Source organism: Coptis chinensis, chromosome 4, assembly GCF_015680905.1.
Source record: "Coptis chinensis isolate HL-2020 chromosome 4, ASM1568090v1, whole genome shotgun sequence".
NCBI classification, from domain to species: Eukaryota; Viridiplantae; Streptophyta; class Magnoliopsida; order Ranunculales; family Ranunculaceae; genus Coptis; species Coptis chinensis.
In genome coordinates, this window is record NC_141459.1 from 5,444,417 (window position 1) to 5,516,505 (window position 72,089).

The following is a 72,089-nucleotide window of genomic DNA, read 5'->3' on the forward strand; positions in this document are numbered from 1 at the left end:
TGTTCGATGTTACCCAAAGGACGAAAAGATGAAGACCAATTTGAGGGAATCCGGAGACAAAGAATGGGCGAAATTTGGCGACTATTATCTATCAAGGCGATGCTAAGGAAATGCATTTCCTTAAAGAGGACGCCGACCTTCACGCCCCTGGCTGGATGGTAAACTTGAGTTTGCCATTGTACATATATCTAGCTAAACCTTCATTGGTGTGCTATGGTTTTTCATGTTTCAGATGCTATGGTTCATTATTTCGGTGGTGCTATGTTTAGTGTGCTATTAAACATTTTCTTGTTCTTTCCTAATAATATATTATGATCTCCAACCTCTCTGTTCCAGCAATCTAGCCCTAATTTTGCTCACGGTTCTCAGGTACTTTCTCTCTTTAATTATTGATCCTTCGAGGACTAAGCATCATTCTGTTTGGGGGTGCTTTAAACCTATAGCAAAAATTAGGCATCTTGTAGCCTATATATAGTTTTTATTTTCATATTAATAATTGTACTTAGTGACAAAGTCTTGTTTACTTTTCAATGATGAAAATTGTCTATAAATCTCACATTAGTATCCGAATTAGGATTTGTTTTTAAGAAACTTTAGATAATACATATGCAATAGTTTATACATCTTTTCATGAATATTCATGTACTGAGTATCATTGATGGTACATAGCAGTAAGTTTCTGGAACCAACGGTTAGTTACTTAAACTATAAATCCTGTGAGAATCTAACCAAAAGCCTTGATATGAGTGATTTGTGTGTGATGACACAGGAGGAGTAGTTTTTCCGACAGAGGAAATTACGCATCTACTTACTTGATCACCACCTGAACCCTAGGCGAGAATTTAGGCCTTCTTTGGATCGACATAGCTAAAAATTCATACCTGTTACAAATATTACCGCTAGTCACTCCACTGAACCGTTCATCAAACCTTTCACTTTCACCAAAAATTCCTTACCCATTTATTAAACCAAATGAAAGAACCTACCTAAGTGATGAGTATGAGAAATAGGATGAAATGTGGAAAGAATAAAGAGAAAGACTTGTCCTAAATATAAGTCAGTTACTTGCTTCAGGAAAGAAAAATAGAATCATGTTCTTAAGCCATATATATATATATATATATATATATATATATATATATATATATATATATATATATATATATAAAAAAAAAAAAAAAAAAAAAAAATCAGTATCCAGAGGCTTAAGAACAAGGTTGGAAAAACTCAGCTAGAAGAAGGAAAGGAAACAAGGAATTCTCTAGTGTAAATATATGAAGACCCTATTCTCTCATACTCAAATTTTGATTATCCATTTCCATTTTCTTGTACACTATCACCTAAGCCCCACAATACCTAATAAAGACCTCTAGCTCAATTAGGAGTAGGGTGATGTGATAATAAGTAGTAGACGTGATTAATCGACATCGGCTCCTCTGACTGTCATTGAGATATAAGGAAACGTGTGCCCACTGCACACTAGAGTTAACAAAACCTGAGTGGAAAATTTTTGAGTGAATTTGTGTTTCGACACATACCTGTGAGAACCCATTTAGGTACGCTCTCCAAGGGATCCAGAAAAAACTCTGCTAGTATATTTCAATGAAAAGTTCACTGCATGAATAATCATATGTAGATGTTTTAATTATTGAATACATGTTAACTTGAGTTTCAAAGAAATAAATCCTCATTCCCTGCTAAGGAGATGTATGGATATCTGAGATTAATTTAGGAAACGAGTTTCTGTTACTGAGTCGTTGTAGTATAAATGAAGTTTGTGAGTATCTTTTCTAGAAAACTCTCACGAGGCTATAACTCGTCCACTAGGGAATTCCTAGTGGATTAAGGCCTTGTTGCATATGGTCAATGCAACCGCACTCTGCAAAACGAGAATTAATTTAGGACTACACATATTTTGGCCACTTATCTATTTTAGTGTCTCTTCTTTGCTTGAGGACAAGCAAAGTGCTATTTGGGGGTAATGTGATAAGCACCCAAAAGTGTATTATGAAACCCCATTGAGACATATAAATTTGGTTAATTATGTGTTTAATAATCATGAAATAAATATGTTTTCATACTTTTGTAGGTATTTGCAGTAAACGTGGAAATATTGGTTAAATCTAAAATAAAGCACGAGGAACGGTGTATATACGAATTCTCCCAAATCCACACAGAAGCATCAAACTTCCAAAGCTCCTACCTCTCGAACCAGGACTCCGAATGCGACACGAGAGATGCTCAGACAATCAGGGCGATGAACTCTACGCATAGGCGGGAAATTGTAACACTGCCCAAAATACCGGACCGCCACTGGACTGCACATAGACCCACTATGCGGGGCCACAAGATTGGATGAGTCATCAATCATGGAGCATGTCAAGACAAAGATAACAAATTATTGGTGCAAAGTTGACACCTTGCATGTAATAAATTAGATTAGGTGTTAATAAAGGAAAAAAAGGCAAGGTGTCACTTTGTTTTAATGTGGTAGATAAAAAATGAATCAATGTGGTTTGATAATTCACGTGGGAGGAAATGAGATTTCTCTCAAATGGAGAAGAAATTAGGCAAATGTGGGGACACTCCATTTACTCCTTTGACTTATTTTTCTCACATGACATTATTTTAGTTCCTTAGTGAAAAGGAGAAGTTAGTTTTAGTTTTTTATTAGAAAGCTTGTAATAGTTTTAATGGAGGAACACTTGTTCTTCTAGAAATAAAATTAGAAGTTGAGTTTGGTTGTTGATATTGCTTTTCTCTCTCTCTCTCTCTTTTTTTCTTTCTTTTTGTGTTTTTCTTTGTTCATAAATCCTTGTCCCAAGGATCATGAGCTAACTTCCCTTTTGGAGAGTTAATCTAACTCATGTGAGGGTAAACCAATTGTTGTTGGTTTGGTAGGTTTAGGAAGAACAACTAACTCTACATCCTACCCCAAAATGGTAGTTGGTGTAGACTTTAGTTAGGAATCAAGCAATGAGCTTAGAGATAAGTCATTGTTTGGTTTCACTTGCTAGCATGTATGAGCTCTTTTTAGTGAGCCATGCATGCTAGGGATCAAATCTATTTTTCCGTTAGGGACTTGTCTATGAGTCTAGGAAGAATCAAAACCTTTTTCAAATCAACACTAATGATAGTTTCACATGAGGAGGATTAACTCTCCAACTTCTCTTTCAAATTTCTATTTCGGTATTAAGAGCATGTTTTCATTGTTAATGTTTTTATTAATGTTTGTGTAGGAAGGAAAAATCTAACATTTATATTATATCCTTACTCCTTAATTTCCCTTTATTGTAACATCTAATTTTTAGTTGTTCTAAGCTTTAGGTTAATTCGAATCCTTATTCAAACTCTACGAAACGAAGATCGTGAGTAAGGAACCTTGATTGCTTTTACATTAATTTAGAGAGTTCAAAACTCTAAGTAGTGTTCTCCAAGCATATATCACTATGTAACTGAATCGTCTTGCTCGTATTTTTTAGGCAAATCTAAGTTTTAGTATCTATAATTCTGTTATTCTGTATCACACTTGATGGATTTTTTTTTTCTTTTGAGCTGATGGGATCATCAGCTACAAGCATTTGATGCTTATAGGATCATCTGTCCTCTCAGTTTTGTTCTTATAAGAACCTAAGGAGTGAAATTTGAACATGACGTCACTAAATCCCCTTTTGCACTTACACTTGTATCTCCACCACAACAGACTCTTATTATGCACTTGGTTTAGTTACATACAATGAGATTTCCCCTACTGTAGTGTATTTAATTTCACTATTTATATTTTGATTGAAAAAGTTAAAAATCTAATAAACTGCCATAACTATTGAAAAAAAAACTGGCAATATTTTCCAACGTAAGCATAAGTAAACTGTCAATTTCATCTTTTTAACGAACCAATAACAATCAAACCATCCAGGACGCAATAAACAAGCTCAATAAATCATTTAATCATGCCTCTCAAATAGACAAAAATAAATATATGCTACTAATCAAGCATCTTATGTTGGGAAAGGGACAGACAAGGGGTAAACCATAAATACTTGATCTTGAACTCGTATCTCTAGTTAGACAGTCTAATATTTTAAATCTTTTTCAAATATTATGGGTAAATTATGTGCTTGCTAGTTTCCGTAACGTGTGTGCATGCTTGCTGAGATGACTTATGTATTAGAACCGAGTTATGGTGATGACTGCTGGCCCTTTTTTTCCGATTTTGGTTGCTTTTCAATCTTTCTATCATGTGTATGCATTTTAAGGATAGTAGAAGTCTTGTTGAATGCAATGTTAAATTACACACTATTTGTGGTAATTGTTCGTATATTCTTATATGCATGTCTAAATTAATTTCTATCAATAGTGGTGTAGGAAGTTGGATTGTTAATGGACTGTCCTTGGTTAGTTTAAATTGTTTAGGTTTTCTTATTTTGTGATGTACAATTATTATCTTGTAGTAGGGAACACGGATAAGAGTTGGATGCAATTGCCAAATAGGTTTTGGCTAGCGTATCAAAAAGGAATTAGGGATTAGCTTGAGAAGTAGTCATGAAGAGCTACTATATAAATAAGATATATACATGTCTTACATATGTCTTACCTTTTATGATTAAATTTGGCTTTATATATAAACTGAATTAATCCTAGCCCCCAATAACACACATATACAATAAGTAGTAATGTAAGGTTAAAACAGATCCTCTGTTGCAAACTTGTACAACTTCGCACTGCATCATTGATCAAACTTTCTTCCTTTTCAGCTTTTTAAATTTTTGTTTATTAAATATATATATTGTGGACCAAAATAGCTCAATCATTTGGAAGATGATATGAGCATGCCTACAGGCATATACTGCTAAGAGGTTTCAAACCATTTGGACCGTGCATTAATTTACACTCATACAGGCATAGAGTGATGGATCTAGGAATATAAGTTATATTGTGGATGCAACAACTCAAATTGTCCTTATACAGTAGTTTCAAATATTTATACCAGCTTAAGTATGATAATAGATCAAGTGATTGCGATATTTTTTCCTTAAATTTGCACTCCCTGGTTCGAGCCATTTGGATATACATATATTGTGATACATATTTCACTTGTTGCTTTTATGCTAAGGCTGCTTGAACCTTATAGTGAGACACTTTATTTTTTGTGAAAAACAACTATTTCATTATGGGTCAGGAGGAAGTTTCTTGAATGTGAACTTCTAGTCTCAAGAGAATCTGTTTCACTTTATGATATATACTTGAAAGCTATATGCTGGATTGTGAGTCACACAGTTGTGGTATGCATAACACGATTTGGTGTGAAATTGGTATATTGAGTATCCTCTAATAAGGTGCTAAAGAGCGAAAGTGAGTCAAGATCTTCAGCTAATTATAAGAAAACTTCTTACTTGAGCTTTATTTTTATTTAAGTATTCTTTATCTATGTCGTTGATGGCACTTCTTAAAATATTCGCATGCATTGCTTACTTGCATTTTACTTTAGTCTTCTTTTGGATAAGTATACTTCGTCTTTTTAAAAGGGTTTTTTTATTAACCCCCACGGATGTACCCCCTTTTGAGATAACCCCCCATTTTGAAAATCATTACTGATTGCCCCCATTTCAGAGTTAATTTTTATATTGACAATTTTGCCCTTATATAAAACTCAAAAATCAGCAAAATTGAAAAAAAAATGAAAAAAAAAACAACTTGAAAACAAATTAAAAAAATATGGTGATGTAGCTTTTAAGATAGAACATTGAAATGGTGGGTTCTTCATCGACTCAAGAATGATGTTTTACTTTCTCTCATCTTGGTGGTTTTAGTCTGAATTATCCTTGATCTTTCTAATTTGCTTTCGAATCCATGATTTGTGAAGAACTATCTCTTCCCAATAATCATCAAACAATCCCCAAACAATCTTCAACATCAAAGCCCCTATGAAACCCGCTTCTTCAAATTTTCTTCAAATTACGATTTGAGTGAAACTTGGTGAAAGGGGGAAGAAAAGAATCAAACAAGAAATCCCATCAATCTCTGCCTCTTCAAATAACAACAATGGGATTGTTACTCTAACCGAAAGTCAACTTCTAATTATAAGAAAAATGGTATTCGCCTAGTTCACACTTTAATGAACAAGATAACCTCAAACTAGCTTTAAACGAGATTTTTTGCTTCGTCATATTTACGGTTTATATCCTCAACCTTTATTCTTCAAATCCATTTTATGAAACTTGCCCTCACCTCAAATTCCACCATTTCACTCAAGCAAATTCTTTCGGGTTCATATTATCGATTTCGGTGAAAACAAGGTATTCAATGGTCTCGCTTTAATATCTCGTCGAATATTTTCGACAGTATCGGGCCACCTAACATAGATGCTCTCGAACTGGTTGGTTGGAAGTTAGCTCAATTTGCTAAAAATTTTACATGTTGAGTTTGAGTATAGGGTTTGTTTGTAATTCATTAGCTGATCTTGGACATCCATTTTGGATCTTCGAATCGCCGGGGCGAGGCGGTATTTGGACTTAAAGAGATGAAGCCTAAAATTGTTACGATAAAATAATGAGCGATCACATTTACTAAGGCATTATTACTCAACCCCGCTTTGACTCATTGCATTTGTTTTTTCAATTTTTGGAAAATTTTGGATTTTTTTTATTTTTCTTTTTTAATTTGTTTTCAAGTTTTTTTTTTTTTTTTTTTTTTGAATTTTTGAATTTTTCAAAGATGTTAAAAATGGGGGTTTTACAAATTTGACATAAGGGCAAAATTGTCAATATGAAAAAATTAACTCGAAATGGGGCAATTTGATTTTTCAAAATGGGGGTTATCTCAAAAAGGTTTAAGTCAAAAAAACCCTTTTTAAAATTCATTGTTTATACCAGATTGGCCGATTGGTTGGTGGTAGATTGATAAGGAAAACTTGGGTGGATACTGTTTGAATCAGCGGACTATGGGAATTTGGCTAAAATCTTATTTTGAAGAACTAATCTTATTTAGTTGATGGCTTATAGCTTTGAAGATTATGTAATTCAATGTATTGACAAAGACTAATTTTGTGGATGCTCAAATAATTTTGTGGATGATCTTAATTAATTAAATATATTTTGCTATGATTTATTGTGAATATCTCTGATCGGGGTTTTTAGTTTTATCATAAATTGTATTGGACAGGTTTATATAAATTGAAATTATTCAAAATAATGTGCAATACCTAATATATATATTTGCAACGCCAAGCTCATTGTAAAAGAATAAGGATGCTGCAAATGTGTTTAAGCAATTAGCAACACATTTGGTGTGGCTAAAACCACTCTTTTGTGACGCCGCGACAAAGATGTTGCAGCTGATGCTCTTCTTTATTTGTGACGCCAAAGGGTGTGGCTAAAAGAAACCCTTTTGCAACGTTAGTAGGTGTGGTTAAAACCAACCTTTTGCAACGCCCACCGCTGCAAATAGTTTGAAATATTTTCAAAATCATTTCATTTGGGAAAATTCTTTTGCAACGCTAATACAGTAATGGCAAGGCGTTGCAATAACCTTCAAGCTTTTGCGACACCAATTGCCCTATCTCAATTTAGTTTTTGTAACCCAATTTTTTGCAGCGCCTTTGCGACGCTCTCATTGGCGTTGTCACTGATCATTTGCAGCGCTTTTTCGTCCTTATAGCGACGTCAGATGGCGTTGCAATTGAGCCCTTCTATTGTAGTGTATAAGTGTTAGCCTTTTGCATCCACCGCATCAATCTAAAATGGCTTGGAATCTCTTCAATGTCATAACGAATAAAAACCTTCAAGATGTGACCACAAAGTATCCCCATAAACTGAAAATACTTGCATTCGCAATCTGCCTCTAAGGTTCCACTATCGAAATTCACTTTCCAAATGGATTTTTTCTGCGGGTCTTTGAACTTCACCATGTAGCTTCTGGTTCCATTATTGTCCATCTGTTGCCCATCAATTTTGTACTCCATCTTTGCCTTTTCTAGTTGCTCCTTAAATTTATTGAATATTAAGATCGTATAGACCTTCGCGGCATACATAAGAAGGAAAACATCGTTAGGCACAATCGTGAACTATGCTCGGTGTGGTTATTAGAATCTCTTTCTTTCCTAGCAAGCAAAGCCAAAGACTTCTCATTACCATATACAAACTACATAAGCGTAGTCGTCAAATTGACAAACTTGTCATAATGAGCATTCATCGATTCACTTCGACTAGTCGTGTGCATACCAGCAAAAAAGGTGTCACTGAGATAACAAGGAACCCATTTCTCCCGCATTGAATATATCTCTGTCAACTAAGGATTTTCAGACAACTCATATTTCTCAATGATTGTACACCATCTTCTCTCAAAATTAAATCAGCAATCATATACGAAAAAAAAATAGTGTTCTTCAACTCAGTTACCAATGTCTCAAATTTGGTAAAGGACATCTTCTCTTGGAATTTTTGCATAATATGCCAGAGACAGTAACGATGACGAGTACCAGAAAACATTTTAGCAATAGCTGCGGTCATCGCTCTATCCTGGTCAGTGATGATTGCAGTTGGCACACTACCACCCATGGTTGCAAGCCAGGCCTTAAACAACCATATGAATGTATATTCTGTCTCATTAAGCAACAATGCGCAGCCAAACTGAATCGACTGATAGATGGTTGACTCCAGTAAAATGGGTAAAAGGCATGGAATATGCATTGGTACGATGTGTGGTATCAAAAGATAGAACATCCCCGAAATAGTCATACTGGCATCGAGACCTCCCATCAACCAAGAAAAAGTTCACCGCAGTCCTATTTTCATCTTAATCAATAGCGTAGTAGAATCGGGGATCCTCGGCACTCTTCTGCATAAAATATTTCAGCACGACAGTTGCATCACCTTCTTTAGGCATCTTTATAGTCAAACCATAATGATGGTTCCAACAATCCTTCTATGTAAACCCAACTTCCTCTCCATGAAAAATAGATGCCACTTTCCCAACATGTAAACTGTTATCACTAAACATCTCGGTCAAGCACTTCACTGCTTCATGCATATGTTTGTTAGTTTTCATGCAAATTCTCTTTGATGGGGTCACCAGACCGTGACTATGGTCATTCTGAGCAACACTGACCTCGTATATCTCTTCATGTATTCTTTTCTTAATACGAATTCTAGCTTGGCAACCACACCGAATAGTTGATGTATTTATTTATCGGACTTGATCTCTCTTGTTAGAAACCCTTTCACGTGAGCAAACCAGTAAACAACCACTAACCAAATCCACATGATTTTGTTTTTTATTCGTCGTCCGAACACGAGTCTCAAATCCCTCTTGTTGACCATACTCTTTGTAGTAAGTCTTTGCTTCGTCAACACTTGTAAAAGTCATTCCTATATACGGAGTAGCTAATGTTTGTGTGCCTTGAACAGGAGATTTAGTAGACGAAGACCTAACTACGTTTTCTTCGATATTGATTGATGTCTCTATCTCCATTTCTAGCTATAAATAAAAAAAAAAAAATATAAATAACTTAAACAGACAAAAATCCCAATGTATATAAATAGTGTAAATAACTTAAACATAAGAAAATCCTAATTAATATCATAAAATGGTATTTTGAACTTTCTTTCTAATCATCCTAAAGAGGTGTACTTTTAGCACTTTCTTTCTTTCTTATATTGGAGGTGTACGGTAATAAGAATATACTCTTCAAATTATAGAGAAAACTCACACTAATTCAAAAACTCACCTCTTCAAATTATAGAGAAAACAAATCACAACGAAAACATGAGAGAAAACAAAACAGATTTAGCTATGAAAATATATGGACTGCCTAATTAACAAATCACAACGCAATTGCTTGATTTGGGTTTGTTTAAGTTTTCGATCAGGTTTGCTGGAGAGAAGAAGGTTTGCTGGAGAAAAAGTCGATCTAATTTTGGCTTTGAGAAGAAACGTTTTGAGTTAACTAGTAAGTGGAGATCAGGCTTGCTAGAGAGAAGAAGGGTTGCTGCAGAAGAAGCTACGAGATCTAATTTTGGATTTGAGAATGAAGAAGTACAAAATGACGTGAATACCCCCACGTGAAATATTTTGAAATTTCAAAATTTCACATTTTTTAGCAAAATTAGATTTAATCATCTTAGATTAGATCTGATGGACTAGGAGGCGTGTGAGATAAGAGTGGCACTATAAGAGTGTCACTATAACCTAACCGTATATATATATATATATATATATATATATATATATATATATACTAAAAGTTGATTTTATGGGGATGTGATCTCCACAACATGAAGATCATTTCCACAAAAAATCACCTCCTTTGAACATGTCTAACCCTACCAAAAATTGAGTTCAAATTAGAAATTTATCTGACGGTTCAGAATTTTAACACTCTTTTAACATTCTTTTGACAAGACTATACATATCCGATTGATCTTATTTTTGTGGAGATACCATCCATGGTAGGGAGATAATATCTACAAAAAATCAGCCCTTAGAGCAATGTGCAAGTCCGCTTTTGGATTGCGTATGTCATTTCTGTATGTCGACGTAGCCAGCCCGATATATATATATAGTCCTTCTCTAAAAATAAGTCATTCTCTAAAAAGTAGTTAGTTACTTCAGTTAACTTAAAATAAATACGTAAGTAAAACTTCACCTAGAAAATGAATTTAACCCTAATTTTTTTTTGTAGTTATGAAGCACTCATCATAAAGATTATCTCCACTAAATTTCAACTTATTTGGAAACCTCTAACATAGATAAAAATTATTGTTAAAAAAGAAATTATTGTTATTTTTGAAAAATTTATGGTGAAATCTAATTAGGTCCATTTTCTAAATGTTTTACGAGTTTTGCAATGACTATATATATGGGTATAAGGATAGGGAGGGATCCATTTTTATTTCTCTACAAAACTACTTGTGACTTGATTTTTTGTGGATGTCATCTTTCCACGATCAATGTTAGAAATATTTCCAAAAAATTCTAAATTCTAAAAAAAAAAAAAAAAAAAAAAAATCAACTCAAAATTTTTTGTGGATATGATCTTTATTACACCACAATTTTTATTCCTCAAATTCAAATTTTGTGGATATGATTATAACCCTACAACATGTTGTAATAAAAAGATCCACAAAATTTCGTATGGTGTAATGAATTTCCACAACAGTTTATACGCGTAGTTTTGAGTTAGTTTTAATTTATGGTGTAATGAAAGCCAATCAAGAAAATCATAAAATTGAATAGATATGGTTAGAAGTTGCATCACTTTCTTTTTCCAAGAAAAAAGAAGCCTAAACAAAAAGTCGCCTCACTTTACCTAGGTTCTACTTGCCAAACAAAACCCAATATTTAATTTATCGACCTTGTTAAGTTTTAAACCATTGTGAATATCTCAACCCAGATTTCTAAACAATTAAAATGTGAATATTTAAAATATAAATATCTCAAACATCACTAGGTTCAATTGTCTAAAAACCTAGGCTATGACGAGGTGGATACAAGACATACAAACACCGAAAACCCATATCATAAAAGAATCAACTTAAGAAAAATAATATCAAAAATATATCCGCCATCACTTTATTAAAAGGCTATCTTCCGTCCAAAAATCATCAAACAAAACTCTAAGAATAATTAATTCTTCAACATCATATTATCAAGTCATAATGAATATGAAAACTATATTATTACATATTTAAAAAAAAAAAAAGATTGGGACTAATAAAATAAACTAACGGACTGCTCTAGAAACGAATCCAAATCAAACACCGTAGTTCCACTACCTTCTACCTATGTTCTCAAGAACACACCCACGTTGCCAAAACAAAACAAACATGGGTCAGCAAAATGGAATTTGCTGGTATGAGTAGACTAACCACATAAAGAAATTCCAATCTTTAATTATCAAATCAATCACTTTAAATATGCCCATACTTAACCATTCTCAGCTTGAAAGACAAGTAGTTCCGTCTTTTCAACCGGCAATAGTTTCTTCCCAAGCAAGATTTCAATTATAATAACTCATTCTAATAACTCAATAATTAAATTAAATCTTACCAATAACCGCTTCTATATAAGGGTAGGACAGCGTTCCTACACAAAATATTAGTAAGTCCTATCTTCCTGCAATTGAAAGTTAGAAATTCTTAATATACATATTTAGCTAATCTATATATATTCAAACACAAGTCTAAGCACGCACCCGCACAACCAAATCAATTTATCTTATTTACTAAACCGATTTAATTTTTATACACCCACCCTTTAGTACCTACTCCACGATTTGCACTCCACACATTTATCAAATCACATATTTCTGTGTGCCTCTTTCCCACCGAGTACCACTATATTACAGCCATCTTTGGGCTTTCCATATACATAATCACAACCTCTTTGGGTATAAAATCTCAGATCATTCATGACACATTCAATGAATACCTTGGGCCATTTTCACCACATTCAAGGAACACCCATCATATCACTAACGAGCCATTCATGACACATTCAATGAATGCCCTGGGTCATTCCCGCTACATTCAAAGAATACCCAACCCTATATTCCTGTACACTCGAGGAATAAAACTAACTCGCAAGGCGAATATCTTAGTTCCTCTCTAGGGCAGTCAAAATTATCTGGGCCATTCATGGTACATTCAATGAATATCCATTATAACACTAACGGGTCATTCATGACACATTCAATAAATACCCACCTATCACATGACATCACAAGTCATAATATCTCATTTCCAAATCTAGAGACGTAGAGAGTTCTAAAGGTTGTGGTCGACACGTTAAAACATTATTTGAAGCATATTATGTATATTTTTTCAACGAAAAGAGAATTATCTTCTTTCGTATATCATTGTTCACGCGTTATTAATTATCACAATGTCTAGGTGTCATAGCGTCGTATATCATAAAAGAATTATAGTAAGAAATCAAAGTCTATCCTAATATACCTAATCCTAACCAATAGTCTATCCACCTATCCTAATAGACCTAATCCTAACCAATAGTCAAAAGTCAAAATTGGTCAACAAGTCAAAGGGTTGACTGGTCAACAACAGTCAACCTGCCAAGGGTCAACAGGTCAACAGATTCTAACCCATCTAACCAAAACCAAAGACTATGGCCCAAAAGTCTTTAGCCTTAGTGAAAGCCCAACTTAAACAAAACTTAAGCTCACATGTTTATATCTTAAAAACAAACTCAAGCCCACAAGTTTCTATTTCGGACCATGCCCAACTCAAACAAACACTTAACAAGGCCGATAAATGGTTTTCGCGTTTTAAACCCGTACCGTACTTGGTGACAATGGTTTTCGCTATGTATCTCTACAGCCTCCAGGCCAGGAATATTATTGGTGGATTCATGGGAGTATATGAGTATATCATATTGTCCCATCCAAACCATATGCATCCCTTGGTCATTTTCCGAGCATGACTCAATCAGGAATCAAACCATATAGTTGAACTCAAAGGTGCTCACACTGATTTTAATGTATATATCCATGCATGGATGGACAAAACACAATTCATACTGAGGAAACAACTGCAAACATAAATGTTGCCATCATATCATATACGTAGAAGCTACTGCACGTATATATGTCGTCATACCGAAATCAAGTACTACACCAAGTCCATTAATGCACCATATAATTTTGACTATGAACTTAATTTGATAAAAAAAAATGTTCTAATTAAGCTTTTCTATGCATACATGTTCTCTTGATCTTCACCTAGGAAAACTCAATTTACTGCACTGACTTCACATGTGATATTATCTAACATAGGAGCAAAACAAAACAAAGTTTAAGGCTATAGAATTATGAAATTAAAGACTTTCCGGCGACAGCGAGGAAGAACTATATAAATTTCTAGGAAAAGGGGGGAAAAATGAAAAACTAAATTCATGAACTTGGAATATTTTATGGGATGGGTTAACGTTGTCTGCTTTGTCTGATCAGGCCTGTCTCTACTAAGGAGATTTGGAATGCAGTAAAAAATATTGGATCCTTCAAGGCTCCAGGGCCTGACGGATTCCAAGCTATTTTCTACAAGACATATTGGGAGGAAGTTCATAAAAAAATAATCAGCCTTGTTCAACATTTCTTTCAATCAGGCACCTTCACTAAAGAAATAAATCATACCAATATTGTCTTGATACCAAAAATCCCACACCCTTCTGCGGCATATCACTTCAGGCCGATTAGCTTAACTAATGTAAGCTACAAGATTATTGGCTTTATTGCAAAGATTATTGTCCAGAGGATGAGACCGATACTACAGCGAATAGTAGGACCTCAACAAAGTGCTTTCATACTGGGAAGGTGAATCCATGATAATGCTCTGCTTGCACATGAGGCGTTTCATGTTATCAAGGGTACTTCGAATGCAAGTGCAAAATGTTTTGGACTAAAGCTGGACATGCAAAAGCTTACAATAAAATTGAGTGGTCATTTCTTGAGGAGGCCGGTAATGAAAAAATATGGCTTTGATGGAAATATGGATACAAAAAGTGATGTTTTGTGTGAGGAGTCCAACCTACTCTATTATGCTCAATGGATCTCCTTACGGTTTCTTCTCACCGACTCGTGGCTTGAGACAAGGCAATCATGTATCACCATATCTATTTGTGCTTTGTGTAGAAGTTCTTTCTCTCAGTCTCAATCGATTGCAAGAGCAAGGTTTAATCCATGGAATCAAATTATCGAGACACAACTTGCCAATCACTCATCTCATGTATGCAGACGACACCATTATTTTTGGGAAGAGGAATCTTGAAGAAACAACAAAAATCGACAAGTGTCTTCAAAGATATTATGCTGCCTCGGGTCAAAGTATAAACATAAATAAATCACAATTCATTCATAACAAGAGACTACTAGATAGAGATTTTAGAATGTTCCATTGGATTTTCAGAACTCCTTGTACTGTTAAGTTTCCAACCTATTTGGGTATTCCACCAGTGTTTAATGGGAGGAATAAGAGATAACATTTCTTGCCTTTATTACAAAAATTCAACAACATACTAGCTTCTTGGAAGTCTATCTTGTTGTCTAAAGGTGGAAGGCTTACTCTGATAAACTCTGTGCTTTTAGCTATGCCCACACACGTTATGTCGTGCATTCAATTTCCTTTGAATATTATCGAAAAGATGGATAAGATAAGAAGGAATTTTCTTTGGGCTCATACCTCGGAGAAAGGAAAATGCATTATTTCTCCTGGGATCTAGCATGTTCACCGGTGTATTGCGGAGGCTTGGGAATTAAAGATCTTCAAATGCAAAACTTAGCTTTGCTGAATTGGAAAGAAGGCATGGGAATTATATAATCCTCAATCTCTGTGGGCCACTCAAATGAAGGATAAGTACTTCCGGAGATAACATTTTATGCATGCTCATCTAAGCTCATCTATGTCAACAACTTGGAGGACAATGCACTATACGAGAAACCTTCTTGCAAGGAGATGGCAGGTGGGAGATGGCATTTCCATTCGTGCCTAGTGAGATAACTGGATTCCAGACACCCCAATTGCACTGCCTTTAATTGATAAACCAAGCTATTGTATCCTGGATCGAGTGTGTGACTTCATTAACCCAGTTACAAGACAATGGGACACAAGGCTGATTACGAAGGTATGGCCACCTGATTACACGAAAAGGATCATGTCCATCCCACTCACTTTTGAGGCAAGAGAAGATATTACCTTCTGGTGGCCGCATAAGTATGGGGAATACACTGTAAAAAGTGCCTATAACCTGATGCAGGAGTAGTGTGATGGAAAATTAAAGATCAAGATATTTTCCAAAATCTGGAAAATAAATCTGCCGTATAAGGTGAGATTTTTTATGTGGCAGCTAGTACATGAGCTTATACCAACTGCTGACCTCCTATGCAGGAGAGGATTAATGATGAATAAAGTGTGTTCTCTTTGTAAGTGAGAGGATGAATCACCTATGCATTTGTTTGTCCAATGCACGTTCGCTAGAACTATTTGGTTGGGGGCTTGGATTGTCGGTTTCAATTTCTTACTTTAATGTCGACACCATTAGAGAATGGCTACAACACCTGGTAAAATGCTTAGAGAATGATGTATCAGCAAGAACGTGGATGAACACACTTGGTGCTGGGCTGTGGTCCATATGGTTGGCGAGAAATGACATCATATTCACTGGAAAACCATAACATCCTCTTGGTTGGGTGATAAAAGCAAAGAAGATGACGGAAATAATGGCTGAAATTGATGACACTCGATCACAAAAAGGCTCCGAGAAGATAGAAATAAATGTGAAGTGGGATAGTCCTCCAAGAGGTTGGATTGAGCTTAATACTGATAGATCATCACTTGGGAATCCGGGTGCAGCAGGAGCTAGATGCTTGTTCAGAGACGAAAATGGTAAGTTCATAATGGCCATAACTACTCCTATTGCTTTCTCTACGATTTTTTTGGCAGAGGCAATTGCATTGAAAATAGGAATAAAAGCTATGAAAGCATTAAACCTTACAAATGTGATGGTGGAAACGAATTGTCGTATGCTCCATGAGTTCGTAACTAATAAGTCATATCGAATACCGGCAATTGCAAAGGAGCTGATAAGGGAAATTCGAAACTTGATATGTGAAGGACACTTCGTGCTGAAATGGAGCTACAGAGAAGCAAATATGGGGTTGATGCATTGGTGAATTTTGTGGCTCATAAGGCAGAAACAGTGGACTGGGATACATCAATAGATCAAGAGAATCTACTACAACAAGGCTAGAGGCATTGACTCCCTAAGTACTCTTCTGTTTGGAATGTAACTCCACCTCCTTTCTTAGGATGTTGGATTAATCATGATATCAGGAATGATTGTACTATGAGAATGATCTCAAGATAATATCATATCTTTAGCAAAAAAATAAATAAATAACACTTGAAATAATAGCTATTTAGAGCATCTCATCGTAGGTAATAAGCTATTAGTTGATAGAGGGAGTAGTGAATTCCCATCCGGCTATTAGCAGCTAAAATGCTTGGGTAGTGACACTCAAAACAATGTAAGAACAAAAAAAGTTACGGACACCACTTAAAGTGATGTTTGACCCAACTACAAAAAGTCACAAAAGAGAAATGAGGTTCTTCTCAAATTCAAGAAAAATGGCTTTGCAAATAATGAAATTTGGCAAATCCATTTTATTGTTGAAATGAAGTGATTTCTTATAATTCAGAAAAGGATTGTTGAAGCTCAAGAACTTCCCATATATAATTTAGGTGATCGAAAGAATTCATGGTAAGCTTATGGTTGAGTTCGATGAAAGACGGATGAAGGGATTATCTTGGATGTCAACACTAGCTAGCTCCATCCGCTGAAACACGAATGTCAGATGCTTCCAACTTTCATGCATGCAATCCACAAGATCAGACAAGGTGTTGCGTACATTACCGAGAACTCAAAGTACGCAATGGCTTCCACCAACAACACTAACTATTAAGATTAACACAGATGGTGCCTCACGAGGGAATCCGAGAAATGCAGGCATTAGAGCCACTTAGAGACATTAATGGAGATTTTCTACTTGTTTCCCATGGACATATATATTGGAATCACTACTAGCTACTGGGCAGAATGTCTTGCCATCATTGAAGGACTTGGGGTGGCTATCGAGAAAAGGTGGCTTGATGTATGGATTGAATCTGACTCGGAAGTTACAGTTCATGCCTAGCACATCTGCACTTCCATGGAAATTCTCTAGCAAATGGAAACGTATCCTCAACAACATGCATGCATAAAGTTCTTATCACTCCAACTTGGCGTGAAGCGAACTTTTCAGCAACCCAAGCTACCAAACAGGGATGCAGACTACTTGATCACATGCGAATATTGGAAGATGGAAGACCCAACTGGCTCACACAATGGGAACATCCAGCTTTAAATTACTATCGTTTCAGTTAATTGGCTTGTTCTTTAGCACTGAATACTGAATGTAACATGAGTGAGATGTGAAACTGTCATAACCCACTCCCCAATTTTGTTAATCTTCATCTAACTACTTTAAAGATAATGGTTCGGTGAACAATAGATATTTCTGATTATACCCCTATCCAATTTCAATTATTATGGTTATGTTAGAACTGAGGTTTGTAATAACATATGTGAGGGAGGGGTAAAATCATCTATTTTGTATAGTGAAATTCAGACGCGTCTCTCTTGATTTATCACACTGCCCTCAATTTTACAGACAATTATGAAATTGCCATTGACCAAAAGTTGAATTTTTGTGCTACTCGGCCCAAACTAACTGATCGCACACGTGGTGTAGACATGTGCTAGTTAACTAGTCATTATAATAAATTTCGCTTACCTAGCAAAAAAAAAAAAAGAAGTCTGTTGCACTCTCTCTCATCTTCATACCAAGTCCTTAGATTAGATGAAGTAGAATTTGAGGTATGAATTTTCAAAGAAAATATCTTTTCTTTCTTGTAGAAAAGATGTCTATGAATTTTCTAGTTGTTGCAAGACATATTCAAAAGTGATACACCCAACCCCATCCCTGACAAACCTGAATGGAGTGAGACAAGTGAAGGTCCTTGCCACAAGATACCAAACTTGTTCGTCCACCCAAGTTTGGTCCACCAGGACGCCTTGAAAATAAGCGACTTTGTGTGGATGATCAGAATCGGGAAAAGCACAATGTGTGTTGTAGTCGATTCAACCATTCTTCTCAAGTTTTGTGCTTCTGGATTGTGAAGAATTTTTATGCTTGTCTATTACGAAAGGGAGGATGGCATGCTCTTGATCCAATTCATGCAGCCCAAAGATTGGAAGAGAAGAATGGAGTTGAGAGGAAAAAATAATGTTTTGGTCTACTGGCATTGACTGTTTCTGCATGTTTTTTTTTTTTTTTTGAAACAAGTGAAATGCTACTTTGAGTGGCGTTCCAATCTCTTAGTCTATGAAACGTCACTCCAACCACCGTCCGTTTTTTTAGAATATACATTCCTTAATTTTTCCCATTGGGAATTACAGAGTGCGTATATTTTGCTTGACTATATCAAAGTGAGGGGGGAGATGCCCTTAGATGGTTGTTAGTCTGTGTCAGCCTTGAGGCAAAGCCACACAAGCAAGTGCTTTGGGCCTCCATTATTTTGGCAAAGTAAGGGGCCACACAAAGTCCACAAAACACTTTAACACACTTTGAAATATACACTTACTATTAAGAACAATATAATTATAGGCTTATGACTAATGAAAGTATTAAATCTATTTTTTACTTCATAGATTACCACATCAAAATATACATAAAATCTTATTTGTTACATAAAACAAAAAAAGAAGAAAAAACAAATAATAACGTGAGGCAAAAAATGCGTCAATTTTTATTTTTTACATGTGAATGAACACATATAGGGCCACATTTTAATCGTTGCCTTCGGGCCACTATAAACTCATAAGGGAAGGAGGGGGGTGGGGGTGGTGGTTAAAATTCTAGTGGCACCTATGTGAGAGTATAATATTACACCCCATTGGAGATGCCCTTTGATGGTTGTTAGTTGTGTAATCATGTTATATCAAATTTAATGGCAAACCACCCCAAATTGCATAGAAGGTTTGTTTACTTTTTGAGAAAAAGTTTCATGATGCCGTCTACTTCTGTCCTGCCAATGTATTTGGGAGTACCAAATTTAACAGGGAAGGGTAGAGTTCACAGGTTTAGTCCTCTTCTGGAAAGATTTCAAAGGAAACTGGCCGGATGGAAAGCTAATTGTTTATCTAAGGCAGGCCGACTCACTCTGGTAAATTCTGTTTTATCTTCGCTGCCTACTCATATGATGTCCTGTACAATTTTACCTGCACAGATACTGGATCGAATGGAGATTATCAGAAGATCTTTTTTATGGGGCCATACACCAGAGACAAGGAAACTACATTATTTCCCGTGGAAGTTAGCATGTATGTCAAAGAATAATGGAGGGCTGGGAATAAAGGAACTGCAGTTACAAAATTATGTTTTATTAGCAAAGAAAGGATGGGATCTTCTGAATCCAACATCATTATGGGCTCATCAAATGAAACAGAGGTACTTTCCCAACTCCAGTTTCTTGAAGGCGGAAGTCAAATCTACTTCATCAGTTATGTGGAAGAGGATCTGTGACACACGAAAAATTATCAATCTTTGTTAAATTCGAAGGCGGGAATGGTACTTCTATTAAGGCATGGGAGGAAAAATGGATTCCACATTCTGAGGAATTGCCTGAAATTACTCAGAAACCACTTGACTGTCCTTTTCACTTTGTTTCTAACTTCATTGACATGGATACGTACTAATACATGGGATTGGGAGAGGTTAAATGAATTTTGGCCTGTAGAATATGTGGAGAGAATTGTTTCCATACCTTTAACACCAAATGAGAAGGATACTTTGATCCGAAATGGGAGGATAATGGCGAATATTCATGAAGTCCGCATATGATGGTTGCATTCATTGATTACAAAAATGATATTTTTGGATCAGGATAACAATTTTTATAAACAGGTTTGGAAGATGAAAGTCTCATTCAAACAAAGATTTTTCTTATGGCAATGCTTGCAAGGTGTCGTCCCAACAGGGGATATTTTGACATCTCATCATTTTCAAGTTTATCCAGAATGCACCATGTGTGACAGTTTTCCTGAAACTCAAACTCATGTTTTCTTTGAGTGTTCCTTTTCTAGAGAGCTAAATTTTAGTGGACTGGAACAATATGAATTTTGGCGCTTTTTAAGGACCGCCATTCGAGTTTATTAAAATACATCAGGACAATGCAAAAAGGGGAAGTGCAGTGCTGCTATTTTGTTGGGGTTTTGTGGATTATTTGGATCGCGAGAAATGATACAAGGTTTCAAGGCCAGCGTCTGCATCCATCTCGATACATCAGCAGAGCCTTGAAACACATACAGCTGGTTATGGAAGTCATGTTCCGTCAGAAGCATAAGGAAAAAATGCTTGTTTATATTAAATGGTTTCCACCAAATGAAGGCATGGTTAAACTGAATACAGATGGGGCTTCGATTGGGAATCCAGGACATGCAGGGGGAGGATGTATTCTCAGGGATTCTGCAGGCCGTTTTATAATGGGAGCTTCGATACCAATTTTCTTCGCAACCAGCAATGAGGCGGAATTTGTAGCTCTATTATATGGACTTCAAATTGTGGTAGAAGCGGGATATATGAAGGTGGAGGTAGAAACAGATTCTCAATTGCTATATAAGGTTTTAAAGGATGAGAACTTGAACTGTCATTGGTTACTAGCTCGAATTATTTCTCAGATTAAGATAGTGCTGAGTAACTTCCAAGAAGTGCACTTCAGTTGGGTTTATCGGGAAGCAAATGGTGCTGCAGACGCTACCATCGCATCGCATGCATGGATCAAGTAAAGAACTTTTCGTTTGTCACGGCAATCAACTGCATTAACCTTTCACTGGACACCTTTCGAGACCTCTTCTTTCCTTCCGCCTTTCTCGTGCGGTGGTGGCATCAGCTGCCAATGGTTGTAAATATGCAAATTCTTTATGATGTCTTAGGATTATGTAAAGTACGTTTGGTCTAATAAAAGATGAAATCTTAACAAAAAAAAAAAAAAAAAACGACTATGGTTGAGACTTCATAGCAAATTAGCAAGAGGACATTTTTGAAAAATGCTGGTTATATAGTCCAAAATGTCAACACATCGTTTCCTTGAAATATACAGACGCGCGAGATCTTAAATCTTTATTATTCTTTTATAATAAATTTACTCATTTATTTTGTTTTGTAAATTTAGAAAAGCACCAAACACTGTGGACCTTATTATTTTTTGTCTGCCCACTTGAATATAAGTATGAACATCGTTATCCTCTATTCCTCTATATATCATGAATTTAAATGAGATCTCATTATGGGGCCGAAGCTTTGTAAACCTGGTCCACTCTAGAATTTCTGTAATCCATTTACCTTGAATTATGCCCAACTTAAAGAATATATGCAACAAATGAAACATGATTAGTTTAAGTGGATGACCTGTATTCTAACTAATATTGGTAAACAAATATAGCTAAGACAATGATAGACCAAGGTTTAGAACAAGAGGACAATAAACAAATACAGAAGAAAGTCAGCAAACCAAGGCATTATCCTTGCTTGCTTAGTAGGTTAGCACTTAGCAGTACCAAACCTTTTTAAGGTGTCTCAAGTCATAACCTAATTAAGTGATGAGGTTATTCTTTGTCTTCGGTCATTGCCTGGTTTGGTTATTGGTTGTCTCTTTCATTCAAACTTAGAATTGTTCCAATGCAAAACTATTGAACAAGTATATGCCACCCTTTCTAAACAAAATTTAATGTTGGGTTTGATCATATACTCTATTAGAGAAGTGGGGAAAACTCAGTTAGTCCAAAAATTAAAGGAATCTTGGCCTTGGCCATACTTTATTCAAAATTAGAAACTTATGAACGTTGCTTAAAAATGTGGGTCTGTTTCCGTATCACACATCACACATATATAGATAAGTGGTGTGTTTGGTGTCAAGAAAATATATCAAGATGACAAGATCCATACCGATACATTACTTGCAAAATTAGGATGACAGTTGCAGATTGTTGGTAACATGATTTTGACAAGGTTGGTATTTTAATATTGACTTTTCAATCAAAGTTTAATATTGTAATACTGACGTCAATTTTATATCTGGGCATGGGTCAGAACTCTGAAGGCAGAACTTTATTTAATTTAACACTTCTAATCGTTAGATTGTGGTTTTTAATTAGGGATTAGGATTGTTTCCCATCATACTAGCTAGTAGCTACTAGATGCCGAGATCAAAATTCTTGTTGCATCAATCATATTCATTGTTAGGTTCAAATTATGATAATCGAGGTTTGTAGCTAAGATTATCTATCAGTGATGGTGTTATAGTCGAGCTACTTCCCACACAGCTCAGTTGGAGTTTATCCATGAAAGTCAATATATTTGATCCTAAACTATTATAAAATGTAAAATTAAAAAGAAGAATGCTAAGAAGCGCACATCCTAAAACAAAAACTAGATTTTTTTTTTTTTTTTTTTTTTAATATTGCAGTAAGTTAAGATATATTAAAAAAAAATGAAAATTACAAGCTTTTTGTGGCAGTGCTAGTGCCCTAGTCGCTCATGCATGTTTCTCATATAAGCCATAAGGCACCTCCCATTTATATAGGGATGAGGTCTGCCAGTACAAAATATACTCTCATTGTTAACAAGTTGAGTCGCTCTCTTAGCAATGATTTTACTTCTAGAATCTAAGGGGTAAAAATGAGCTCGTTAGTTAGGGGTTGGCAGGGATCAATTTTTATCGTCAGTCACACGATACTAAAACTACTATTGCATAAAATTTAGTATGTTGGTCTTTTTGTATGTGGGCTTGTGAGTTAAATGAGATATTGCTATGTGTTATAAGATTCTAATCAAAGTTAAGTAGAGTCTAGGAGATTTAGTTATCTGATTCCTTTAATTTAGGAAATGTTAGTGAAAAAATAACAATTATAATTGCCAATCAAAAACTTACTAAATTAAGGTAATTTAATTCTTCTAATACCTCCATTCGTATTCCATCTTTTATTTTTGATAGAAATTAAATTTCAAAAGACTATAAGTAATTTAAATGGCTTAAAATAAAAATAAATCTCCAAACAACCAATTTGATGATTCTATTCAAGAGTAATTCTCACTTTTGAGGAACTAATGAAGTTTGAAAATGGTTAGCATTCAAAGCTAATAGAATCACACACAGATAAATCTTTATTGTTTTATTTTTTCTTAATTATTTTTATTCATTTTTTCTCTCTTCTATATCCTAAAACTCAATAGGGCAGCGGAGATATATTTAGTTTCCTATTAAAACTAAAACTCTAGTTTAGCTATAGTTAATTTATGTAGACAAGTGGCAAATTCTTATTGGATTCATATGTTCACATACGAAAAGACTAACATACTAAATTTTCCGCTACTATCGATGATTTTGAGTTATTACCATCTTGTAAACAATTGAAGTGGTAATATGATTATACTCAAAAGTATAGTTCGGGATTCCGAAATTATAAAAATTTGAAAAATTAAAATTGACAATATTTCAACCCATGTCATATTTTAATTTCAACTAATTTCAAAATTATTGATATTTCGATTATATGTTGTTTTTTCCATTTTTTTTTTTTTTTTTAAAACGGAAATATCTGGTGGAATTGGACATTCCGTCGGAATCCTGAACGGGTTAAAAGACGTAGTTATTTGGGTAGTATTTAACTACTAATTGTGCTACCTTGCACCATGTGAAGCTGATTTTTCTACCTGTCCATATACTAACTACATCAGTCTACATGAAACCTTATTTGGTCAAATTAAACTGTCAAAAGTACTAAATCTAATGACGAATTATTGTTACATACTCGATCTGCATAATTTTTATTTTTATTTTTATTTTTGCCTTTTTTCAGTTACTAACCATATTTTTTACTCTACTTATTACATCCTATTATGCAACAGTTTCAAAATTTCTGCTAACCATTGCTACTAACCGAGGTATTCAATTGTTACATATATGCTAATTGTATTTAAAACTGTTGATGATCGGATAATTAGTTATTCAGACTTGTGTGACAAATATATGAAGGACTAATACAAAGATGTATATATCATGTATTCGTGTCTGCCAATTTTTGGCATGTCATCATATTAACATTCTAAGCTTCATCAATCACCATACATTTATTAAAAAAATAAACTGACTATAATGATCTTATCTTAAAACTTAAAAACTTGAATAAAAATTAATTATGAGCATCTTACCTGATTGTTTCATCCTACTCATCACCATTGAAAATGGAATAAGGATAAGAAGACTATTAACATAAACTCATGTTTCAAATTTTCAATATAATAAGAAACATTGAGTCAATACTTTACCAAAAAAAAAAAAAACTTTACCAAAAAAAAAAAAAAAAAACATTTAGTCAATATTTTGTTTACCCACCTTATTTTTCTTCTCTCTTTTTTATCTCTCCACTAATAAATAAATAAACTTTCTTCTTCTCTTCACAGCTTCTCTGACACAGTTCACTGTGAAACATTTCATTTCTTCAAAAACATTATTACAAACCAAACATTTCACCCAACACCCAACATAAATTTCTAGGAAACAACTCAAAGTTTCCATCTTTTGTGTTATTTGAAGTAAAGACTCAGTCAAAGACCTTCTTCTCCTTGGCATTTTGAATAAAGACGGTTTTGAAATGTGGAGATTTCTTCATTGGGTAGTAAAGTGGATCGGAGGGGAATTTCTGGTGTTGGTTTGAATGGAAGAAGAAGAAAAGGGGTTGAAGGAATTTTGTTCAACTCTTGTTATTACATTTTTTTTATATGGAGAAGAAAGCTTTGAGCAGATGGTGTTCAAATTTGTTACTTAGAAGATTTAATCCACTTGTATTTGTTGTATTTATTAAGGTACTTTTTTTTTTCCCATCTTTGTTTGTGATTGTTTTGTTTTAAGTAGTTGAACTGCTAGAAATTTGGAGATTTGGGTGTTTTTTGGTTTGAGATATGGTCAAATTTTTGAAATTTTAGTTGTTTTGGTGAGATTATCAGTGGTTTTAAGACTGTGTTTTTGTTGTTTGGTTTGGTGGATTGAGGTTTTGTTTGAAATGTGCTTGATTAAGGTTGTATTGTGCTTAGATTTATTGTTTTTTCACACTTTCATGCTGTGCAATTGTGTGTTTTCTGTCATAGTTTACTCACTAGTAGTTGATTTTGTGAAATTTGTTATTTTAGCTGATACATTTTGGTTAAATAAAAGTAATTAAGGTTCCCCCAGATTAAATTTCAGGTGAAAGTTTGTAGATTTAGGCTGGGTTTAGACGGATTTACTTAGCTATGAGCCTATGACGAAAAACTCTGTCTTTTTCCTTCTTTGTGAAGGTCTGATTAAGTGTAAATGGTAATTTAGGATTAGTTATTCATGCCAGCTCTTTCAGTATACAGATTGTGGGGTTCTCTTAAATTCTGATAGAATTACACCATAAGAGCTATATGCATTTTGTTCTGTTGAAGATTTGATTAAGATTTAAGAAGTGTGTTGGAGTTTGTGGTTAATGTTGTTTGTGATTGATTTTCTTGTTCTGTTAGATTGTATTAGTACTTGTATGGATCAATGCTGCTTATGCCGAAGCACAAGAAAGGGAATTGCTGTGGAAAAGCCATGGAGTAGGGAATAAAGATGTTCTCTCGCATTCCTGTATACATGATCAGTTACTTGAACAAAGGAGAAAGCCTGGTCGTAAGGAGTACTCTGTTACCCCGCAAGTCTATGCAGAGAGTAGTCTATCAACGCCCCTTCACCGCAAGGGAAGGGCATTGCTAGGAATTCCTAGATCGACGACACGGCAGAAAGATGAAAGACAACCTATAAGAATATATCTTAATTATGATGCTGTTGGTCATTCACCTGATAGGGACTGTCGAAGGGTTGGAGACATTGTAAAGGTGGAGTGAATTTGTTCAGTTAGTAAACTTTCAGTTCTAATTCTCTGATTAGGCTTGAGTTGCTTATCTCTTACTCTCTAATTTGTCAGCTTGGCGAGCCTACTGTAACATCTCAGCCTAGCACACTGGCTTGCAATCCTCATGGTGAACCTCCAATTTTTGGCGATTGTTGGTATAACTGTACTCTGGATGACATATCTGGGGAAGACAAGAGACACCGCCTTCGCAAGGTTTGCTATATTCCCCTAATTATTCATATTTACTTCTGTTCATATTGTAACATCTTAAGCTTGATCCATTTTCCACTTACCACTGAGTGTATAGTTGCATACTTGCATTATATCATTGAGTGTAACATCTTCAGCTTGATCCATTTTCCACTTACCATTTAGTGTATAGTTGCATACTTGCATTATACTGAAAACTAAAGCTCTCCCCATGACATATCTGGGGAAGACAAGAGACACCGCCTTCGCAAGGTTTGCTATATTCCCATAATTATTCATATTTACTTCTGTTCATATTGTAACATCTTCAGCTTGATCCATTATCCATTTTCCACTTACCATTGAGTGTATAGTTGCATACTTGCATTATACCATTGAGTGTAACATCTTCAGCTTGACCCATTTTCCACTTACCATTTAGTGTATAGTTGCATACTTGCATTATACTGAAAACTAAAGCTCCCCCCCATTTACTCATTGACATACAACGAAAAATAGTTGTTGGACAACCATCGGATTTCACCATATATTAGCTGAGGAAGAGCATTGAAGTACAACAGATGATCATCAAAAAGTCCAGGATAAAAACTCGTTAATTTTATTTGGAGTGAAAATATAGATAAATGCAAGTTTCTCAATCAGGAAGGTCTAATCTAAATTCCAAACTGTGAGTTTGAGAAGAGGAAATCCAAGTGAGGCAAGGTTCCAAATCAGTAAACATAAACTTTAGTCCTGATGCGAATCTTTGATTTTATTGTGAATTTTTGAGATGATAACTGGTTTGGCACTCTCAAAGTTTGGAGTGCCACATAGGAGAGAAATTGTGGGAAATCCAAGGTCTCTACCTACCTGCTACTCAAGTCATTAAATATGCATAGACCGTTAGTCGTACTACAAGAAATATAAATATGGAAATTTCAACAACTTCAAAGCACCATGCGACTTTCTGTGATCTTGTATAACGTGGAATATTTTCTGGTTGAGAAAATTTAATTGTGAGGAAATCTGAGTGGATGCTTTTTTAGATCTACTGGGAAATTCTATTTTGTGACACCTGAACTTTTTTCTGGATCGGTGTGCTGACTGTTAAAATAATACAGGCTTTAGGAAAGACAGCTGACTGGTTCCGAAGAGCATTAGCTGTGGAGCCAGTTAAAGGGAGCTTGAGGTTGAGCGGATATTCTGCATGCGGGCAAGATGGCGGTGTACAGCTTCCACGGGAATACGTGGAAGGTGCGTTTTCTGAGTGTATTTATGTATTTCTTAAATCTTGCCTTTTGTAGTTTGTACACATCTTTTGCTTTTAAATTGTTTTACTATTCGTACTTGTGAATTTGACCATTATTATGTTCATGCAGAGGGAGTTGCTAATGCGGATTTGGTGCTTCTTGTAACCACAAGGCCTACAACAGGCAATACGCTTGCATGGGCAGTGGCATGCGAGCGTGATCAATGGGGCCGCGCGATTGCTGGTAATTTGCGCTTTGGTTAATTATTCTGGATTATCATTAATTACTTGTGCTTGTGGTATGTTTCCATGGGTGAATGACATTACCCTTGTTACGTGTGCAGGGCATGTTAATGTTGCCCCTCGCCATCTGACGGCCGAGGCAGAGACGTTACTATCTGCCACTCTTATACATGAGGTCGGGGATCTGTTACATGGGATGTAAGAATGCATTTGGTTCTTTGCTTTGCCTGATCATGAGTTTGGCTTGTTTTTCAGGTTATGCATGTTCTGGGGTTTGATCCCCATGCTTTTGCACATTTCCGGGATGAGAGGAAAAGAAGGCGTAGTCAGGTTTGTGTGATCCTATATTAACTTTCACTTGAACTGCTTACCCTAGGGCATGCTTGGAAGTTGGAAATATGATTTGTAAATTGACTTTTCTTAAAGAGATAAGAATCACAAGAAAGTGACTGCAGGCTTAGAATCAGAATTAGTCGTATTGCTACCCCACCTTTTCTTTTGCCTGCCTTTTTGGGTTTCAGAACAAAAAATTTCCTCAAAAAGCAAGCTATGGTTTGGGAGACCCTGACCAGATTTATTTCAAATTAATAGTTATAGTATTTTTACTTAGCATTGGTGCACAGTCACATCCTTGTATACGATAGCCGACTTACATTTGTTTCTAACTTGGAACTGTGTTGTGTGGCCAGGTCACTATACAAGCCATGGATGAAAACCTTGGCAGGATGGTGACCCGTGTGGTACTGCCACGTGTTGTCATGCACTCACGACATCATTATGGTGTAAGTGTTCAGCTTTTTCTAAAGCAGGGAAATTACTATACATTAGAAAAGTGTCTTGGGATCTGATTCTTGGGAGTACAGTTTTAATTGCAAACCCTTGATAACAAGCCTCTTATTGGCAGGCCTTCTCTGAGAACTTTACTGGTCTAGAGCTGGAAGATGGAGGTGGGCGTGGCACATCAGGTATATTTTGTTCTCTTGTGGTCTTTAATTACAAGTATTACAAAAAACGCTTTTAAGAGTCCAGACTTGAGACTTGCATTTAAAGAAAAGGGGTGATTTTTATGTCCCTTTTTACTGCCTTTGGGATGTTGAATACTTAGTATAGTGAACATGACTGATTCATGGAGGAAACCTTTTTTCCAACATAAAACTAAACATATTGTGGAAGTGTTGTTAGTGAAAGGCGTGAATCTATTTATTATATTGCATTACATAAAACTAAACATATTGTATGTAATGCATTAAATCTCAACTTTTTTCTTGCAGGTTCCCACTGGGAGAAAAGGCTTTTAATGAATGAGATTATGACGGGTTCAGTGGATACAAGATCAGTAGTTTCAAAAATGACTTTAGCTTTGTTGGAGGATAGTGGATGGTACAAGGCGAACTATAGCATCGCAGACCGTCTAGATTGGGGTCGCAACCAAGGAACGGAATTTGTAACGACCCCTTGCAATCTCTGGAAGGGGGCATATCACTGTAACACAACACAGTTGTCAGGCTGTACATATAACAGGGAGGCAGAAGGGTATTGCCCCATTGTAAGTTATAGCGGTGACCTCCCTCAGTGGGCTCGCTACTTTCCACAGGCTAACAAAGGTGTGTAAGTTGATCTTTGTTCTTAATTTATAAAATATGCAATGCTCATTTTTACTTCTCGTTAACATTCATATCTGCCTTCCTGTGACTTGATTATTATATGGTAGAATTTTGGTATAAGCTGTGCTGTTACCAATGTCTCTGACTCCTTAAGATGGAACTACATATTTAGTTTCCAAATCATGTAATGGTATCAGTGGGCTTACCAAAGATTATACTTTGTGTTGAGATGTTTAGGATAGTCGTACGTGGGAGATTTAAAGCCTTGCAGTATAGTATAAGTTATCCGGGGACCGCCCCACTCACTGCAAATTTGTTTTGAGTTGGATGATTTGAAACTTAACATCACATCAGAGCAGGTAGAGTATTTGGCCCAAAGGGCCTGTGCACTCCACATAACCGTGAGCTGCATGTTAGGCTCAAGTAACGCCAAAGTACCAAACAGCGTGGTGAGATGTTTAGGATAGTCTCACTTGGGATATTCAAAGCCTTGCAGTATATTATAATTTATCCTGGGGCTGCTCTACTCATTGCCAATTGGCTTTTGCGTTGGAATGTTGGATGCTCCAAAACTTGATACTTTGGATTATCATTGACTATTCTTCCTAACTAATTGCAGGTGGGCAGTCATCTTTGGCGGATTATTGCACGTATTTTGTAGCTTATTCTGATGGTTCATGTACAGACACAAACAGTGCACGAGCACCTGACAGAATGTTAGGCGAAATACGAGGGAGTAGCTCAAGGTAAGATATGCTCTTGGAAGTTCATAAATCAGCCATCAAGTATTGCTATTGGGTATTGATTAAGACATTTTTCTACTTGGATATACAGGTGCATGGCATCCTCTTTAGTTCGGACAGGGTTTGTTCGGGGCTCAATGACTCAAGGGAACGGTTGTTACCAGCATCGATGTGTAAACAACTCATTAGAGGTATTCTTACCTGTATATGTATTAATCAAGTTATCCTGTACACATTTTAAGGTAAATCTGTGTTTACATGGACAAAGAAAAAAGGGGGGAAACATGAATATATCATTAAAGTCAGCAATAATCATAGTAGCAGTTGGTTGATATGGTTTTCATTAAAGAAACCTTTTTTACATAAACTTTATCTGTTATTCCGATTCTGAAGAGAGTCCTAATTTTCCATCTAGGTTGCAGTTGATGGGATGTGGAGAGTATGTCCTAAATCTGGTGGCCCCATTCAATTCACTGGGTTTAATGGTAATTTTGCAGTTTCACCTACCTTGTGCATAGTGGACATATACATAGTTTCTTTCTGATATTTGTTATTAATGTGCTAATATATGTAGGAGAATTGATCTGCCCAGCTGACCACGAACTGTGTACCTCTGTACCGGAGCCCATATCTAGTCATTGTCCCAGTTCCTGCAATTACAATGGAGACTGTATCGATGGAAAGTGCAACTGCTTTCTTGGCTTTCATGGTCATGACTGCAGTAAACGTAAGCTCTATCTAAAAACCGTTCTAGATTGGTTTCATATTAATCTTAAATTTTGTATGACATAAGAACTCGTTTCTATGAAAATGTACTGCCTCTCATATGTCCCCTTATAACCACATGTCTTTTTCCACATAGAAGTCTTTCTCTCAGTTTTGAGGTCTTACTGTAACAATAAATGCAGGCTCCTGTCCAGATAATTGTAGTGGGCATGGGAAGTGCCTCACAAATGGGATATGTGAATGTGAAAAGGGGCGGACGGGTATTGATTGCTCTACAGGTAATTTTTTTCTGAAGGTTTTTGTTTATTTATATGGATTGCAACAGCATTGTCTCTGTAGTGAAATGTCCTGTGTCTAAAGGAGAATGGTTGTTATAGTCTATAAACAGTAAAAACTGTTAATTTTGCGATTATTCCTCTGGATATGGGCTTGGAGACCACGTTGAGAAGTTATTACCTTAGCTCAGAAGTATGTTAACCAGATTATCTTGAGACACAAAGTACGCTTTAGAATCTGTCTACCTGCATTTTTTTTTGGCATGCCTAATCCAAGCAAATGGCCAGTTCTTGGAATTTCTCACATGCATGCATAGCTTGGTGGCATGGATATAAGCATGATTTCTGTTTTTTGTTGAAATCGTAATCTGTTGTGGAACCTACTATGAATTTCTGATACAGAGCAAAGTTGAAGTAGGAATTGATAAGATTTTTGTTGAATGTGCAGCTGTTTGTGACGAGCAGTGTAGTCTACACGGCGGTGTCTGTGACAATGGAGTCTGCGAATTTCGCTGTTCAGACTATGCTGGTTACACATGCCAGAATAGCTCTCAGCTCCTTTCCAGCCTTTCCATTTGCAGCGATGTTCTGGCGAGGGATGCAGTTGGGCAACACTGTGCTCCTAGCGAACCAAGCATATTGCAGCAGCTAGAAGCAGCGGTTGTGATGCCCAATTACAACAGGTTGATCCCTGGCGCTCGATCCTTATTTAGTATCCTTGACAGTGGCTACTGTGCAGCAGCAGCGAAGCGATTAGCATGCTGGGTGAGTTTTTTCCTCTCTTGAATTAGATCTTGTATATGGGATGTTGTGGTCAGTATTACATAGTAACCATGTGTTTCTTATGGTAGCATAAGTGAGTTGCAATGGTGGTACTTCATTTCCAACAACAGTAATGCATGTGTTATTGGTTGGGATTTTTAGTTGATTACATGTTAGTTGAAATTCAAAAATTTTTAGTGATACCCTGGAACTTTTAGCTTGAAGCTGGTGCGCGTTGAAGTGTAGAAAACTAGAAAAGATTGCTATATGATCTGTGCAGATGTTCACTATTTGACAATGAAAGAGGGTTTTTGTCGTGTTCCTTAAGTTGAATCATGCTGATCTAGAAGCTAACATATATCATGTATATCGTACACAATGATTGTCATTTTCATTTGAGCTCCATGTTTTAACCAAGCTTTGGTGTTAACTTTTCAGATTTCCATACAAAAATGTGACATGGATGGAGATAACAGGCTCAGAGTGTGCCACTCAGCTTGTCGGTCATACAATACAGCCTGTGGAGCTTGCCTTGACTGCTCAGATCAGACTCTTTTTAGTAGTGAGGAAGAAGGTGAAGGTCAATGCACGGGCTTTGGTGAGATGCGGCCATGGTGGTTACGTCGCTTCCGAAGCTTCTACTCCTAACGCCTAGCTTTTTGAGGAAATAGTGTAAATTATGGGCCCTTTGTAATTTTTCTCCTCTCAATTGTAATTTTCATCTAGGGTTCTAATTGTAGAAAAGGTGGCATGTAATTTTCATGCGTGCTTGTAGTGTTTGGTTCCACCTAGCCGATGTTGTTGAGAAGGATTGGGTGGTGTATTTACTGAGTTGGGACTTTCAAAATGGAAGTCCCATTAGGTAGAAAATTGGAAATGAAAGATGTAAGAAGAAAAAAGAAAAAAAAAAGTTTTAAATGTGAGTGAACAAAGAGGTTCAAGGCCCGCAAGGAATAGTGCCTTCAATCATTCTTTGTTCTCTTATTTAGTTCACTGTCTCTTTCTCATGTAAATATGGAACTCTTTCTTTCAATCTGATCATTGAAATGTTTCTTCACTATTCTATTTTTCTCCAAATAGTGACCGTCCGATGTGAATGGTGCTACGTGTTGAAGTAAAGGCAGACTTGCAGTTGCAGGAACTACACCTTAACAATAGAATAGGTTATTTCTAATCTCCTACATTTTACAATTTAGAATCAGTCAATAAGGGGTAGAGGGTGCTTATAAGACTTTTCGTTCCGAGCGAATTTTTTCTACAAATCTAATCACAGCGGATACAATCAGTCACATCATTTGAGCATATCTACCCTACTGTATTGGTTATTGAACTTTAATTTTAAACTTCAATTTAATCAAACAAAAACCATTTAGAAATCCATTTTTAGTAAATCTTACTGAGTATCTGACCACCACAAACGAAGCGGTCAGCCGGTCACTCTTGTCAAAATTCTGTGGCCTTCTCATCCATCTCTTTTTTTTTTTTTTTTGGTAATTCCTACCTAAAGAAAAACAAAAGGTTGCTAGTCCTTAGGGTTGTTACTCAATCATCTACCAGAGAAAAACACAGCACATCTTCACAGTTCACACCTTTATTCGGGTCGGGTTTAAATTTGGGTATGTCAGATTTGGGTTTGGATATAATTTTTAAGTTTTTTTTAAAAAATTTAGTGTTATCTAATCGGGTTGGTTAGGTTCGGGTTTAAAATTTCGGTTTTATTCGGATTCGGATATTGTCAAACTATTCAGGTTTGAATTTGGATTCAGATATAGCCATATCCAACCCGAACCCACCTTTCCATATAATATCTGTATGTCGGCGATTTTGGAGGCCCACCATTACAAATAGTTTGCTTTTTTTTTTTTTTTTTTTTTTTGTGGAAATTTTATTGATAATCGATAAGGAATTTTACAAATAATTAGGAAGCTGTCTGAACAAGTCATACCGCTGTCCTTTTCCAATAAAGAAATCCTATTCTTCTAAAACAAACTCGTTAGAGCCACCGTCATAACATTATCACAATAACTTTCTCAAGTCTCGGTAGTTTCATGATTTGTTGTTCCAAGAAAACCGAAAGCGGAATGAAACTAAACTTGAATGAAACAATGCCGCAAGCTTCCTCATCTTCCTCATGCTTCCATCTTCCCCGTCACGCTTCTCTTTAGTCGCCCCCACCTCAAAGACTCCATTCCCAAGCCCTACCAACGAGAGGCTCCAGCTTACATCAACACATGCATGTCTCCCTCGGACTAACCAGATATCAATATATCTCACGGGTCGGTGTGGATCTTCCCTCATTCGGATCGGTGAGAAAATTCACGGGAGCTTCCTTCTTCACTTGTACTGACCACCCAAAATGCATCACATAAAATATCTCCTCGACATGATCATGTCGGTATTTGAAACCCGGAAAATATCTACACCAAGGCCGCATGGTCTCCAAAAGCATCTAGTCTACTCTTTTTGCAAACAGGGGCATAGACCACCCTCGAGTACAAAGGAATCATGAGGCGATGCGGGAGAATAACGATACTCCAATCGGCGACATATCTTTGTCCAAGTCCAAGTCCCTCCATCTAATAGCAAGTAGAAAGTCCTTTTGCGTGTTCGACCGCAAGCATCCATGGATCGCTTCGACGAAAGGATAACACAAACTCCCTCTCAAGACCGCCAAGAATCTTACTTATAGAACGCTTCCGCCAAAACTTTTGTGGTTTTGAGGGGCGGTAGCATTCCCACCATAGAACCGAGGTCAAAATCGGGTGAAAAGACTTCGTTTGCTTGCTAGCCACATCAAGAATCTCATCCAAAGGCACCGCCCACAACTCTAAGAATGTGGTTCTCGAAGCTCTCGACGTCGACAAAACGGGAGGCCACAAAAGCAAAAGTAGAGACATCGATTGGCACAATAAATACCTAACCCACCCAAAGCGTAATGGGAGTGTCGATAAACGCCATCGCAAATCACCGGGTTAGGACCATCGTAAAACCACAATGCCCCGGAGAACACTGCTGGAGTTGCCGATCAAACGCGTCTTAGTCAGCCTCTCTAAAAAGGGATGGTGGACAAGTAATTTAATCGCAAATACCAACTTAGAGAGCCCAAAGACAAGCACGTAAAGAGAGCTAACTCACACCGTGGATCGCCTAGTATAGCTAAAAACGTTCATCAAAGTCACAACCTTTTCAACACGCTTTGCAAGCAAGGCCCCGACAAAGGATGGATCGATCTCGACCGCACTCTCCAAGCAACCTCGACTCCCTGCGAGGGCCGGACAAATCCGGCGAAAGAGACCGGAGTGGAGCGACGTGGATCCAATGATGGCCAAAATAGCTCGGTTTAGCCACATTAAGAACCGATCCATAAGAAGGTCCTTCTTCCCGAATCATACTCAAAGCCGCCGCCACCGCTTCAGATCTCCAATCGAGTCCCATCATCTAGATACCACGCATGTAGCAAATAACTCCACAACTAGATGGATCCGCTAAATCGGGGATGCAACACCGGTGCAAATAGAAGGGGGACCCAAAGTGGTCGCTTTGTGGACCCCATGAGCGGACCATATGTAGCTATCCCCATATATAACCTCGCAGTTGACAATACAAGTACTCAACCCAAGGGGGAAATAGTCATAACGGATACTGAACCTCTCTTAACATAGTAGTCCGATCAACCATGTTAAAGGCGCTCAAAAATCTACAAGCAAAGATCGAAAAGAGAGGTAATCACATCATTGTTAGCATACACTACTATCACGGTTGGCCAGCAAAAATCGCCTCGCACACCGAAACACCAACCCCATAATCGAAAATCCCGCAAGTATCCTACCACATCTTGGGAACTCCTTTCATTGCAATCTTGGAGACCAAAATCGGCCAAACCATCCCCACGCCTATAGGGCCGAATACTATTATCCGGCGAGAAGTGGAGTAAGCGGAGCACTCGCGAATGAATTCGCTAACGATCGTGGACATCGCCCCTCAGTAACAAAAGATTCACCACGGGGGTCAATGCATCTAGCAAATCGACGATATAGGCCGCCGCAGCCCCACTCATGGCATCCAACAAATCTTTGAGCTCGAAGACCATCACGACCACAAGAAGTACCCTTTTGAAATGACCGAATACATGACAAGGGCATCTCTCTACCACTAAAGGAGGCTCAAAGAAAAAGAACGATCGGTCTCCACAGTGGTTGTCGATCGGGTGTTTCTCCTCTAATGCACATATAGTCTCCGCAGATTGGAGGCAACTCCTGGCCGATGATAACACTTTTGACCGGGCCGCAAAAAATGTCCATCGGCAACTTTCAGAACAAATGACGACATTCCGAAAGTGGAGGCAGATTTCACGTCGGTTAGATCAAGGAGACTCGTTCTGAGCACTCTAAGAGATCGAAACATCCCGCCGGGCTCATTCCATGTCGTCAAAGCATGGAGAATCTGTTTTTGCTGAAAGTTTTTCCTCGTGCCAGAACGACGTTCCTGACGATTCTGTGGTCGGAAAACTTGCAGAGTGCAACGCGGCAAGAGGAGGAGACGAACCCAAGACATAACTGAACTAGGATCAGTTGTAATATCCCAATTGCAACTTTGCAAGTAGCCTGTGGTAAAGCATATCGAAGGTGAACATCAGAATGAAGTACAATCATTTGTATAAGCAAAATCTCAAAATATTAAATGGACTATTTATCGACATCAACGTGGGTGGTTGTTTTTGAGATCTAAAACCAAGGTTCTGTCTTTTTCACAGGAAACAATGCGCTAGATACTTGCTGTTGTCAGATTGTGAGGATAGAGAGAGGGATGCCCTATAGAGAGATGGGAAATGGGAAGGTGCCAAACATAGTCATTAGTTTCCATTATTGGTTTAGTACTTTAGACCTATAGTTGAAGCTATTTGTAAAAGTGTCAGTCTTTTTAAAAATACAATTTTTAGGTGGGTTAATAGAACTTGTAATAGAATGCGCATGATTTAGCAAAATGGGTAGTAACTTATGTGATATGAATGCCCTGCCTAGATGTTGAAAAGACTATAACTGTAATCCTATTATCTGATAGTAATAGAAAAAGGGTGGTTAGCAGGGGAAAAAAAAAAAAGTACTTTAGTCCTACTTAATTTATGTAAAATCTAGAAGTCCAAAATTTGTCACCAAAAATTAACATCGAACCAAAGCCGAAAGTTTCGGTATTTGAAGATATTTCGGACCCAAAACCGATATATATCAGAAAAATCAAAAAATTGGATCGATATATCATTTTTGCCAATTTTAGTGATAATAATAAAAAAATCAGAAAATCGGGATATGTCGAAAATATCACCGACATATAACAATATATATCAGGATATATCGGTCAACATTCAACAAAACCGATCAAAAGTCAAACTGTCCAACCAAGTCAAATGATATATATCGAAATATGTTGAAATATATCACCGAAATATATCTTTATATCGGTTTAAAATTAATTTAATTTTCAGAGTTAATATTTCAAATGTTTCGAAATCGATAGGCTAAAAAAACAATAAATATCGGCAAAAAATTGATTTTTCGACCGATATTTTCGGCCTTGCATCGATCAAGTCAACAACATATCGATTTGATTTGCAACTTGAGCGCGGCATGTATGCTACAGAGCATTTCTACGCTGGATAGCACCCCAAAAAACCAAAATATCATTCTAATGGGGATATTAGAATTTAGAAGGCTCATAAATTTGGGTAGCGTGATAAAACTAGGCTCAAATTTGTGTATTGTCTAATAGATGTCATAATAAGTTTCAGGAGACTGATGACACAGTTTCTATTGTATGTGTGTTAAATTTTGATGGACGGCAGAAACTGTGCCGTCTATCCCAAAAAAATTCAACTTAAGTTACAAACTAAGAGACGGAGAGTAGAAATTGTGCTGTCCCTATCCATTTAGCATTTAAAAACACAAAAGAGTGATTTGAATGAAATTCAAGTTTTGGTATGTCATATTTGATTGGGCAAGGTAAAAACCCTAAAATCTTATGTGTTGAGTTTAGTAGCTCTCCATTGGACCTGCTTCTAAGCTAACTTGGACACACAAAGACTCCAACCTTTTATACTTTTAATACTTTTAAGCTAAATCCCAAACTAAATATTATAGAAATAAGGGTTAATTTGTCTAAACTCCCCACATTTGCCACCAGTTTGTAATAAAACCCCCAGATTTGATTTACGCGGTCTAACTTCCATCCCAATTCCGTTGGTATTCTACTTTATGCCAAAATTACCCCTAAATTTCAAGTGTAAATAGGAAAAAGACGAAATTTAATAAAGCTCTTTGTTTAGGGATAATTTTGGTATTAGGTGAAATACCAACAGAACTAAGATGGAAATCAAACGGCATTGGGGGTAAATTATGATGTTTACAAATATATGGATGATTTATTATAAACTAGTGACAAAAGTGGGGGTTTAGAAATTAACCCTAGAAATGTATCTCAATGCAAATCAATAGTTGTCAGAGTCCAAATGAGGACAACAAAAGGTACGAGTAAATGATATATAGTCTCTTGAGATTCATCATTCATGTCATTAGCTTAAACACACGCCGACCGTAATAAAAACAGGGAATGGTTGAAGTAGTAGCTCTCATCTAAGAACCATAAAGAAGTTGCAACTTGCAAGCATAGATTTAGGCAGATACAATGAGTAACCCTTTAACTTGGAGTCATGGGCCGTTAAGCAAATAAAAATATTATTATTGAATAGAATAATTTTCAATTTATTAGTCTAAGATAAAACAACCATCAAGATTAAAATTTCAATCCCTATATCCCTAACAATAACTATCCATCGAACACTAAGAAACAACAACAACTCTAAGAAATTCTCTTTTCTTCTATCAAACTAAAAACAAGAAAAAAGAATCTAAGAATCAGTTGGGCAGAAGGTGATCAAATAATCAGTACCAGTACAAGTGCAAGTACTAGACCCATCATCGTAAGCATAACTATAAGAAGTGGGGCAAGCGCTCTTGAACATCTGCGAGTACTTCGTAGGCGAACAAGTAGACGGGCTACCGTGATCCGCAGTGCAACAATATTCAGGAGTACCAAATGCCGCGCACGCACTTTTACACGCCACTATGCCGCTTGAAGTAGTAACTTGAAGTTCCGCTGGACAGCTAGCATTCAAATCCGCAACACAACCAGCATATTGGCAATCACCTGTTCCACCACTTGGTTTAATTCCAACACCTACATTGTACCCATCAACTAAACTGACGTCGTAGAAGTCTTGACTCATAGCAGACCCGCTTACGCCTAGTGTAAACTCGGCTAAGCTCACTGGTGGTACGCCGCCTCCAGTGCACTTTAGTACACCACCACAATCTCCAGTAGCACATACGCCGGCACCATTGTTGTCAAAGTTGCAACCAGTACGCGCCCAAAATCGACCTGACCAACCTGGTTGTGCTGTGAGTGAAATTGATTGGGAGGGTGCTAAAGCAAACCCGCCTTCACCGAGGGGTGTAGCGTTGTTTCCTGATAATGTTCCTGGCCATACTGTGTAGCTGCATTGGTTTTTTAGTGTGAATACTGCTGCATTTGCTATGTTTCCTGCAATATAATGGTTACAACATATATGTCAAGAGAAAATAATGTGGTAGCTAGTTCTGAACACAAATAGAAAAGTTCTTGTATGGAGACTTACCGAAGAACATGAACGTAAGGAGAAGAAGAGAGATTTTTTGCTGAACCGCCATAGTTTGTTTTCTTGTAGAGAGAGAGAGATTGAGGGGATGGTAGCAGTTAGAGGAGGAGTTGTTGAGTTGTTGAGTTGTGGAAGTGGGTTCATGTATTTATATTTTTCTGTTGCCATTTGGTGTTTGATTTTTTTGTTTTTTGGATTTGGCAAATTTTTGAGGAAAGTGTCAAGATGGTGAACCGCAAGGAATCAAGGATATTGATTCATCTTTTTGATGTGCTAAAATCTTGAACGTTAATCAGTTAGTTTAGTTTGTATTCTTGGACGGTCCAGATCAATTTATCTACATTACAAAGCAGCTTGATTTTCAGTTTAGAGATTTTAGATTTAGGCCTTCACAAAAAAAGAAGATTTTAGATTTAGCAATAAGGGTACGTAAGGTGCCTCTTTTTGTTTTTTTTTGTTTTTTGATATTTACTTAAGGTGCCAAGAAGGTGAACTACCATGATAATGAGTCTCTTTCAGATGTATTGGAATCAGGAAAGTTGATCAATCAATTTAGTTTGTTTTCCTGGACGGTTAAGATTAATCAAGCTAATTTGTTCCATGATATTGTACCTTGAAATTTAACATAATTTAATTTTTGGAAAAAAATGGATGTTTCTCTTAGAAAAATGTAATGGGGAAACTGTTGGTATACGTGGCAGAAACTTTAGCATCACGTTAAGAGTGTTTTCTCGACAGAGAATATAATCAAGAGGTGTTAGTCGTGTTCGTGCATGATGGCGTAATACCAGCGCGGGCATCACTTGATATAAACATCAGCTACCATTCAGTGCTACTCGTGCACGCTCTGACGGTTACTGTGCTTCTCCGATTTCCAAGCAATGCCTGGATATCAAATTAACTGGCCCAAGTTTGCGTTGATGCCTATTCTACATAAATTGGTACAGCAAAATTATCATTTTATTTCCTGCTGGCCGAATGATTATGACTTTGTTTTGTCTCAAAATTTATACATGGGCCAAACGTTCAGTACAACATAACAGTCTTATTCACTGTACAAACTCATTATTCATTAATTGTTCCATTCAGAAAAGAAGTGTTTATTTTAGTTGATGTGTTACGATTGACTAGTCTCTTTAAACTTGTTTTCACTTGTTCCAAACTTCAATTTCAGTGTAGACAATGGAGAGAGCAAAAAGAGTGCAGCTTACCAATCCCAGTTAAAAATTCCACCATACAACACCAAACGCGTTGTTATCTACAAGACTACAACTATAATAACTTCCTCAAACAATACCATGAAAAACACCTGAACCACATAGACACTACAACAGCGTGACAGTTGAGATTTTTTCGGAGTTGGTTTTTTTTTAGAGTTGATGATGATATTCCATTTTCTCCGTGGATTAGGTAAACTTCTCACACGATCAGACAGCCTAACAGAGTAAACATAAACGATTACGTAACTAAGCTCAGGCGTACCAAACATACTGACTGATAAGTTGATAACTCTGGATAAGGTGGTTGATTCTGGTGATGAAAATATGGACTCAAGACCCCTGTAATACTGCACCTGCCAGTCAGCAACCTACCACTTCAAAAATCTTCCACTTCATTAGACAGTGAGACAGACCCATATATTGTTTGGTAACATCCTAATCTTCTGCTCCTAATTTCTTTGCTAAGTAACAATGAGACCTCTAAGGTTTGATATGAATTGTCGTTTGTATTTTGCACACGAAGTTGTATCGTATAAAGTTCTTTTGGAGACAAAATCGCCTAAAAACTGGGCCTCAAAATTTTAGCAAATTTACCTACAATTCTAGGGGATTTAATAGTTTCTTCAGTCGATTTCTATAACAGTATTATTCCAGGATTTTAACAGCTTTACAAGGGGATTAAAATTTACTAGGTCTACAACCCACAATAATCTTTTCACCGTGTGTAACCACCATCACCAAAGTATACTCTGACAACCTGTGGATTCCAGCATCCCTTTCTTCAGCAAAGAAAAATTATCTCAACAATTATGTAGCAACTCCTGAACCATGGTGGGGTGGTTTGTGATAACAGAACTTGCAAATTTTACGAACAAAGCAAACTAGATACCTTCAATTGTGAAGTCATCACTCTAGCCCAAACGCGCAAGTGCTAGACGTTTCTTACTTTCATTCATATAACTGAGCAAAAAACCAAAAAAGAAAAGGAAAAAACAGTGCAGCAGTGTACAGAAAAAAATTAATTCATTGATCATGAAATCAGTACACCAGATAATTTTCTTTGCGGGAATTTACAGTTCTGTAGTCCCAGTCTTTTACTGGGACTTGTGATGAAACATGTCCTTCACAAAGCCTAGAATTGGTGATGGTCTGATGTTGAAACTAGTAGCAAAGGTAAGATAGGTACATGATAAAGCAATGTATATTTTGAACCAGATGGATGAGAAAAATGTGAGAAATGTACACATGCTAGTTAAAGCAATTATTGCAGAAAAATTTACCAACCCCTTTGACTTAGAAAGATTGCCTTCTGTTCCTTGATTAGGAAAATAGCCATTAATTTTAAAATTGGATAGCAATTGGTCTTTAAGTTGGAATGCTTCCATCAACCAAGTAGCAGCCTCATCTTCATTTGTTGGGATCTTGTTAAGAGTGACACAACGAACATAAATGTGAACTTCAGAAGGATCCACACCAAAAAGATTGTCCGTGAAAGTAGGGCAACGGTGCTTGTAGGCTATAGTTACATCGTAGACTGCAGAAAATCAGAGAACATGAAGCTTGAGTCAAATGATACGTATAGAGAAATGACATAGACTTTTTTTTTATGAACAAAAACTTTATTAATGTTGAGAAAAGGTTACAAATAGGTTGGTGAGGAGTGTTTCACCAGAGCCTACAACAATAGGAATACAAAAGACAAAGATGGCAGAGAAGTACAGAAGAATTTCCAAGAGGAGTAGATATGGTTCTACAAAATATTTGTTAGCTAATCTCACGAATCACTCTATATTGCAAGTAAGACTTCAGTTTAAATTGAGAAATTTTTAAGGTTCTACATTATCAACTGACTTTAGCTTGACAATCTTTAGTTAACAGAGTATTGAGATGTTTATAACCTGTTCTCACAAGAAATGTTAATTAGTTCTTTCAAAGAGTCAAAACAGAGAAGCTTTTTGTAGTTTGCTGATTTTTGTGAGATGGCATAATGTTCACAAGGAAAATTTTCAATTAAGGATTATGTTTAACTTTAACACAATAGTTCTTCGATACCTTTCCTAGGTCTAGGCTGTTTGGCCTTTAATCACACTTTTCTCAGTAACTCAATTTGTGTACAGCTGTCTATGTCGTTGAATATTTATATTTTCGTAATTCTTCTCTGTATGCCAAGTACATGTCCTCTTCAACCATCGCTCACAAATTTAGAAACTTCAGCTACGCCTTTCTTCCAGCAGGTAGTCATAAGAGAGGATAAGAAAATGAAATATCTCAAAATCCTCATCTTCGCTATACTCTCTAGGTTCAGGGGTCTAGGGGTAAGTTAGGGTAATTAGAGAGTTCTTAGGAATCATGGAAGAACTAATAATGAATAAGTTGGTTCACGGGTGAAGACGTATTATGTGTGTGCCTAGTTTCAGTGAAATGTGGATCTAGTAATCTTTATGTTTTACTGGCAGGATACTCTCTCAGCTACCTATTGCTAATAAACTGCACATTCCTCAATGGAACAGAACAAATGGCTGGCCAAGGCAGAAGTCAAAGTGGTTAGCTATACTCTTATTAAGTTAGAAAAGTGGCACAATTTATGAAACAAAATACTCCAAGGAAGCCAATTCAATCTTCCTAGTATGATGGAATATATTTTGTTCTCATTACAATATTAATATTTTAGTTTCAAGAAATGATTTGTCACTTACTCACACCACCAATTGAAGTGGATCCAAGAAAAGCAACATACATGCAATAAAATGTTCCAAGTAGAAGATGATGAAAAGGAAGAATAACCTGCATCCAATGAGTCCCTCAAAACTTCCAAGCATGCAAAGAAGCCCTTGGTTTTTGGAAGAAGCACGTTTTGAAGGACAGGCAAGCCATTCTCAGTTGCAAACTTTTGACTCTGTAAGCATTTTTGTTCACTGCAGATAAATGCATCGTCAATTAATAAAAAATTATGAAGTTGTAATGCCGATATCACACGTTAGACATATAATGTTTCTTCAAAACAAAGGCGCAAACAAGAATTTCTGCAGACTGAGATCTGATAGAGAGAAAAGCTATAAACACGTTCAGAATCTAATATCTGGCACTCAGGGACTAACTTTTTACTTGATTTCAAAATAACAGTACAGAAAAGACAATATTGCATGCAACCAACTGAGATACTTTGGTTTTAAAAAAAAAACTGAAAAAAACAGAGGTACTTCAACACTCAGACATGGCAATGTTTATAGTTATGGTTGGCAAGCATGTAAGTTGAAAGATCAGAGGATGAAGGAAATAGTGAATTACCTGAAATCAGTCCCTTCTGGGAAAAGAGCAAGCCATAAAGGATCTTGAGGATCAGTAAAAGTTGAAAGCATTTTGTGCATGTTTGATTCATCAACTTCCCATTTCCTTTCCACCGAAATAAAATCCAGGATGTGAAATCCCCATCCAAATATTGGTAATTTCATCAAACTACTTTTAAGGATATACTTGATATATCCTAAGCGTCCCTTTCGCAACGCAAGGTCCCACAAGTACATCCAATCAACCTCAGTCCTATGGTTCACAAGAAGCAAAGCACGTTTTCCTGCAGGAAGAGCCTCTCCACCAAAAACCACCTTCGTCTTATTTATCCTCTCAAAGAGATAAGGCCATAATGATAGCCATGTACCGAAAAAAAAGGACGTCACTTTCCTGCTATACTTGACACTGAAAAGTCGAAACAGAACAGCAACCACAGGGGCAAGGTACACTAACATCATGAATGCTGTAGAAATTAGTATCAATAAGCACAACAGACCCCTTAACAACCTAAGAGGAGTTAAAGGGTGGTGACGAGGTCCATCATTTGAATTGGAAGGCCTACTAACTTCGGGCGTCTTTTTATCATTCACCCCATCGTCATTGACAGTAGAATCCCCATTCATTTTCTATATTGGCTCCACGAGTTAATTGCTTTCTTTTATCTTTGTAGAAACTTGATTGTGCAACCAAATAATCATATCAATCCCAAAGTGAAGGAGGACAGACAACTGAGGACCTAGGATTGAATCATAAGGATGCTGTAGGATTACATAATGTGGGAGACTTGTGTGCACAGGTCCATAACTTCAGAACTCCAGTAAACTTGCAAAAATTGCAGTCACAAGAGCACCAACAAGGAGAAATCTTGGCAAACACTGAGAAGGAAGTTCAAATGTTTTATCATTAAGTTCACCTGCGCAAAGAGGGTAGTGGATGGACTTAGAACGGCATGCCGGACATTTTTATAAGTAACCACTGAGACACACAGGTCATTGAATGTAAGGTTACGTATTTGCATAACTAAGATACATAATTAATTAGATGCCTAACTAAGTCGGTGACAATTAACTGCACTATTTAAGTGAGAAATATCAGGTTCACATATGTTGTTATTCCAACAATGGTTATTTTTCTTTTTCATAAAGTTTTGCAGCTTTAAGGAACTCATGCTTTCAATTGTGTCTACTTCCTATTCCTACATATGGTATTTCCATCATTGAGTAAAATCCGAATAAGGTTTAATCACTTTTCAAAAACCCAAAGCAGGCACAGTTTACCAACTTGTATGATTAAAATGCTACAATTCTCAACAACTCCTATGAGCGTAAAATACTGGGGATTTTAACAAAACACAATAATGCAACAAAGAATGAGAAAATCATGGAAATACTAAGTGTCTCTAACATCACTTTTTCTTCTTAAGCTAGGCCTCATTCGTCATTCCCCTCACCTCACATATCCAATATCCTTCCACAAAAAACTTGCTTCACCCACATTTATCCCTGTTCAAAATCCCATTTCTTAGTGAACCAAAATCTAGTAACAAAGAGAGACTACGAGTTTAACAATGTCGATACTGTCCCCAGTTACGCCACCCAAAGGCCCAGGTCGGTCCAAAGCCTGCCCACCCATCACAAGTATATTACAATGACTAAGCATCTCAAGTTTGGGCTAACCTAATGTGAATCCAAGTCTTCATATCCAAATTACCATTACGCAATACAACAGTAAAAATACACATCTCATTCCAACCATCCATTTTTTACGACGGAAAAGTCAAAATGCAGATTACATCTTCATATAGTCAGCTCTTATCAAAAACTTTTCTGAAAATGAAAAAAGGATTCAGATCTAGAAACCAAAGAACCACTTACTTACTTGAATGAAAAAAAAAGGATCGAATCTATTTATCTTATGTATGTCGGGTATAATAACGGTATATACACTAAAAGACAAATGAGAGAAACGACAAAACATTATTTTTTTGTTTCTTATAAAGATATATATATATAACAACAAGAGTACACCGCCGTCTTACCTTGCTTCTTGTATCTGCATCGAGAAGGTCGTGAACAAGTTTTGAGAGAGAAGTAGAGTTTTTTGGAATGGTCGAGTGGGTAACTACTGCCTACTTTATGGAACTTTTAGGATACGCATTTGTTTCAGTGTCCTTTGCTTTTCTATTTTGGGCCTTTTTGTTTTAATGCCATGGGTCCTCCAAGCCCATTTTGTCAACATCTTATTAATGTTTGGTGAACTCAACCACTGTATTCATTTCTTGTCAACTTTACAACCTGTCCTTATTTTACTAGCTTAATTAAAGGTCCTGTTAATGATGGATCTCAATTTGTGTTTGGCGGACTCCCACAAAAAAAAACAATTATTACAAGTTTGCCATTAGTTTTAAAAAATCTAAAAAAAAACAATTATTACAAATATATTATTAGTCCAAAAAAATTTGAATTCGAAACCCCAAACTTAAACGACCCGACTAAATGTTGATTGACTAAGTCCCAAACGATTTACCAAATCGTTTGGGACTTAAATCAACGACTCTAAATTTCAAACGGTGCCCAAGTCGTTTGAGGAGACTAGTCCAAACGATCCGGCCATTCACCCTGGCCAAGAGCCCAAAACACGTAACTATATATTTTTTCAAAGTTCAAATCCCAACGACATACGTTACATCATTTTGACTAAGTCAAAACGGTGTGGTGATATAAGCACCCAAAACGTAATATTAAAAACCGAGGACATAAAGATTTTGGTCAATTATGTGTTTAATAATCGTGTAATAATTATATTTTCGTACTTTTGCGGGTTTCCGAATTAAAATGAAGATAGCGATAAAACATGCATCAAAGTCACGAGAATACTGGGAATATTTGGAGTTTCCCACTTTCGACCCGTAAAGGTGAAGTTTCCAAAAAACGTAACCCGTCGCGAGCGGGCCCACATATGAAGAAGCGAGGAAACTTCCGATGCTTTCGATCGGATAAATCTAGATAATCGACGTTGGCTAGTGAAGCTGCCAAGTACAAATCTGGGAATATTGGAATTCCCGCCAATCCCCGTAAAGCCCAAACAAAGCAACTAAAGAAGTTTCCAAAAGAACGAGAACCCGGTCGCGAATCGGGCCCACATATAAAGAGGCGAGGAAACTTCCGGCTCAAATCGGATAAATCTAGGTCCGGCGTGGGCTAGTGAAGGCTACCATAATGACGGGCGGCGAACTTCTGCTTGATGAGGACAAAAGTCGTAAAAGCGCTAATTTTGATTTACCGCCAATGGACACAAAGTGGACACATTATGCGGCCCGAAGACATGATGAGTCGGCATAGGCGGTGGCAAATGATGGTTTCAAATTCATGCCACCTTGCAATGAGAGAAGACACGTACACTGCTCAATATGGAAATGAAATAAAGCAAAAGGACAATTATAAAGCATGGCGACGAAAACGATAAATAAGTTTTGTTTAAGTAAAAGCAAAACTTTGTCACGCGTGAAAACAAAACCTCGACATTCAAAGTTTTGAATGTCTCAATTGGAGTAAAACAAACAAAACCAAATTTAATGATCCTCCGGACATCCTTTATATATATGAGGGCTTAGCGCGCCATTAGAAGGTCTTCGACATACTAATGCTTTAGCTACGTTTAGTTTTCTTTCTTGATTACCTACCTACGCCATTTTTATTTCAAAGAACTTAATCTGATAAAGTTATTTTACCCTTAATAACGGTCATTTCTTTTCTTGTTAATTTACGTCATGCATTTATTTACTTAATGTATCTGACAAATTTTATTATTCTGCTATGATGATGAGCTAATTCCCCACCGGGGGAGGGTTATCTTTGCTTCGTGTGAAAATCGGATTGACTTCGTTAATATTCTAGAATCACTACTTAGGAATTAGGCATAGAATTAACATCCGGTCCCAAAATGGCGAGGCTGTACAAAGTTAGATCTTTGATGCTCGAGCGGTCTGGCGCTACGAAAATGTCTGTAGCGACTCTGCAGTGTCGAACGACTCTCCAATTCGTCGGTGATGTGAACTTGTGCGGGGAGGGAGATAATATACCGAGAGATGTGGTATTATTAAAACTCCTTATGCTAGTGAAATCGACCTAGAGATGTGGGCATGCACTAGGGATCATACTTCGGCGTCGTCTCGAAAGCGAGGCGAACTAGAGATGTAGTGATTTGGTAATAAAAGCTGTTGAAAAATGATTCTTGCATGAGCATGATTAACTCTCTCCCCTGTTTCTCTACATTTCGTTTACCTATATTTAATCACCGTAGTAATTTACATTACCGTTAATTTAATTAAAACCAACTAAAAAGAAACCTAAAATCCTACTCACTTAAAGTTGTAATTCCAGTTGTGAACCTATCCAGAGCCACTAAGGTTTGGGCGATCCCTTACTTCGACTATCCTACCAATCCCACGTGAGTAAAGGTAACTTGACTAAAAAGCGTCTGACTATCTGGACGTTGGACTTTGGACTTTGGACTTGGACTATGGACCTCGGACTTTGAATTTGTGGACCTCGGACTTAAGAAATAAGTAACTAAAACCAATAAACGTGAGTAAAATAAATAAGTTTTTATCAAATGGCAAACCCACGCAAGAAGGACTCACGGCTTAACGTAATAAGCTGGAATACATCCATAAAACCCTCCACTTACCTCATCATCTTTTTAATTTTCATTTTACGTTTACAATACTAACTCTTTACCGTAATTTTTTTTTCTACTAACAAATAACCGTGAGCCAAGTTTTGTTTATTTTCATTAGCACGATCCCAAATTACTCCGTAGGAATTTGAAATACTAAGCGGACAAAAGAGTCTCGGGCCGAGACTGAATTAGTAAACAAAGCGAAACTAACACGGAGTATCAACACTCCGGTTTTCAGTCTGAGCCACTTTTCCTTTTCGATTACTCTTTTGGGCTCTTTGGTCTGTTTTTCTAGTAGCATAAGCTCGGGGAGTAGTCGATCCCTATCTGAGGAATCGCGGGGCCGCCCGGTTTCAAACTCTTAAACTCCTCAAACTTTGTCGAGGATATTATTAAGCTATAACTTTGTTTTACCTCGTATATTTGTATGTTAACATGAGAACTCTGTGCATGTAAAGGTGGTTAAATCATCACATATTCACGTAACACAATTAATATGATTAAATATATTTTGATATATCGTAGCACCAAACCACTTGCTTAGAATATTTTTGTATGTGTATGTTACATCAATTCACATCACAGCGGTATTCAATTGCATGAGTTAGTTCTTGACATTCCCAACTCAACTCATTATAACTTACACATAGTTGCATGTATAGGTAATATAGATTTGCATGGGTAGACTTTCTGCGTAAACTAGTATATGTTAGTTAGTTTCTATTTTGGCATCTATCGTTTTTAATTGCATATTTCGTAATCAAGTCTCCATAATACACTAATCACGTAAATTAAAATTAAAAAAAAAAAAAAAAAAAAATTAAAAATTAAAAATATTAAAAAAATTAAAAATTAAAAAATCATAGTAATTAAAAATTTTCATCTAAATCATCTTAATAACACCCCGCATAATACACCATCATAAATTATCCTATTCCATCGATTGCCTAGAAAACTTGAAAAAAATGAGGTTGCCTAATTAAGGAGCGTGCTTGCTACGAACAACCTCCCTCGATTCTCGGGGAGACACGGCTTTGAATATTCACCGTTATCCTAGCTTCCCTGCTTTCGAGTTAGCAGCATTTCGAGGAAGGCGTGTTTCAACTCCCCTCCTAAACTCCGGTCATTATTAAGTTCCTTATGAGCACTAAATTAAAATTTATATTTGTATGAGACTACGGATGCGGTAAACATAAGGAATTAGAACTTACATATCATCGTCGAAAATACAAAAAACAAGCGTTTATGTTATCTCCTAGGCATAGTTCCTCCTCCGTAAATCAACCTCGTCAAACATCTCCATTTCCATTATCTCCTTTAATTATGGGTGAAGAAAACCTCCGCGGTCGAGAAACCCGCTTCGGTTCTATCTTGCCTACTGGGAAGGACACGCTTCTTCTGCGTTAAACTTCGATCACGATTGTAGGTGATTTTTAAGTATTCCGCCAAACATTTTCGGTTTGTTACTGTTTACCATGGTTTAGACCATGAAAAACCGTCAATCATCTTCTTCGTCGGATGCAACAAGTAGTCACCACTTTTCGCCATCCGGTTTACCAACGAACAAGTCTTACTTAGGTTGTTTCCGCTTCACCTTAGTGATAAAGCTTCGGTTTGGCTCGCCGGACAAAGCGCCCAATCCATTGACACATGGGCCAAACTAGTTCAAGCATTCATGATAAAGTTCTATACTTTCGGAAGAAAACTACGTAAATGCTTCAAAAGATTCAATTCTTTTCGCCCGGCACCCCGGGAATCCTTTTTAGGGCGTGGAAGCGGATTCTTGATCTACTTCCGAATGTCCCCATCATCGGCTTCGACACGGCTTGTATTAGTCCGTTCATTTTTTAATGGTCTCTCGACCATCAAAAGGAAACATTAGACATCATGAGCGGCGGTTGTTTCATGGACAAAGGCTCTTGAAGCATACACTTTTCTTGAAAGCGGGCCTCCGCGAAGCACCCATTGGGAAACATTGATTCTTCTAGATCTTCTAAAGACACTCCTACCAAAGTTACGTCTATGTTCGAGGTGGAACCCGATCCGAATTAAAACTCTAATCGAGGACCTTAAACAAAAGGTCGATGCTCTTTCGGTACAAGTAAATGAACAAAACCCAAACAGGTCATGGCTGCCAACGGCTTCCCCATGCCCTCTTTTGCTTAAGTCCCGAGCCGCCCGATTCTTATTGTCCTTTGGTATATGAGTGTCCTCCCCTGACCTTCCGAAGAGGCTTGTGCTTTCAACATCCCTAATGCACCTTGGCGACAACATCCGAATTTAGCTTGGGCACCCCTGTCAACAACAAGCTCCTCGGTGGCAACAACGTTCTGTCATGCGACCACCCAGCGAATTACAATTCCTATCGTCAAGGAAATCCTCCACAATTTCAGCAAGGGGCAAAGTAATTTTCCCAACAACGCAAATATGGGATACCAAAACAACCGCGAACCTTGTTCCCGTAACCAAGGATATGGCTACCAAAATCAACCCAGTAAATAATAACGTGAACTAGTTCCTGCGCTCCTTTGGTACAATCCACGGTAGATAAAAGCGGTGAAACTTTCGACATACATGAATCAATGAGAATCAAATCCTAGCTTCTATCCAGCCGGTCTCTTGGTTGTTGGCTCGGGGATAAAAGTCAAAAGGCGTGTTCCACTGCCCAAGCGGTTCAAACCACAAGCTTACAAACACGCCTTTGAACTCAACAATGCACGGGGACCTAGTAATCGAGCCCGGGTGAGGTAAAATGCCATTACCACTCTTCGTTACGGCGAACCATCGACAATAATATATCGCATGCGGGCGAGGAATCGGCGGAAGCTACGGTAGATCTGCCGACTCTCTACCTCGCATGACCTATAGCGGACCGAAGTTGTACCTTTAAAATCTACACCCGTCCCCCTGAAAAGATACCACTGATCCTTATCTCGATTCCGTCCAAAAGCTCCGTTTCCTGCCCGTTTGGTAAAGAACAAACGTGGCGAACATTTTGATGAGATCAGGTGAAACCTTCAAAAATTTGACCATAAACTTACCTTTCCTAGATCGCTAAAGCATTTGCCCAAGCATGCCAAGTTTTTGAAGGACATGTGCACCACCAAACGGCGTCTGAAATGTACCTCGACAAAGCGTTCCTCGGCGGTTTCCCTCGATTACCACTACCCGATGGTGTGGTAAAGTCTGAGACCAGTCGACCAAGTATTACCATGCGTTGGGCGACAAATATCCCCATTCTTGCACTTTTAGACCTAGGTGCGGTGTTAACCTACTTCCCTACTACTTATTTAAGCGGTTAGGTCTTCATGAACTAAAACCTACCAACATGACTTTGCAACTTCGCGGATCGTTCCATCAAATACCCAAAAGGCATAGTAGAGAGCGTTATAGTAAAGGTCAAGATTTTTACTATCCGGTTGGATTTTGTCATTCTAGATCTTGAAGTAGCTTGTGACTCCATCCCTATCATCTTGGGGCGTCCTTTCCTTTACAACTACCCAACACTCTCATAAATTGTCCGGGATGGTTCAATGACATTGTCTTTTCGGAACCTTTACGTCGAACTTCAGCGTGTTCAAATTAATGAAAGCAGTTTCCGATCCTATAATGGAGGCGAGATTAGCTTGGTTGATAGTGCGGAACATGATTATTTCACAAACTCTTTTCCCCGGGCGAGATACACCAATTTCTTTCTTTTGATAATCCGGAGTTTGGCGATGGCTTCGTACATAAAGGGATGTCCATGCATTATTAGAGTCGTACCACTATTGACCACTAATGCTTGGGTGCAAACTAATTGAAGAAGAACCAGATTAAGCTCTTTTCCATTGAAGAGATGATCCCTCACGAATCCTTGATCCCCGATCCTCCAACTCGGTTTGAAACCTCTACCCCTGATTTGAAATGCGTACATCTCCGATCCCGATGGTAGTCATCCTATAATAATTTCGCTCCTTAACTTCTGAGACGAAGAGACCGCGGTTGATCCATGTCATTCGTGAACACCGCTCGCTATCGGATGGTCCTTGGATGATATCAAGGGAATAGACCCTAGCATATGCAGCATCGTTATACATCTTGATGGCGGCACAAAGACATCCACGAGAACCACAACGCCGCCTTAATCCCGCCATGAAGGAAGTAGTGAGAGGAAGTTCTCGTTTACTTGATCGGGGTATCATATACCTATCTCGGATAGTGGCTGGGTTAGTCACATCCACGTTGTTCCCAAAAGTCCGGCATTCAAGTTGTACAAAATGAAAATGGTGAATGCATCTCCACTCGCATTCCTTTGAAATGGAGAATTTGCATTGACTATCGCCAAACTTAATGCGGAACCCGTAAAGATCATTTTCCTCTCCCATTCATTGACCCGGATGCTAGAGCGTTTTAGCGGTCATGCTTACTACTGTTTTCTTGATGGCTATTCGGATACTTCCAAATTGTCATCGATCCATACGATCAAGAAAAGACACAACTTTCCACGTGTCCCTTTGGAACCTTTGCTTCTGGGCGAATGCCTTTTGGTCTTTGTAATGCCCGGGCACTTTCAAATTTGCATGCTTCACATTTTTAGTGATATGGTGGAGCGTTATATGGAAGTCTTCATGGGCGACTTTTCCATTCACGGAAATTCCTTTAACGATTGTTTATCGACCTTTCCAAAGTCTTAGCGCGTTGCGAGGAAAAAATCTGGTACTTTCGATTGGGAGAAGTGTCATTTCATGGTTACCAAAGGACTTGTTCTAGGTCATATTGTTTCAAAAGGCGGGATAGAGGTTGATAAAGCTAAAATTGTTAAAATTTCTTAAACTACCCTTCCCGCGCCTGATTCGGGATATCCGTGCCTTTTTAGGCCACTGGGTTTTTCTGGGAGATTCATTCGAGGATTTCTCTAAAGTTGCTTTCGACCCTTAACCAATCTCCTGCTTAAGGATCGCGATGTTCGACTTCAATTTCAATTGCAAACAAGCTTTTGATACACTAAAAACGCTCGACTACGGCTCCTATTATTCAACCCCGATTGGTCTCGACCATTCGAGGCGATGTGTGGCCTTAGCGACTTTGCTATTGGTGCGTGCTAGGCCAGCGGCGGCGCGACGACAAACCCGTTGTCATTTATTAAGCTAGTAAAACTCTTAACGGCGCTCAACGTAATTATACCACAACCGAAAGAGTTCCTAGCTGTTTTGTCTATGCTTTGGATAAGTTTAAGCCCTACCTGGTTGGAACATCGACCATAGTATATCTTGACCATGCCGCAATTCGGTACTTACTTTCGCGAAAAAAGGCCTTAAAACAACGATTATTCTGTTGGATCCTTCTCTTACAAAATTCACCCTGGAAATCAAAGACAAAGAAAGGAACGAAAATGTAAGTAGCCGACCATTTATCAAGGCCCGGTTGGTGACATCGATAGTGATTACGAAGCTATCGGTGACTCCTTCCCAGACGAATACTTGTACTCTATTTTCTCATCTCCATGAATGCGGGATATCGTTAACTACCTGGTTCTTGAGGAAGTCCCTCCTTTTGGTCGCGTCGATCATAAAAGTTCTTATCCACATAAAATATTATTTAAGGATGAACCCTACCTCTTTAAGTATTGTTCCGACCAACTCGTTCGTCGGCTGCATTCCGGTGGGAACACCGGCGTATTATCCTTTGCCATGAACAATCTTGCGGAGGTCATTTCAGTGGAAAGAAAACTGCGGCCAAGGTGTTACAATGTGGTTTTCTTGGCTACCCTTTTTCGCGATGCACCCGCGAACATTGTGTAGCTTGCATTCGTTATCAACACTTAGGTCGAATTACCAAGCGAAATATGATGCCCCTAAATCCTATATTGATTGTGGAAATTTTTGATGTTTGGGGCATTGATTTTATGGGACCCTTCCCTATTTCTCAAGGTTTTCTATACATTTTAGTTATTTGTAGACTATGTGTCCAAATGGATTGAGGCACTTTCGCGTATGTCGCTCGAATGACCATAAGGCTGTCGTGAGATTTGTAAAAGAAAACATTTTCTCTCTCGTTTTGGTGTTCCCAAAGCTATCATCGGCGATGGGGGTACACATTTTGTAACAAAATTTTTGGGTTTTAATGAAGAAATATGGAGTTACTCACAAGGTTGCTACTCCATACCACCCACAAGCGAATGGCCAAGTGGAAGTCTCAACGAGAGATAAAGTCTATTACGGAGAAAACTGTCAACCCATCAAGAAAGGACTGGTCTCTCCGGCTTATCGGATGCCTTGTGGGCATACCGAGCGACATTTAAGACACTATAGGGATGTCTCCTTACGCGTTGTTTTTGGAAAACCTTGTCATCGCGGTTTGAACTTGAGCATGCATTGCCTTTTGGGCCATCAAAAGCCTCAATTACAATATCATCGAGGCGGTGAAAGCTAAAACTGATTAAATGAGCTGGAGGAGATTGAGGTTGATGCTTATGATCTCCGAAATCTACAAAAGCTAATATGAAAAGAGTGCCGACAAGCACATTTTCGCGTAAGGATTTCAAAATTGGCCAAAAAGTTTTCTTGTACAACTCCAGTTACACATCTTTCACGGTAAATTGAAAACCGCGATGGTGCGGTCCTTTCATTGTGTCGGTTGTGAAACATTATGGGGCAATCTCTTTGCTTAATCAAAAGATAGCGATTGAATTTCAAATCGATGGACAAGCGCCTAAAACATTACCACGCAATTCGCTCACGGATGTTGAGCGGACTCTTCTTGAGAAATCCGGTATACCACCGGACTAGATGTTTTAGTTTGGCGTACTCGATCTTGTTTCTATAGAAGTGCGCCATTTTGGTAACGGGCCATCTTCTATCTTATGATCTCCAAAGTTCTTTGAAGTGTGTGGTTGCAAAGCGCGGAACCTTAGTCCGCGAAAACTCTTTTACGAGCGAATTATAAATGTGATTACGCAACACGAGCAAGCGTGCTTTTCGATTAAAGCGATGGGTACCTAAAATTTCACCTCCTTCCTTTTCTTCCCTTTTCTACTCTCTACCTCGCGAACTTCAGCTAATCATTTGGTGTAAGTCTCACTCATCCACGAATAGGGAATGGTGGTAGTTCTTTTTTGCTTTCGTAAAGCGGCGTCTTGAAGGATGGGCTGGTGTATGCATTGCCAAACACCCTTTTGTCTAGGCTCGACTTCCTATCCGATACTAGCCCGGTTTAAAGGTATACTTTTGTCTAACACCGGTACAGCGGGGATAATCTCCGTCGCCGCCGTTTCCCGTTTCTCCTTGAGGTTGGGATTAAAGACTTGAGAATCTTGAGAATCGGCGTTAAAAGACTTCGATTAGTCTTGAGAATCGGCGTTAAAAGACTTCGATTCGTCTTGAGGATCGGCGTTAAAAGACTCACCTTGTAAATATGTTTATTTTGTTACCTTTTCCCGCTTTGCATTAAGTTTTGCACAAAGGGATCGTATCAAACCTCGGATGTTGCATACTTGGAACCTGAAGCGGGCAATGGATTCCACCCGACCAACCACTAGAATTGGTTACTTTGAGTCCGCGGGGCGGTTTGAGGATAGCCGGTATGTAAAAGGGCAATTTTATTAGACCGTAAGCGCGCGGTCGGGATGTACCGATCACGCCCCTAACCCCATAATACATAGAGGTGAAGCCACGATCACGGGCTGGATTGGGTTAAATCGAGGCCGACATGGCGTTGTCTATGATTTAAGATGGTGACTCCACGGACATTCGGTGTTTTTCCGCATTATATCTCCCTTGTATGTAAATAAAAACCCTTACACTTTCCTTCTAAAAAAAAAAAAAAAAAAAAACTTTCAAGAATGACTCATACAATTGGATAGAATTTTTTCGTGCCGATCGTTTTAGATATCTCATTAGTCCAATTCGGACCCAAGCGAGTCATGGAGTGCGCATTTAGATTTTTAGGTTTAAATCGGGCTTTAGGCGATTTGGGCTTCGAAAATTTTTGGCCCAACCCAAATATCGATTTCGGCCCATTTAAACCCAACCAACCCGATAACCGCAGCGTCACTATTCCGCGATTAGTCTCCCTAAAAACCGGATCTTGCCCCTCTCGCATCGGTCTCGCCGCGAGGCAGGGCCCCACTAAAAACCGGGTCTCAGGCGAGACCACTCCGCAGCTCGATCAAAATTTCCTTCCGTCGGATCATCCCAATTCTCCCCTCATCAATAATCCATAGCCATCCTCCCTCTTAGATCGGCAATGGCTGGAAGCGAGGATTTTGTGTGGAAATTTTTTGGAAATTTGTTTGAAAGCGGGATGTTTGCTCCATTCTTTGATCCGCGAAATTCACTCTAGAGGATGGGAGAGTTTGTTATATGCCAATGGAGGGCTTTATTCTAAGGATTTGGTGATGAAATTCTCACGACAATGGAAGCTTTAATGGCGACCATTTTGGATCACCGTCGAGGGTGTGCGACCGCGAAGTCACACGGTGTTGCTCTCGGGATCCGCGGGCATTCCAGCGGTGCGACCACGGTTGACTTCGGCCGCCGATCCATGTACCCACGACTTCACGACCTAATGCTTTCGACCGCGCTTATCGGGGAAGTACAACATCGGCGGAAATCGCGGCGTATCGGTATTTTTCGGTCGCGGCGTAACCCGACTAGCGATGACTCAATGGTTGGGGACCGAGCGTCATTGGCACCTCGAAGCCTTCCGACATCAACAAGACCTTCCTCCACCTTCTCTGGATCGCCGGGCGAAAGGGGTAACCGCATCGTTACCTTTCTTTTTGATATTATCACACATATGCCACTCTTAGGTCACCCCCTTGCCGTTCTAGTAACGCAAGTCATGATTAATCTGGGATTTAAATGCGCCACCCCACTACTCCCTATACCACAATATGAGAATATCTTTGGTCTTTAAGAAATGCATACAAGACCCTTGGGAACCCACGGCACCTAGGGCTGCCGAAACACGCTAAGCGTAGGATCCTCTCACCCACCATACTTTGATGAGACTGCCATGAGTAAGATCACCCAACCCATAGAGGCCCTACGTGCGGTGAGCGATTAGTGCGAGAGACATGTACACTTTCGCCGGTATCGATGAGGCGTACCTTAGGCGAGTTAAGGACCGATATGACCACTTTCGCCCGCAGTCGATGACGCGGGCGGCATGGGTGAATTCCAACGGGAAATGAGAGCCTCCATGACTACATTTCGGGGACGGTATGCTTACTTTCGCCGAACCGGTTTATTGAATGTTCATGGCGAGCCGACATCGATTTCGAGGCTTCGGTGATGGATACTCTTGGTGATATCCGGGGCGGTTTAGCCTCCGCGGGGCTTCGTCTTTGCCGCGGCGTCGCGGGACTCTGTTCTTCTTCCTGCGGCCCAGGGACTCTGCTTTCTGACACGAGGAGGATCATCGGTAGCTAGTTTTATTATTAAGTCTTGTATAATATTTTTATTAGATACTTTATTTACGTGTTTGAATTTTCTAGCTTAATAGTACATGGTTCCTAAATATTTCTATCTTAACATATTAGCTATATCTAATATTTTTAGTATATAGGTAGGAACATATATTGGTAATAATAAATTATATATATAAATATATTTTAAATGTCATACTTAAACAACAAATTTTAGCGTAAACTAACGTTTTATAAAAGCGTTCATAAACCGATAATGAAAGCATCTAAAAAAGCGGTCGAAAAAAGCGGTCATGAACCACATCTAAAAAAAAAAAAAATTGGTCGAAAAAGCGGTCATGAACCACATCTAAAAAGCGATTGAAAGCGGAAAGCGAAAGCGGAAATTTTCTTCCTATAAATAAGTTCAACTCTTCCTCCCTATTCACTCATTTCTTATTCTTCCCTCTACACTTCTTATTCTAAAAAAACGTTTTTAGATCACTCCAAGTTCAAGATTCATGGATGCACTAGAAAAGTTTGAAGCGGCGGCGGCTTGAATATGCTACTCAAGTTTTTCATGCTTTCGGTTGTTTTGTTATAGTCATGTTGTTAATGTGGCATATAATTCTATCTAATATTTAGGTTTGTAGTTAAGTCATCGTAACATTATGTTGTGTTTCCATACCATTGTACGTTCTTACATCCTATTGTGATAGTATATCTACATTTTCCTTGTCCTTCTATTTTACCCCTAAAAAAAAAAAAAAAAAAAAAAAAAAAAAAACAAAGGGGCACTCCTTGTCACATGCCCCATTCTTCTCATCTACACTTCATCCACTTTTGCGCACATCTTAGAAGATACACGTGGTCTAACTACCCTGTGACACCTCGAAACGTATCTTTTACATTTTCGGATGGGTGGCTATTTATACCAAGGATAGACACCTCAAAATATTTAACTTTCCTTTTTCCAAAATAATTTTTCACCACTCCATCTTTAATGGCCCTCACTTTCGAAGTTTAGTTGCACGAGCAAAATTTTATGGAAAATTTTCAAAATGGCCTTTTCATCCTTTTTTTGACAACTTTGAAATATTACGTCGAGGATGGTACCCTCTTTTACACCATAAGCAAACATTTTATTCGAGGAGAATTGGTCTTGTTATTTTATAAAAGCGGTTATTTCCAAAGCGGACAATTCTTTGTCCGTGCTAACGGATCTTGACATGAATTAACTATGGAAATCATCTCTGAGGTACTTCAAATTCCTATTACAAACCAAAGAGTACACCTTCGAGATTCACCTTTTCGATAATATCCGGCATCGATGTTTGCAACTATCCTTCCGGGCGAATACAACCGGGAAAACCGTATTGTTTATCGGCGATCTTTACAAAAAGAACCAATTATCCGTGATCAATGGGTAGCTCATAATGTCCTAGGCACATCTAAGACTTCGAAATAACCAAACCACTCCTCCATTTACTCACGGGTGTTGCGGACTAACTGCAATGATTTTTGCATTATTAAATTTCTGCGGAATCACGATCGCGACGCGTGCGGAAAAAGGCGGCTCCTTTACCAACCATTGTAACACTTATCATGATACATTGGGGTTTTCTAGCAGTTCTCCTCATACACCTCTTGAGCAGCTAACATTCTTACCATTCACTTTCGGTATGTAGGAGCGGATTACGGAACCCGGCGTTGCAAAGAAACCCATGTCGATCTGGGACCAAACGGCGATTGTTCCACCGACAACATTTTTCTTGAAAATGCATTATGCAACGTATTTAATCCAATGGAAGGGCTTAAGCAAATTCAACAAGGGTGATGACATTATTCAAACGTCGAACATTATTATCACCGACCTTCTTGAATTTCGGGACTGCGGACAATAAGCGAAGAGGAACAAAGCACAATTTTTGCACGACCACAACCAGTTCTTGGCAAATCACACTCTCATAATGGAAAACCACGCCAAGATTTACGGGGACGAAAGCAAAATGTTGCAACGGTACATTTGCAAGGATTGGCGGCATAGAAAATCTTATAAACGGATCCCTTCCACAACAGGATCCTCGCCGTTACTTGGGCCAATGAAACCATTTAAAATTTTGCAATTTTATATTATTTTTTTAATTTTCGTATGGTAAATTGTTTTTACGTAATTATTCTCATCATGCTCTAATATTTGTTTATCCTTGTCTAAACAGCGGGTCACATTTTTTCACCTGATGGAAGCTCCAAAGATGATTCCAGAACAGTCCTTCCATTCATTGTTGAATTCTCCGGCATATGGACATCTTTTCAGAGACTACATCACTCAAGTTGGGTGGAACTCTCTCATTCTACACCCGGAGCAGACATACTCCCCAGGTTTGGCAGTTTATTTTTATGATAACATGGAAGATCTACCACCGTCGGGGTTTCCTTTGAATGGGTTTACACTACGTATTGGGTAACACCGACCGCTTTTATGAGCCAACGGTGGCTATGGCTCTAGACCTTCCTCCTCTTCAGCCAAACCTCCCCATCCAATACATGATAGAGAATGACCTTAATGACTACTCTAGGGAGGATTTTGCTGCCCGTATGGCGATGGCCTTGCCAGCGTCAAAGAAACGTGCGAAGGCGGCGATGGCGAATTCACTATTCCACTAGCCCGATATGACCATGAATGTAGGAACTGCCATGTTATTTATTCTTCCGAACATCATGGGAGATTGGCATTTTTCCACGGCATCAAAGGAAGCGTGTAAGACATTCCATGCATTGGCCCGAACGCGTTACCACCTTCGACATTCTGAGAACTAGTAATTGAGAATCTTAAGAAGGCTCGGTCTTTTCGGCAAGACTATATCACCACGCCGATTCTGACATGCGGGATAGTGAGGGCGTACTTCCACGAGTTTGCGACCACCTTTCAAAGGCGGGGTAAAGGTTGACTCTATGTGTCCGACAAACAAGATAATTAGTTCCTTGCGATTTCGGACATGGACACGCCCGGCAAGGTATCTTAAGAAAGTTCGTTCTTTCCACTAATGATGAAAAAATGATAGCTCATCTAGACAATGCAAAGAAAAGGAAGTGGAGTGAAGTCACGGAAAGCTATGATAGATTGGCGGGATCTTGAAGGAATGGCATTTCTACGGGGGCGAGGCAAGGAAGGACTATCCCCGTTCAAGGTTGGGGCAATGTGAGTTGATGCATGTACATATTTGTTTTATGTTTTGATGTGAAATAAATAAGTGACCTAACAAAGGTTAATGCTACTCTACGATTTTATTTTATGATGTATAATATATAGTGTGTTACAATAAATTTACGTGGAAGATGTCACTTTATTTTTGCTCAAAGCCTCCGGGTATAATCTTTCTTCCTCTTAACACTTTGAGGACCACGATGTCCGGACTTTGTTTGGGTGGTGAGAACCTTTTGCAAAAATTAGGCATGCATAGTTTACTTAATGTCTAAATAAACGTATTTAGTGACAAATTCTCGTTTCTCTTTCTATGATGAAAAATATTTAGAAATCTCACCCTAGCATAAAAATTAAGACTTGTTCTTAGAAACTTAATTTAATATTATGCAATAGTTTTACATCTTTTCATGAGCATTCATGCACGACTATCATTAAATGTACCGCGATGAAGTTTAAGGACCCACGGTTAGACAACTTAGTTTCCATGTCTGTAAGAATCTAACCAAAAGCACCAAAATGTATGATATATGAGTAATGACCGCGAGGGAGTAGTTCTTCCGAATAGAAGTTCACACGTCTACTTACTTGATCACTACCCAAATCTAGGCGAGAATTTAGGCCTTCTTTGGATCGATATAGCCAAAAATCCGCTTTAAAAAATTTTTTTTTCCGCTAATTAAGCCCAACCTTTCATTAATCCTTTCTACTTCACCAATAAAATCATTACCCATCTAGTAACCACAAATAAATAAGCCTACCTAGATGATGAGTATGAAAATAGGATGAAGTCTTGAGAAAAATGAAGAGAAAAAACCTTGTCACAAATCAAAATCGGTTACTTCGTTTGAAGAAAAGAAAAAGAAAATAGAAATATGTTTCCAAAAATCAAAAGAAATATCAAGGTTAGAATTTCCCCCAAAGATCAAATCAAAAGGGAATACAAAAGCTTGAAAAATCCAAGTATGGAAACCATGTTGGAAGCAGGAAAAAAAAAAAAAAAAAAAGGTTCTCTAGTATGAATATCTCGAAGACCTTATTCTCTCATACTTATCATTTTTGAATTTTCCATTCCAGTTTCTTTTACACTACCACCTAAGCCCCATAACACCTAATAAAGACCTCTAGCTCAATTAGGAATAGGGTAGTATGATAATAAGTAGTAGTTGTGACTTCTCGACCTCGGCTCCTCTGACTGTCATTGAGTATGTGAGGAAACGTGTGCCCACTGCACACTGGAGATAGCAAAGCTTGAGTGGAAAAATAAGAGAGAAATTGTGTTTCGACACATACCTGTAAGAACCTACTTAAGGACGCTATCCAAAGGATCCAGAAACGGCCCTGCTCGTACATTTCATTATTTAGATCACTGCATGCATGCTCATACGTAGATGTTTCGATTATTGTATGTATATTAACTTGAATTTCGAAAGAATAAAATCCTTGTTTCCCTTGCTAGTGAGATGTCTAGATACCTGAGATTAATTAAAGAAACAAGCCTTTGTTACTGAGTCGTTGTAGTATAAATGAAGTTTGTGAGTATCTTCTCTGGAAAACTCTCCGCGGGGTATAACTTCGTCCACTAGGGGAATTCCTAGTGGTTCAAGGCCTTGTTGCATATGGTCAATCAATGCAACCGCTCTCTGAAAATGAGATTTAGCTTAGGACAACACATTTTTGATCACTTATCGTTTTAATGTCTCTTCTTTGCTTGAGGACAAGCAAAGTCTTTTTAAGGGGTGGTGTGATAAGCACCCAAAACGTAATATTAAACCTCGAGAGACATAGCATTTTGGTCAATTATGTGTTTAATAATCATGTAATAATTATATTTTACGCATACTTTTGCGGGTTTCCCATAATTAAAATGAAGATAGCGATAAAACATGCATCAAAGTACGAGAATCTGGGAATATTTGGAGTTTCCCACTCGACCGGTAAAGCCGAAGTTTCCAAAAGAACGAGAACCGGTCTGAGCGGGCCCACATATGAAGAAGCAGGAAACTTCCGATGCTCGGATCGGATAAATCTAGATGCCGGCGTTGGCTAGTGAAGCTGCCAAATACAAAATCTGGGGAATATTGGAATTCCCGCCAATCCCCGTAAAAGCCCAAACAAAGCCCGACTAGAGAGCGTTTTCCAAAAGAACGAGAACCGGTCGCGAGCGGGCCCACATATAAAGGCGGCGAAACTTCCGAAGCTCAAATCGGATAAATCTAGGTGCCGGCGTGGGCTAGTGAAGCTACCATATATTTGACGAGGCGGCGAACTTCTCGCGCAAGGACAAAAAGTCGTAAAAACGCCAATTTTGGCGCCGCCATCTGGACACACTAAGTGGACACATTATCGCGGGCCCGGAAGACATGATGAGTCAGCATAGGCGGTGGGCAAATGATGGTTTCAAATTCATGCCACCTTGCAATGAGAGAAGACACGCACTGCTTCAATATGGAAATGAAATAAAAGCAAAAGGACAATTATAAAGCATGGCATCGAAATATAAATAAGTTTTGTTTAAGTAAACAAAACTTTGTCAAACGTGAAAACAAAACCTCGACATTCAAAGTTTTGAATGTCTCAATTAGAGTAAAATTGACCAAAACCAAATTTAATGATCCTCCGGACATCCGCTATATATATGAGGGCTTCGCGCCATTAGAAGGTCTTCAAAGATATTAATGCTTTAGCTTCGTTTAGTTTTCTTTCTTGATTACTTACCTTACGCCATTTTTATTTCAGTGACTTAATCTGATGAAGTTATTTTACCCTTAATAACAGTCATTTCTTTTCTTGTTAATTTTCATCACGCATTTATTTACTTAATGTATACAACAAATTTTATTATTCTGCTATGATGATGAGCTAATTCCCCACCGGGAGGGTTATCTTTACTTCGTGTGAAAATCGGATCGACTTCGTTAATATTCTAGAATCACTACTTAGGAATTAGGCATAGAATTAACATCCGGTCCCAAAATGATCCGAGGCGTACAAAGTTGGAGTCGATGCTCGAAACGGTCGCTAGCGAATCAAAATGTCTCATGCGACTTCTGCAGTGTCGAACGACTCTCCAATTCGGCCCCGGTGATGTGAACTTGTGCCGGAGCGGAGATAATATACCGTAGATGTGGTATTATTAAAACTCCTTATGCTAGTGAAATCGACCTAGAGATGTGGGCATGCACTAGGGATCAATACTTCGGCGTCGTCTCCCAAACGAGGAGACGAACTAGAGATGTAGTGATTTGGTAATAAAAGCGTTGAAAAATGATTCTTGCATGAGCATGATTAACTCTCTCCCTGTTTCTACATTTCGTTTACCTATATTTAATCACCGTAGTAATTTACATTACCGTTAATTTAATTAAAACCAACTAAAAAGAAACCTAAAATCCTACTCACTTAAAGTTGTAATTCCGGTTGTGAACCTATCCGAGCCCTAAGGTTTGGGCGATCCCTTACTCGACCTATCCTACCAATCCCACGTGAGAAAAGGTAACTTGACTAAAACGTCACTATACTCTACTTTGGACGTTGGACTTTGGACTTTGGACTTGGACTGTGGACCTCGGACTTAAGAAATAAGTAACTGAAAACCAATAAACGTGAGTAAAATAGCGTTTTATCATGTGGCCATATCGTTGGAGACTTAGTCAAAACGGTGTGGCCATGTCGTTTGGGATTTTTCTAAGTCCAAACGGTGTGGCCATTTTTTTCTAAGTCTAAATCCCAAACGACATGGCCACATCGTTTTGGACTCAGTCCAGACGGTGTGGTCATGTCGTTTGGGATTTGAACTTTGAAAAAAAATTCAAAGTTCTGTTTTTTGGGCTCTTAACTGGTGTGGCCGGGTCGTTTGGACTAAGTCCCAAACGGTGTGGTCAAGTCATTTGGGACTTAGTCAAAACGACCTGGCTAGGTCGTTTGGACTAAGTCCCAAACGGTGTGGCCAAGTCGTTTGGGACTTAGTCCAAACGACCTAGCCGGGTCGTTTAAGTTTGGGGTTTCGAATTCAATTTTTTTTGGACCAATGGCATACTTGTAATAATTGTTTTTTTTTTAGATTTTTTGAAACCAATGACACACTTGTAATAATCGTTTTTTTGGTGGGAGTCCGTCAGTAACAAGTACCTAATTAAATTAACGAGAGAGATCAGCATAGCTGGTCTTTTGTAACGACGCTATTGGTAGGGTTGGAAATGGAGCGGGTTTTGGGTTTTCACTTAAAACTCTTTATCATATTTGGATCTATCTGGATTAGGGTCTGATTTCGAATATCCAAATCTATTATAAACACCAAAAATATATTATTTTAATGATTTTCATATATAAATATAAGATATAAATTAATTTTTAGGCATCAAAATATAAATCTTGTTAAAATTATTCGGATTTTCAGATATTCGGATCGGATTCTAGTCACAAACATAGAAATCATATCCGTTAAAATAGATTCGGATATGGTCGGATTCGGTCGCATCCCGTATCATTTCTAGCCCTACTTATTATAAATATAAATATATTTACAGTCTTTATATGGTATTTTAAAGTTTTGAAATGGAATCAATCAATTGATTTTAAGTGGTTGTAATAACATTTGTATGCCAATTCAAACTGTTATGGCTTTTTAATAGTAAGCTTTCAATGGAATGGAGGCAATCTCTAACCCACTGGGAGGGTAGGGCAGCAAGCATAACAAAATGAAGTAGAAATTGACGGGCTCACAATAGGCTCAAAATGCTAAGCAATGAGAGCCAACCCACTATAGGGCCCATAACATTACTACTATTACGCTACATTATCTAACTTCTTTAAAGAAAACGAGGACTTCAACAGTGAATTCATCACGCCATTATTTTTTTTTCAATTTTACCCCTTTCCAAACACGAATATTACAACTCATGCCATTTGTTTGTTTTATTTTTTTATTTTGTCTTTTGCAGGGCCCATAACATTACTACTATTACGCTACATTATTTATGAGTTATGACAATGATTTGCTATCATTACGATCAATAATACGTTTCATTTACAGTAATCCTTTGAAAGAAATACGAAAAAAAGGTGCTAAAAATTAATTTCATCCAATAACAAAATTAAGAAAAAAACAAATTCCACTCATCTTCATATGGGTCCAGTCAACTGGATCTGTGAGCTTTATAGTCCTCTCAATGTGTAAACTCAACCTGACCAATTTGGTTAACAATGACCATATGAGTAATTATCTATTTAATAAAAAGGCTTGGTGTGGGGCCTGCAGAGTTTCTTCCGGTGGCTACAAATGTTTATCGCAAGTTATGACATGGTAGATTCAAAGTCTTATAGGACATGTGCAGTTTAAAATGTTAATTTGCAAGAGTATTGAATCATTGTTAATTTGGTCAACAATGACTGTTTCATGGGATGACCTTTTATCATTGGGTTGGTTGGGGGCTCTTTTGGGCCATATTTGAAACAGTGTTGTATGTGGGCACGGACTATATGCTAGTGTTTAACAAAGTTGTCTAACTCTGTGGTCGGATTGTCATTTGGACACATCTTGTGGTGCGCTTGTTTGCCAAGAATCAGACTTGAGGAAAAGATCAAATTTGGTGGTATTCTTGGTGGACCACCCTAAATTGGACTGTTTGGATGGCTTGGAATTGTAATCCATTTCATTATTTGGATTCTTGATAGGACCTTGTTAATTCGACATAATTCATTTCTTTATTTCATTTGCCATTTAATTACAATGAAAGAATCCATTTGATGCATAAAAGAAAAAAACAATTAAATTGAAGATTCTATATGACAACCGAACACAAAAACTTAAATAGGAGTTGAAATCAGTTTTCAGTTTCAGTTGCCAAACACACTTTTGTATTGTAAGTATGCACAGAGACAGAGACTCATTTTGATAGTCTTGAAACTTTCTTGTGGGAATGTTCACTCGAAGTAATGCATTTATGTGGTAGAAATTTTCCACAAAGTAAGATTGTTTTAATAGAGGGAAAATTTTAGTTAAGAAAGTCTTTCGAGGGGGTTCCTGCAATTTTTTGTGTAGGTGCTACACTATCTAATATCATACGCCTCAAGCTTATAAAATGAGTTTGCAGGAGATGTTACTCGAAACTTTCTCTACTAGCCAATTAGCCTGCATGCGGTCGGGCCTGCTACGTTGATAGTTTACGATGAATTGTTTTTACTTTTATCAAACTATTAACAACTACAATATATGTATACAACAGTACCATCATTACCTTCCATTAGCTGCATTACCTACCATTGACAGAGTATTGACTGACCTTTCTCCACTAAAATATAATTGATGCATGAATAACATAAAAAATTAATAGCTGGCCTGCCATATGAAATTAATTTTCCTTTGTGCCAATTCTTTTGAGGAGCAAGTATAATGATTCTTTCAAGGAGTAATAAGTATAAACAAATTGGTTCGCCACTATGATTGGCCAACCCATGCGTTATTCCCCCTGGAATATATTAACAACACTCATTTGTATGTGCTTGTATAGAGCTCAAATGTGACAATGGTATGAATTTCCCCTAGAATATATTAACAACTCTCATTACGACATTCTTAAGAAATGTCCAACACCTTGTAAAGAAAACCAATAAAAAAAAAAAAAAAAATCAATCCCAAACTGTCTCCAATCAAATATGAATTTGCTTCTTTTGACCTCTTCCCCACTTATGTTAGCTTCCACCAACTCCATCTACGCATTAGCTACGACTAAACAGCCCTACACAGTAGAGTACATCAAGGTGCTTCTCATGTAGCAATATCACCCATGATCCTATTTGCAGCCATCTTCACATTGGCCCCTTTTGCAATAGCTGCGTCGAAGAACCTTCAAACCTGAAAAATCCATTAATTGGAAGTCTGAAACTGTCATAGATTGTAGAAACTAAGATGCTAGCTAGTGGAGAAATGACCAATGGGAAACAATGGAAAATGACCTACATTTATGTCATTCACAAGAAAAAAGACATTTTGCATACTGAGTCCCATACTCCTCTTATCTACTCCGCTTCAACTTTGGGAGCTCCGGTAGAAAAGCCTTAATACCATCAATATATTATCTTGTGAGATCTACTTCTGGAAGGTCTGGTTCCGAAAAACATCGATAATCAGCCAAGCCTTCTTTCTTCCTCATCGTAACATTTTTCTAACAATACGTACACCATAATTGATTGAGAAATAAGTAGTCATTAGTATTAAAGATGCAAGAGTAGGTTCATGCAATGTCACTTTACCGAGGAAAAAAAATAAAATAATATTATTCTTCTGTTCATAGAAAAATCGAGACATTTCAGTTAAGAGTTCATGCAATCCAATTAAGCTCCTAAACACTCGGCCTTAGTTTAGACCACTTCTATCAAGGTCTTTCCTAAAGCCTCCGCTGCCATTGCTCAATCACGTTTGCCAATCGCCTGTTTCTCTCTTTCATAAAGTTTCATAAATAAGCGCTATTGTTTCTAAAGAATGTATACACCAGTAAAGCAACTCTATTAAAACTATAGCTACTCTGCACTTCAACCTGGGTAGGCAAGATTAGATTCGTTTGTACTTTTAACAACTTCACAATATGTGACTCCACAAAACTTCTTTAATAAAATATCTTGGTTTTGGTATACACTAACAAAATTATTCATTGTACTGGCCTTTAGTGGAGTCTGACTGGCGGTGACTTTGAGTGATCATGGTATCTGGCCAAACAGCCAATAATAAGAACCCACTCAAAGTAATGCCTCCGTCTGTTGATTAAAATAACAACAAATACATGTTAATTCTCCCTTCATCCCTTTCAAACTTTAGTCCTTCACTCTTTTGTATCCCTGTCATCTGTTTCTTTACATGGCCAAATATCAGATGGAAGGCAAAGAACAGAATAAGCATAATAAAAATCAAAACTTTGGTTTATTTCTTTGACTTATAGATATGAAAATGAATGGGTTTTGAAGAGGGAGAAAAAAACTTACCAAAACCAATTTGTGAGAGTTTTGTAGTGATAGAGAAAATGGTCTTTGGTGGGAAACTTCCTTGGTTTGACTCCCGCCCCAACAATTTGAATTTTTTTAACACTGTTTAAGACTTTAAGTTACAAAACACTGAAAATGTAGATTTAAAAACATTGTTCTTGCTAAGACTAGAAAAGAGTAACGACAGAGCTTTGTGAGAGTTTTGTAACAACAGAGAAAGTGGTGAGAGCTTTCTCTTCTCTTAGCCATCGTTTATGTTCGGTGAGAGAGAGAGAGGCGTGAAGGGTTTTTCTTTTCTTTTTGGTTTTTTTTTTCTTTAACTAATTGTGGGCGAACAATCAAAAGAGTAAAAATAGGCGTGTATTTCATTTTTTCCCGCCGAATCATTGTAAAAGATGAGGTGTTTATTATAGAGAAAAAAGAGGTGTTGAAGTGTTTACAATCGAAAAGAGTAAAAATAGGTGTGTATTTCATTTTTTCCTGCCGAATCATTGTAAAAGCTTAGGTGTCTATTATAGAGAAAAAAGAGGTGCTGAAGTGTTTCACTGTAATCATTCTCAACTACTTAGTATTAACTAGCCAATTAGCCCGCCTACGGCTGGGCCTACTACATTGATAGTTCACGATTACATGTTTTTACTTTTGTCAAACTATTAACAACTGCAATACAACATTTAGATACATTACCTACTATTGGCAGAGTATTGACTGATCTTCCTCCAATTTGAAATATAATTGATGCATCGGTAACATAAAAAATTAATAGCAAACTTGCCATATGAAATTAATTTTCCTTTGTACTAATTCTTTTGAGAAGTATAATGATTATTTCAAGGAGTAGTAAGTATAAACAAATTGATCAATAGTTTTATGAGTTCTGATAAAAGTATTCGAATATTATACATATATATGAACGTGCCTGCAATCCTAACAAATCTTACTTCGATCAATGATTTGTGCGCTTCATGCAGTTGTTGGTTACTCTGACACTCTTTGACTGTAAGAGTTTGGTTCAGGTTAATCAAGTATTCTATTTCTTCTGCTTTCTCATTTAGTTCCTTCTTTAAAGCCTTAAGCTCCTGTTAAATCTTGGAAATATTGTTGGTGTTTTCAAATAAACTTACATTTTCCAATGCTCTGTCAGCCTCTAACAATGTAGGACTTTCTTTCTCCGCATTCATGTTTCCAACATTTATTTGAAGTAACAAAGAATCTACAGAAAGTTGTGGTGAAATACCATAGTTCTTTAGCTCAAGTGTTGTTGTTCTCCTCGTGCGCTTCAAGAAAGCTTGAACACCAAAATCCTCGGGTTATAAGTTCGAGTTTGTCTTGATATTCTTGACACTTGTCGCCCGCCTTGGCACATTCCCAATTCCTTGTATGAAATGCCCAAGAGCAAATCTCTCGTGTTGGCTTCAAATGACTCACTTTTGTTTATTATTTCTCTGTTTCCATTTTTTCGTTTCATGGAGTGTCAATGAACATTGATTGTGACTTTTGTCCGGTTCGGTGGCATATTTCCATGATATATGGAGTTCCCCGAGTCTAGTAATTGCCAGCTCTTGCTCTACCACAAACATTGTAGTCCCTTCTTCTTGATATGTTTCTTTGCTTTTATGGGACGCCAAAGCATTTCTCGGGAGAGGCAAAAGCAAATTATAGCACCGCGGTAAATGAAGTTAAGGTTTCAGTGTCGCGAACCCTAACATTCTGTTTAGATCTCTTCCGCCTCTTTATTTTGGTTTGGCAAATGATGAGCAACAACTTCGGAAGAACTTCGGTTTATCAAAAGTGGATTTGTCTACTTTTTGTGCTTTGGAACTTGGTTACGCAGGATTTTATCTTCTTCGATTCTTCTTTTTAGGAAACCGCTTTCAATGCCATCTTTTTCGGTTTCCCTCAATAACATCCTCCTTGTCATCCATGGGCTGGTAGAGGCTGGTTCTTCGTAAGGCAGCAGAGGTAATCATCAATCACTTGTGTTAATAGACAGTTAAGGTTGAATGCGATGTCTGCTGGTGAATTATCTACCATCATATCACTTCTAATCCATTGGAAAACTGAAAAGTGGTGGTTCCAGAGCTATGTGAACCTGCTGCAAGCAAGTCACAACAGGTGAAAGTTAAATACTGAAATTATGGGTTCACGACGCCTTAAAGAGACAATCAAATCATCCAGGGATTCTCATTGTGAGCCTTAATTGGTTTGATCCAGTAACTACTGACGTTGAATCTAATATAAGTAATCGGTACCATATCAACACATTTCTTGGCAAAAAAAAAAAAAAAAAACATTAAATTGTATACAACCTTGCAGTACCTTTTTATTAT

General features: G+C 37.7%; 3 protein-coding genes across 3 annotated transcripts; 1 reads left to right on the top strand and 2 right to left on the bottom strand.

Moving 5' to 3' along the window:
• Positions 1-24,901: 24,901 nt before the first annotated feature.
• On the top strand, positions 24,902-33,371 carry LOC147501421 (metalloendopeptidase / zinc ion binding protein). Its single transcript, XM_086606467.1, has 17 exons — positions 24,902-25,468; positions 26,147-26,503; positions 26,593-26,733; positions 27,831-27,963; positions 28,089-28,202; positions 28,303-28,376; positions 28,457-28,531; positions 28,891-28,983; positions 29,106-29,166; positions 29,473-29,805; positions 30,425-30,551; positions 30,640-30,739; positions 30,964-31,033; positions 31,123-31,275; positions 31,457-31,552; positions 31,998-32,314; positions 32,750-33,371. The coding sequence occupies exons 1-17, from the start codon at positions 25,385-25,387 to the stop codon at positions 32,957-32,959; spliced, it is 2,538 nt and encodes an 845-aa protein (XP_086462593.1). The 5' UTR covers positions 24,902-25,384; the 3' UTR covers positions 32,960-33,371.
• A 5,654-nt stretch (positions 33,372-39,025) lies between these two features.
• On the bottom strand, positions 39,026-40,138 carry TLP-3 (thaumatin-like protein 3). Its single transcript, XM_086603796.1, has 2 exons — positions 39,999-40,138; positions 39,026-39,904 (listed from the first exon to the last, which is right to left on the bottom strand). The coding sequence occupies exons 1-2, from the start codon at positions 40,048-40,050 to the stop codon at positions 39,213-39,215; spliced, it is 744 nt and encodes a 247-aa protein (XP_086459922.1). The 5' UTR covers positions 40,051-40,138; the 3' UTR covers positions 39,026-39,212.
• Positions 40,139-42,224: 2,086 nt separating this feature from the next.
• LOC147501423 (putative 1-acyl-sn-glycerol-3-phosphate acyltransferase 5) lies at positions 42,225-46,687 on the bottom strand. Its single transcript, XM_086606468.1, has 4 exons — positions 46,545-46,687; positions 44,507-45,419; positions 44,003-44,133; positions 42,225-42,752 (listed from the first exon to the last, which is right to left on the bottom strand). The coding sequence occupies exons 2-4, from the start codon at positions 45,127-45,129 to the stop codon at positions 42,313-42,315; spliced, it is 1,194 nt and encodes a 397-aa protein (XP_086462594.1). The 5' UTR covers positions 45,130-45,419; positions 46,545-46,687; the 3' UTR covers positions 42,225-42,312.
• Positions 46,688-72,089: the final 25,402 nt, after the last annotated feature.

Excerpts from the sequence above, each read along its gene's own strand:
- TLP-3 (XM_086603796.1), bottom strand. The coding sequence starts at position 40,050 with ATGGCGGTTCAGCAAAAAATCTCTCTTCTTCTCCTTACGTTCATGTTC. Across the intron at positions 39,905-39,998 it reads CCTTACGTTCATGTTCTTCG|GAAACATAGCAAATGCAGCA; the intron begins GTAAGTCTCCAT and ends ATTATATTGCAG.
- LOC147501421 (XM_086606467.1), top strand. The coding sequence starts at position 25,385 with ATGGAGAAGAAAGCTTTGAGCAGATGGTGTTCAAATTTGTTACTTAGA. Across the intron at positions 31,034-31,122 it reads TCAATTCACTGGGTTTAATG|GAGAATTGATCTGCCCAGCT; the intron begins GTAATTTTGCAG and ends TAATATATGTAG. Across the intron at positions 31,553-31,997 it reads GGGTATTGATTGCTCTACAG|CTGTTTGTGACGAGCAGTGT; the intron begins GTAATTTTTTTC and ends TTGAATGTGCAG.
- LOC147501423 (XM_086606468.1), bottom strand. The coding sequence starts at position 45,129 with ATGAATGGGGATTCTACTGTCAATGACGATGGGGTGAATGATAAAAAG. Across the intron at positions 44,134-44,506 it reads CCAGAAGGGACTGATTTCAG|TGAACAAAAATGCTTACAGA; the intron begins GTAATTCACTAT and ends ATTTATCTGCAG. Across the intron at positions 42,753-44,002 it reads GAGGGACTCATTGGATGCAG|TCTACGATGTAACTATAGCC; the intron begins GTTATTCTTCCT and ends GATTTTCTGCAG.